Source organism: Procambarus clarkii, chromosome 89 (genome assembly GCF_040958095.1).
Source record: "Procambarus clarkii isolate CNS0578487 chromosome 89, FALCON_Pclarkii_2.0, whole genome shotgun sequence".
NCBI lineage: Eukaryota > Metazoa > Arthropoda > Malacostraca > Decapoda > Cambaridae > Procambarus > Procambarus clarkii.
The window spans coordinates 20645781-20717869 of NC_091238.1; positions in this window are offsets into that span (position 1 = coordinate 20645781).

The window sequence follows — 72089 nt, forward strand, 5'->3', positions numbered from 1 at the left end:
AAATCACGCTCAGGAGTCAAATTTCCGACATTTCGGACATTTTGAAAACTGCAGGGGGGTTTGGGCAAAATATGACCCATCGCCGTTTACAGTAATTGGCAAATTTTCCGTATGAAACTTCGTAATTTGGAACTGAAAATAGGCGCAGAGAGTCAGAATACGACTCAAAAATCACGCTCAGCTGTCAAATTTCCGACATTTGAGACATTTTGAAGACTGCAGGGGGGGTTTGGGCAAAATATGACCCATCGCCGTTTTCAGTAATTGGCATTTTTTCGGTATGAAACGTCGTAATTTGAAACTAAAAATAGGTGCAGAGAGTCAGAATTCGGCTCAAAAATCCCGCTCAGGAGTCAATTTTCCGACATTTCAGACATTTTAAAAACTGCAGGGGAGTTTGGGCAAACTATGACCCATCGCCGTTTACAGTAATTGGCATATTTTCGGTATGAAACGTCGTAATTGGAAACTGAAAATAGGCGCAGAGAGTCAGAATACGGCTCAAAAATCACGCTCAGGAGTCAAATTTCCGACATTTGGAAAACTGCAGGGGATTTGGGCAAAATATGACCCATCGCCGTTTACAGTAATTGGTATATTTTCGGTATGAAACGTCGTAATTTGAAACTGAAAAAAGGCGCAGAGAGTCAGAATTCGGCTCAAAATCACGCTCAGGAGTCAAATTTCCGACATTTCGGACATTTTGAAAACTGCAGGGGGGTTTGGGCAAAATATCACTTATCGCCGTTTACAGTAATTGGCATATTTTCGGAATGAAACGTCGTAATTTGAAACTGAAAATAGGCGCAGAGACTCAGAATACAGCTCAAAAATCACGCTCAGAAGTCAAATATCCGACATTTCAGATATTTTGAAAATTGCAGGGGGGTTTGGGCAAAATATGACCCATCGCCGTTTTCAGTAATTGGCATATTTTCGGTATGAAACGTCGTAATTTGAAACTGAAAATAGGTGCAGAGAGTCAGAATTCGGCTCAAAAATCACGCTAAGGAGTCAAATTTCCGACATTTCGGACATTTTGAAAACTGCAGGTGGGTTTGGGCAAAATATGAGCCATCGCCGTTTACAGTAATTGGTATATTTTCGGTATGAAACTTCGTAATTTGGAACTGAAAATAGGCGCAGAGAGTCAAAATACGACTCAAAAATCACACTCAGCTGTCAAATTTCCGACATTTCAGACATTTTGAAAACTGCAGGGGGGGTTTGGGCAAAATATGACCCATCGTCGTTTTCAGTAATTGGCATTTTTTCGGTATGAAACGTCGTAATTTGAAACAAAAATAGGTGCAGAGAGTCAGAATTCGGCTCAAAAATCCCGCTCAGGAGTCAAATTTCCGACATTTCAGACATTTTGAAAACTGCAGGGGGGTTTGGGCAAAATATGACCCTTTGCCGTTTTCAGTCATTGGCATATTTTCGGTATGAAACTTCGTAATTTGGAACTGAAAATAGGCGCAGAGAGTCAGAATACGACTCAAAAATCACGCTCAGGAGTCAAATTTCCGACATTTCAGACATTTTGAAAACTGCAGGGGGGATTGGGCAAAATATGACCCATCGCTGTTTTCAGTAATTGGCATTTTTTCGGTATGAAACGTCGTAATTTGAAACTAAAAATAGGTGCAGGGAGTCAGAATTCGGCTCAAACATCACGCTCAGGAGTCAAATTTCCGACATTTCAGACCTTTAGAAAACTGCAGGGGGGTTGGGGCAAAATATGACCCATCGCTGTTTTCAGTAATTGGCTTTTTTTCGGTATGAAACGTCGTAATTTGAAACTGAAAATAGATGCAGAGAGTCAGAATTCGGCTCAAAAATCACGCTCAGGAGTCAAATTTCCGACATTTCGGACATTTTGAAAATTGCAGCGGGGTTTGGGCAAAATATGACCCATCGCCGTTTACAGTATTTAGCATATTTTCGGTATGAAACGTCGTAATTTGAAGCTGAAAATAGGCGCAGAGTCAGAATTCGGCTCAAAAAACACGCTCAGGAGTCAAATTTCCGACATTTCAGACATTTTGAAAACTGCAGGGTGGTTTGCGCAAAATATGACCCATCGCCGTTTACAGTAGTTGGCATATTTTCGGTATGAAACGTCATAATTTGAAACTGAAAATAGGCGCAGAGAGTCAGAATTCAGCTCAAAAATCACGCTCAGGAGTCAAATTTCCGACATTTCAGACATTTTGAAAACTGCAGGGGGGTTTTGGCAAAATATGACCCATTGCCGTTTACAGTAGTTGGCATATTTTCGGTATGAAACGTCGTAATTTGAAACTGAAAATAGGCGCAGAGAGTCAGAATACGGTTCAAAAATCACGCTCAGGAGTCAAATTTCCGACATTTGGAAAACTGCAGGGGGTTTGGGCAAAATATGACCCATCGCCGTTTTCAGTAATTGGTATATTTTCGGTATGAAACGTCGTAATTTGAAACTGAAAAAAGGCGCAGAGAGTCAGAATTCGGCTCAAAATCACGCTCAGGAGTCAAATTTCCGACATTTCGGACATTTTGAAAACTGCAGGGGGGTTTGGGCAAAATATGACCCATCGCCGTTTACAGTAATTGGCATATTTTCGGTATGAAATGTCGTAATTTGAAACTGAAAATAGGCGCAGAGACTCAGAATACAGCTCAAAAATCACGCTCAGAAGTCAAATTTCCGACATTTCAGACATTTTGAAAATTGCAGGGGGGTTTGGGCAAAATATGACCCATCGCCGTTTTCAGTAATTGGCATATTTTCGGTATGAAACTTCGTAATTTGGAACTGAAAATAGGCGCAGAGAGTCAGAATACGACTCAAAAATCACGCTCAGCTGTCAAATTTCCGACATTTGAGACATTTTGAAGACTGCAGGGGGGGTTTGGGCAAAATATGACCCATCGCCGTTTTCAGTAATTGGCATTTTTTCGGTATGAAACGTCGTAATTTGAAACTAAAAATATGTGCAGAGAGTCAGAATTCGGCTCAAAAATCCCGCTCAGGAGTCAATTTTCCGACATTTCAGACATTTTAAAAACTGCAGGGGAGTTTGGGCAAAATATGACCCATCGCCGTTTTCAGTAATTGGCATATTTTCGGTATGAAACTTCGTAATTTGAAACTAAAAATAGGCGCAGAGAGTCAGAATTCGGCTCAAAAATCACGCTCAGGAGTCAAATTTCCGACATTTCAGACATTTTGAAAACAGCAGGGGTGTTTCGGCAAAATATGACCCATCGCCGTTTTCAGTAATTGGCATATTTTCGGTATGAAACGTCGTAATTTGAAACTGAAAATAGGTGCAGAGAGTCAGAATTCGGCTCAAAAATCACGCTAAGGAGTCAAATTTCCGACATTTCGGACATTTTGAAAACTGCAGGTGGGTTTGGGCAAAATATGAGCCATCGCCGTTTACAGTAATTGGTATATTTTCGGTATGAAACTTCGTAATTTGGAACTGAAAATAGGCGCAGAGAGTCAAAATACGACTCAAAAATCACACTCAGCTGTCAAATTTCCGACATTTCAGACATTTTGAAAACTGCAGGGGGGGTTTGGGCAAAATATGACCCATCGTCGTTTTCAGTAATTGGCATTTTTTCGGTATGAAACGTCGTAATTTGAAACAAAAATAGGTGCAGAGAGTCAGAATTCGGCTCAAAAATCCCGCTCAGGAGTCAAATTTCCGACATTTCAGACATTTTGAAAACTGCAGGGGGGTTTGGGCAAAATATGACCCTTTGCCGTTTTCAGTCATTGGCATATTTTCGGTATGAAACTTCGTAATTTGGAACTGAAAATAGGCGCAGAGAGTCAGAATACGACTCAAAAATCACGCTCAGGAGTCAAATTTCCGACATTTCAGACATTTTGAAAACTGCAGGGGGGATTGGGCAAAATATGACCCATTGCTGTTTTCAGTAATTGGCATTTTTTCGGTATGAAACGTCGTAATTTGAAACTAAAAATAGGTGCAGAGAGTCAGAATTCGGCTCAAACATCACGCTCAGGAGTCAAATTTCCGACATTTCAGACCTTTAGAAAACTGCAGGGGGGTTGGGGCAAAATATGACCCATCGCCGTTTTCAGTAATTTACATATTTTCGCTATGAAATGTCGTAATTTGAAACTGAAAATAGGTGCAGAGAGTCAGAATTCGGCTCAAAAATCACGCTCAGGAGTCAAATTTCCGACATTTCAGACATTTTGAAAACTGCAGGGGGGTTTTGGCAAAATATGACCCATTGCCGTTTACAGTAGTTGGCATATTTTCGGTATGAAACGTCGTAATTTGAAACTGAAAATAGGCGCAGAGAGTCAGAATACGGTTCAAAAATCACGCTCAGGAGTCAAATTTCCGACATTTGGAAAACTGCAGGGGGTTTGGGCAAAATATGACCCATCGCCGTTTTCAGTAATTGGTATATTTTCGGTATGAAACGTCGTAATTTGAAACTGAAAAAAGGCGCAGAGAGTCAGAATTCGGCTCAAAATCACGCTCAGGAGTCAAATTTCCGACATTTCGGACATTTTGAAAACTGCAGGGGGGTTTGGGCAAAATATGACCCATCGCCGTTTACAGTAATTGGCATATTTTCGGTATGAAACGTCGTAATTTGAAACTGAAAATAGGTGCAGAGAGTCAGAATTCGGCTCAAAAATCACGCTCAGGAGTCAAATTTCCGACATTTCGGACATTTTGAAAACTGCAGGGGGGTTTGGGCAAAATATGACCCATCGCCGTTTACAGTAATTGGCAAATTTTCCGTATGAAACTTCGTAATTTGGAACTGAAAATAGGCGCAGAGAGTCAGAATACGACTCAAAAATCACGCTCAGCTGTCAAATTTCCGACATTTGAGACATTTTGAAGACTGCAGGGGGGGTTTGGGCAAAATATGACCCATCGCCGTTTTCAGTAATTGGCATTTTTTCGGTATGAAACGTCGTAATTTGAAACTAAAAATAGGTGCAGAGAGTCAGAATTCGGCTCAAAAATCCAGCTCAGGAGTCAATTTTCCGACATTTCAGACATTTTAAAAACTGCAGGGGAGTTTGGGCAAACTATGACCCATCGCAGTTTACAGTAATTGGCATATTTTCGGTATGAAACGTCGTAATTGGAAACTGAAAATAGGCGCAGAGAGTCAGAATACGGCTCAAAAATCACGCTCAGGAGTCAAATTTCCGACATTTGGAAAACTGCAGGGGATTTGGGCAAAATATGACCCATCGCCGTTTACAGTAATTGGTATATTTTCGGTATGAAACGTCGTAATTTGAAACTGAAAAAAGGCGCAGAGAGTCAGAATTCGGCTCAAAATCACGCTCAGGAGTCAAATTTCCGACATTTCGGACATTTTGAAAACTGCAGGGGGGTTTGGGCAAAATATCACTTATCGCCGTTTACAGTAATTGGCATATTTTCGGAATGAAACGTCGTAATTTGAAACTGAAAATAGGCGCAGAGACTCAGAATACAGCTCAAAAATCACGCTCAGAAGTCAAATTTCCGACATTTCAGATATTTTGAAAATTGCAGGGGGGTTTGCGCAAAATATGACCCATCGCCGTTTTCAGTAATTGGCATATTTTCGGTATGAAACGTCGTAATTTGAAACTGAAAATAGGTGCAGAGAGTCAGAATTCGGCTCAAAAATCACGCTAAGGAGTCAAATTTCCGACATTTCGGACATTTTGAAAACTGCAGGTGGGTTTGGGCAAAATATGAGCCATCGCCGTTTACAGTAATTGGTATATTTTCGGTATGAAACTTCGTAATTTGGAACTGAAAATAGGCGCAGAGAGTCAAAATACGACTCAAAAATCACACTCAGCTGTCAAATTTCCGACATTTCAGACATTTTGAAAACTGCAGGGGGGGTTTGGGCAAAATATGACCCATCGTCGTTTTCAGTAATTGGCATTTTTTCGGTATGAAACGTCGTAATTTGAAACAAAAATAGGTGCAGAGAGTCAGAATTCGGCTCAAAAATCCCGCTCAGGAGTCAAATTTCCGACATTTCAGACATTTTGAAAACTGCAGGGGGGGTTTGGGCAAAATATGACCCATCGCCGTTTTCAGTCATTGGCATATTTTCGGTATGAAACGTCGTAATTTGAAACTGAAAATAGATGCAGAGAGTCAGAATTCGGCTCAAAAATCACGCTCAGGAGTCAAATTTCCGACATTTCGGACATTTTGAAAACTGCAGCGGGGTTTGGGCAAAATATGACCCATCGCCGTTTTCAGTCATTGGCATATTTTCGGTATGAAACGTCGTAATTTGAAACTGAAAATAGATGCAGAGAGTCAGAATTCGGCTCAAAAAACACGCTCAGGAGTCAAATTTCCGACATTTCAGACATTTTGAAAACTGCAGGGTGGTTTGCGCAAAATATGACCCATCGCCGTTTTCAGTAATTTGCATATTTTCGCTATGAAATGTCGTAATTTGAAACTGAAAATAGGTGCAGAGAGTCAGAATTCGGCTCAAAAATCACGCTCAGGAGTCAAATTTCCGACATTTCAGACATTTTGAAAACTGCAGGGGGGTTTTGGCAAAATATGACCCATTGCCGTTTACAGTAGTTGGCATATTTTCGGTATGAAACGTCGTAATTTGAAACTGAAAATAGGCGCAGAGAGTCAGAATACGGTTCAAAAATCACGCTCAGGAGTCAAATTTCCGACATTTGGAAAACTACAGGGGGTTTGGGCAAAATATGACCCATCGCCGTTTTCAGTAATTGGTATATTTTCGGTATGAAACGTCGTAATTTGAAACTGAAAAAAGGCGCAGAGAGTCAGAATTCGGCTCAAAATCACGCTCAGGAGTCAAATTTCCGACATTTCGGACATTTTGAAAACTGCAGGGGGGTTTGGGCAAAATATGACCCATCGCCGTTTACAGTAATTGGCATATTTTCGGTATGAAATGTCGTAATTTGAAACTGAAAATAGGCGCAGAGACTCAGAATACAGCTCAAAAATCACGCTCAGAAGTCAAATTTCCGACATTTCAGACATTTTGAAAATTGCAGGGGGGTTTGGGCAAAATATGACCCATCGCCGTTTTCAGTAATTGGCATATTTTCGGTATGAAACGTCGTAATTTGAAACTGAAAAGAGGTGCAGAGAGTCAGAATTCGGCTCAAAAATCACGCTCAGGAGTCAAATTTCCGACATTTGAGACATTTGGAAAACTGCAGGGGGTTTGGGCAAAATATGACCCATCGCCGTTTACAGTAATTGGTATATTTTCGGTATGAAACGTCGTAATTTGAAACTGAAAAAAGGCGCAGAGAGTCAGAATTCGTCTCAAAATCACGCTCAGGAGTCAAATTTCCGACATTTCGGACATTTTGAAAACTGCAGGGAGGTTTGGGCAAAATATGACCCATCGCCGTTTACAGTAATTGGTATATTTTCGGTATGAAACGTCGTAATTTGGAACTGAAAATAGGCGCAGAGAGTCAGAATACGACTCAAAAATCACGCTCAGCTGTCAAATTTCCGACATTTGAGACATTTTGAAGACTGCAGGGGGGGTTTGGGCAAAATATGACCCATCGCCGTTTTCAGTAATTGGCATTTTTTCGGTATGAAACGTCGTAATTTGAAACTAAAAATAGGTGCAGAGAGTCAGAATTCGGCTCAAAAATCCCGCTCAGGAGTCAATTTTCCGACATTTCAGACATTTTGAAAACTGCAGGGGGGTTTGGGCAAAATATGACCCTTTGCCGTTTTCAGTCATTGGCATATTTTCGGTATGAAACTTCGTAATTTGGAACTGAAAATAGGCGCAGAGAGTCAGAATACGACTCAAAAATCACGCTCAGGAGTCAAATTTCCGACATTCCTGACATTTTGAAAACTGCAGGGGGGTTTGGGCAAAATTTGACCCATCGCCGTTTTCAGTAATTGGCATTTTTTAGGTATGAAACGTCGTAATTTGAAACTAAAAATAGGTGCAGAGAGACAGAATTCGGCTCAAAAATCCCGCTCAGGAGTCAATTTTCCGACATTTCAGACATTTTAAAAACTGCAGGGGGGTTTGGGCAAACTATGACCCATCGCCGTTTACAGTAATTGGCATATTTTCGGTATGAAACGTCGTAATTGGAAACTGAAAATAGGCGCAGAGAGTCAGAATTCGGCTCAAACATCACGCTCAGGAGTCAAATTTCCGACATTTCAGACCTTTTGAAAACTGCAGGGGGGTTTGGGCAAAATATGACCCATCGCCGTTTTCAGTAATTGGCATTTTTTCGGTATGAAACGTCGTAATTTGAAACTAAAAATAGGTGCAGAGAGTCAGAATTCGGCTCAAAAATCCCGCTCAGGAGTCAATTTTCCGACATTTCAGACATTTTGAAAACTGCAGGGGGGTTTGGGCAAAATATGACCCTTTGCCGTTTTCAGTCATTGGCATATTTTCGGTATGAAACTTCGTAATTTGGAACTGAAAATAGGCGCAGAGAGTCAGAATACGACTCAAAAATCACGCTCAGGATTCAAATTTCCGACATTTCAGACATTTTGAAAACTGCAGGGGGGTTTTGGCAAAATATGACCCATTGCCGTTTACAGTAGTTGGCATATTTTCGGTATGAAACGTCGTAATTTGAAACTGAAAATAGGCGCAGAGAGTCAGAATACGGTTCAAAAATCACGCTCAGGAGTCAAATTTCCGACATTTGGAAAACTGCAGGGGGTTTGGGCAAAATATGACCCATCGCCGTTTTCAGTAATTGGTATATTTTCGGTATGAAACGTCGTAATTTGAAACTGAAAAAAGGCGCAGAGAGTCAGAATTCGGCTCAAAATCACGCTCAGGAGTCAAATTTCCGACATTTCAGACATTTTGAAAACTGCAGGGTGGTTTGGGCAAAATATGACAAATCGCCGTTTTCAGTAATTTGCATATTTTCGCTATGAAATGTCGTAATTTGAAACTGAAAATAGGCGCAGAGAGTCAGAATTCGGCTCAAAAATCCCGCTCAGGAGTCAAATTTCCGACATTTCAGACATTTTGAAAACTGCAGGGGGGTTTGGGCAAAATATGACCCTTTGCCGTTTTCAGTCATTGGCATATTTTCGGTATGAAACTTCGTAATTTGGAACTGAAAATAGGCGCAGAGAGTCAGAATACGACTCAAAAATCACGCTCAGGAGTCAAATTTCCGACATTTCAGACATTTTGAAAACTGCAGGGGGGATTGGGCAAAATATGACCCATCGCTGTTTTCAGTAATTGGCATTTTTTCGGTATGAAACGTCGTAATTTGAAACTAAAAATAGGTGCAGAGAGTCAGAATTCGGCTCAAACATCACGCTCAGGAGTCAAATTTCCGACATTTCAGACCTTTAGAAAACTGCAGGGGGGTTGGGGCAAAATATGACCCATCGCCGTTTTCAGTCATTGGCATATTTTCGGTATGAAACGTCGTAATTTAAAACTGAAAATAGATGCAGAGTCAGAATTCGGCTCAAAAATCACGCTCAGGAGTCAAATTTCCGACATTTCGGACATTTTGAAAACTGCAGCGGGGTTTGGGCAAAATATGACCCATCGCCGTTTACAGTATTTAGCATATTTTCGGTATGAAACGTCGTAATTTGAAGCTGAAAATAGGCGCAGAGTCAGAATTCGGCTCAAAAAACACGCTCAGGAGTCAAATTTCCGACATTTCAGACATTTTGAAAACTGCAGGGTGGTTTGCGCAAAATATGACCCATCGCCGTTTACAGTAGTTGGCATATTTTCGGTATGAAACGTCGTAATTTGAAACTGAAAATAGGCGCAGAGAGTCAGAATTCGGCTCAAAAATCACGCTCAGGAGTCAAATTTCCGACATTTCAGACATTTTGAAAACTGCAGGGGGGTTTTGGCAAAATATGACCCATTGCCGTTTACAGTAGTTGGCATATTTTCGGTATGAAACGTCGTAATTTGAAACTGAAAATAGGCGCAGAGAGTCAGAATACGGTTCAAAAATCACGCTCAGGAGTCAAATTTCCGACATTTGGAAAACTGCAGGGGGTTTGGGCAAAATATGACCCATCGCCGTTTTCAGTAATTGGTATATTTTCGGTATGAAACGTCGTAATTTGAAACTGAAAAAAGGCGCAGAGAGTCAGAATTCGGCTCAAAATCACGCTCAGGAGTCAAATTTCCGACATTTCGGACATTTTGAAAACTGCAGGGAGGTTTGGGCAAAATATGACCCATCGCCGTTTACAGTAATTGGTATATTTTCGGTATGAAACGTCGTAATTTGAAACTGAAAATAGGCGCAGAGAGTCAGAATACGGTTCAAAAATCACGCTCAGAAGTCAAATTTCCGACATTTCAGACATTTTGAAAATTGCAGGGGGGTTTGGGCAAAATATGACCCATCGCCGTTTTCAGTTATTGGCATATTTTCGGTATGAAACGTCGTAATTTGAAACTGAAAATAGGTGCAGAGAGTCAGAATTCGGCTCAAAAATCACGCTCAGGAGTCAAATTTCCGACATTTCGGACATTTTGAAAACTGCAGGGGGGTTTGGGCAAAATATGACCCATCGCCGTTTACAGTAATTGGCAAATTTTCCGTATGAAACTTCGTAATTTGGAACTGAAAATAGGCGCAGAGAGTCAGAATACGACTCAAAAATCACGCTCAGCTGTCAAATTTCCGACATTTGAGACATTTTGAAGACTGCAGGGGGGGTTTGGGCAAAATATGACCCATCGCCGTTTTCAGTAATTGGCATTTTTTCGGTATGAAACGTCGTAATTTGAAACTAAAAATAGGTGCAGAGAGTCAGAATTCGGCTCAAAAATCCCGCTCAGGAGTCAATTTTCCGACATTTCAGACATTTTGAAAACTGCAGGGGGGTTTGGGCAAAATATGACCCTTTGCCGTTTTCAGTCATTGGCATATTTTCGGTATGAAACTTCGTAATTTGGAACTGAAAATAGGCGCAGAGAGTCAGAATACGACTCAAAAATCACGCTCAGGAGTCAAATTTCCGACATTCCTGACATTTTGAAAACTGCAGGGGGGTTTGGGCAAAATTTGACCCATCGCCGTTTTCAGTAATTGGCATTTTTTAGGTATGAAACGTCGTAATTTGAAACTAAAAATAGGTGCAGAGAGACAGAATTCGGCTCAAAAATCCCGCTCAGGAGTCAATTTTCCGACATTTCAGACATTTTAAAAACTGCAGGGGGGTTTGGGCAAACTATGACCCATCGCCGTTTACAGTAATTGGCATATTTTCGGTATGAAACGTCGTAATTGGAAACTGAAAATAGGCGCAGAGAGTCAGAATTCGGCTCAAACATCACGCTCAGGAGTCAAATTTCCGACATTTCAGACCTTTTGAAAACTGCAGGGGGGTTTGGGCAAAATATGACCCATCGCCGTTTTCAGTAATTGGCATTTTTTCGGTATGAAACGTCGTAATTTGAAACTAAAAATAGGTGCAGAGAGTCAGAATTCGGCTCAAAAATCCCGCTCAGGAGTCAATTTTCCGACATTTCAGACATTTTGAAAACTGCAGGGGGGTTTGGGCAAAATATGACCCTTTGCCGTTTTCAGTCATTGGCATATTTTCGGTATGAAACTTCGTAATTTGGAACTGAAAATAGGCGCAGAGAGTCAGAATACGACTCAAAAATCACGCTCAGGAGTCAAATTTCCGACATTTCAGACATTTTGAAAACTGCAGGGGGGTTTTGGCAAAATATGACCCATTGCCGTTTACAGTAGTTGGCATATTTTCGGTATGAAACGTCGTAATTTGAAACTGAAAATAGGCGCAGAGAGTCAGAATACGGTTCAAAAATCACGCTCAGGAGTCAAATTTCCGACATTTGGAAAACTGCAGGGGGTTTGGGCAAAATATGACCCATCGCCGTTTTCAGTAATTGGTATATTTTCGGTATGAAACGTCGTAATTTGAAACTGAAAAAAGGCGCAGAGAGTCAGAATTCGGCTCAAAATCACGCTCAGGAGTCAAATTTCCGACATTTCAGACATTTTGAAAACTGCAGGGTGGTTTGGGCAAAATATGACAAATCGCCGTTTTCAGTAATTTGCATATTTTCGCTATGAAATGTCGTAATTTGAAACTGAAAATAGGCGCAGAGAGTCAGAATTCGGCTCAAAAATCCCGCTCAGGAGTCAAATTTCCGACATTTCAGACATTTTGAAAACTGCAGGGGGGTTTGGGCAAAATATGACCCTTTGCCGTTTTCAGTCATTGGCATATTTTCGGTATGAAACTTCGTAATTTGGAACTGAAAATAGGCGCAGAGAGTCAGAATATGACTCAAAAATCACGCTCAGGAGTCAAATTTCCGACATTTCAGACATTTTGAAAACTGCAGGGGGGATTGGGCAAAATATGACCCATCGCTGTTTTCAGTAATTGGCATTTTTTCGGTATGAAACGTCGTAATTTGAAACTAAAAATAGGTGCAGAGAGTCAGAATTCGGCTCAAACATCACGCTCAGGAGTCAAATTTCCGACATTTCAGACCTTTAGAAAACTGCAGGGGGGTTGGGGCAAAATATGACCCATCGCCGTTTTCAGTCATTGGCATATTTTCGGTATGAAACGTCGTAATTTGAAACTGAAAATAGATGCAGAGTCAGAATTCGGCTCAAAAATCACGCTCAGGAGTCAAATTTCCGACATTTCGGACATTTTGAAAACTGCAGCGGGGTTTGGGCAAAATATGACCCATCGCCGTTTACAGTATTTAGCATATTTTCGGTATGAAACGTCGTAATTTGAAGCTGAAAATAGGCGCAGAGTCAGAATTCGGCTCAAAAAACACGCTCAGGAGTCAAATTTCCGACATTTCAGACATTTTGAAAACTGCAGGGTGGTTTGCGCAAAATATGACCCATCGCCGTTTACAGTAGTTGGCATATTTTCGGTATGAAACGTCGTAATTTGAAACTGAAAATAGGCGCAGAGAGTCAGAATTCGGCTCAAAAATCACGCTCAGGAGTCAAATTTCCGACATTTCAGACATTTTGAAAACTGCAGGGGGGTTTTGGCAAAATATGACCCATTGCCGTTTACAGTAGTTGGCATATTTTCGGTATGAAACGTCGTAATTTGAAACTGAAAATAGGCGCAGAGAGTCAGAATACGGTTCAAAAATCACGCTCAGGAGTCAAATTTCCGACATTTGGAAAACTGCAGGGGGTTTGGGCAAAATATGACCCATCGCCGTTTTCAGTAATTGGTATATTTTCGGTATGAAACGTCGTAATTTGAAACTGAAAAAAGGCGCAGAGAGTCAGAATTCGGCTCAAAATCACGCTCAGGAGTCAAATTTCCGACATTTCGGACATTTTGAAAACTGCAGGGAGGTTTGGGCAAAATATGACCCATCGCCGTTTACAGTAATTGGTATATTTTCGGTATGAAACGTCGTAATTTGAAACTGAAAATAGGCGCAGAGAGTCAGAATACGGCTCAAAAATCACGCTCAGAAGTCAAATTTCCGACATTTCAGACATTTTGAAAATTGCAGGGGGGTTTGGGCAAAATATGACCCATCGCCGTTTTCAGTTATTGGCATATTTTCGGTATGAAACGTCGTAATTTGAAACTGAAAATAGGTGCAGAGAGTCAGAATTCGGCTCAAAAATCACGCTCAGGAGTCAAATTTCCGACATTTCGGACATTTTGAAAACTGCAGGGGGGTTTGGGCAAAATATGACCCATCGCCGTTTACAGTAATTGGCAAATTTTCCGTATGAAACTTCGTAATTTGGAACTGAAAATAGGCGCAGAGAGTCAGAATACGACTCAAAAATCACGCTCAGCTGTCAAATTTCCGACATTTGAGACATTTTGAAGACTGCAGGGGGGGTTTGGGCAAAATATGACCCATCGCCGTTTTCAGTAATTGGCATTTTTTCGGTATGAAACGTCGTAATTTGAAACTAAAAATAGGTGCAGAGAGTCAGAATTCGGCTCAAAAATCCCGCTCAGGAGTCAATTTTCCGACATTTCAGACATTTTGAAAACTGCAGGGGGGTTTGGGCAAAATATGACCCTTTGCCGTTTTCAGTCATTGGCATATTTTCGGTATGAAACTTCGTAATTTGGAACTGAAAATAGGCGCAGAGAGTCAGAATACGACTCAAAAATCACGCTCAGGAGTCAAATTTCCGACATTCCTGACATTTTGAAAACTGCAGGGGGGTTTGGGCAAAATTTGACCCATCGCCGTTTTCAGTAATTGGCATTTTTTAGGTATGAAACGTCGTAATTTGAAACTAAAAATAGGTGCAGAGAGACAGAATTCGGCTCAAAAATCCCGCTCAGGAGTCAATTTTCCGACATTTCAGACATTTTAAAAACTGCAGGGGGGTTTGGGCAAACTATGACCCATCGCCGTTTACAGTAATTGGCATATTTTCGGTATGAAACGTCGTAATTGGAAACTGAAAATAGGCGCAGAGAGTCAGAATTCGGCTCAAACATCACGCTCAGGAGTCAAATTTCCGACATTTCAGACCTTTTGAAAACTGCAGGGGGGTTTGGGCAAAATATGACCCATCGCCGTTTTCAGTAATTGGCATTTTTTCGGTATGAAACGTCGTAATTTGAAACTAAAAATAGGTGCAGAGAGTCAGAATTCGGCTCAAAAATCCCGCTCAGGAGTCAATTTTCCGACATTTCAGACATTTTGAAAACTGCAGGGGGGTTTGGGCAAAATATGACCCTTTGCCGTTTTCAGTCATTGGCATATTTTCGGTATGAAACTTCGTAATTTGGAACTGAAAATAGGCGCAGAGAGTCAGAATACGACTCAAAAATCACGCTCAGGAGTCAAATTTCCGACATTTCAGACATTTTGAAAACTGCAGGGGGGTTTTGGCAAAATATGACCCATTGCCGTTTACAGTAGTTGGCATATTTTCGGTATGAAACGTCGTAATTTGAAACTGAAAATAGGCGCAGAGAGTCAGAATACGGTTCAAAAATCACGCTCAGGAGTCAAATTTCCGACATTTGGAAAACTGCAGGGGGTTTGGGCAAAATATGACCCATCGCCGTTTTCAGTAATTGGTATATTTTCGGTATGAAACGTCGTAATTTGAAACTGAAAAAAGGCGCAGAGAGTCAGAATTCGGCTCAAAATCACGCTCAGGAGTCAAATTTCCGACATTTCAGACATTTTGAAAACTGCAGGGTGGTTTGGGCAAAATATGACAAATCGCCGTTTTCAGTAATTTGCATATTTTCGCTATGAAATGTCGTAATTTGAAACTGAAAATAGGCGCAGAGAGTCAGAATTCGGCTCAAAAATCCCGCTCAGGAGTCAAATTTCCGACATTTCAGACATTTTGAAAACTGCAGGGGGGTTTGGGCAAAATATGACCCTTTGCCGTTTTCAGTCATTGGCATATTTTCGGTATGAAACTTCGTAATTTGGAACTGAAAATAGGCGCAGAGAGTCAGAATACGACTCAAAAATCACGCTCAGGAGTCAAATTTCCGACATTTCAGACATTTTGAAAACTGCAGGGGGGATTGGGCAAAATATGACCCATCGCTGTTTTCAGTAATTGGCATTTTTTCGGTATGAAACGTCGTAATTTGAAACTAAAAATAGGTGCAGAGAGTCAGAATTCGGCTCAAACATCACGCTCAGGAGTCAAATTTCCGACATTTCAGACCTTTAGAAAACTGCAGGGGGGTTGGGGCAAAATATGACCCATCGCCGTTTTCAGTCATTGGCATATTTTCGGTATGAAACGTCGTAATTTGAAACTGAAAATAGATGCAGAGTCAGAATTCGGCTCAAAAATCACGCTCAGGAGTCAAATTTCCGACATTTCGGACATTTTGAAAACTGCAGCGGGGTTTGGGCAAAATATGACCCATCGCCGTTTACAGTATTTAGCATATTTTCGGTATGAAACGTCGTAATTTGAAGCTGAAAATAGGCGCAGAGTCAGAATTCGGCTCAAAAAACACGCTCAGGAGTCAAATTTCCGACATTTCAGACATTTTGAAAACTGCAGGGTGGTTTGCGCAAAATATGACCCATCGCCGTTTACAGTAGTTGGCATATTTTCGGTATGAAACGTCGTAATTTGAAACTGAAAATAGGCGCAGAGAGTCAGAATTCGGCTCAAAAATCACGCTCAGGAGTCAAATTTCCGACATTTCAGACATTTTGAAAACTGCAGGGGGGTTTTGGCAAAATATGACCCATTGCCGTTTACAGTAGTTGGCATATTTTCGGTATGAAACGTCGTAATTTGAAACTGAAAATAGGCGCAGAGAGTCAGAATACGGTTCAAAAATCACGCTCAGGAGTCAAATTTCCGACATTTGGAAAACTGCAGGGGGTTTGGGCAAAATATGACCCATCGCCGTTTTCAGTAATTGGTATATTTTCGGTATGAAACGTCGTAATTTGAAACTGAAAAAAGGCGCAGAGAGTCAGAATTCGGCTCAAAATCACGCTCAGGAGTCAAATTTCCGACATTTCGGACATTTTGAAAACTGCAGGGAGGTTTGGGCAAAATATGACCCATCGCCGTTTACAGTAATTGGTATATTTTCGGTATGAAACGTCGTAATTTGAAACTGAAAATAGGTGCAGAGAGTCAGAATTCGGCTCAAAAATCACGCTCAGGAGTCAAATTTCCGACATTTCGGACATTTTGAAAACTGCAGGGGGGTTTGGGCAAAATATGACCCATCGCCGTTTTCAGTTATTGGCATATTTTCGGTATGAAACGTCGTAATTTGAAACTGAAAATAGGTGCAGAGAGTCAGAATTCGGCTCAAAAATCACGCTCAGGAGTCAAATTTCCGACATTTCGGACATTTTGAAAACTGCAGGGGGGTTTGGGCAAAATATGACCCATCGCCGTTTACAGTAATTGGCAAATTTTCCGTATGAAACTTCGTAATTTGGAACTGAAAATAGGCGCAGAGAGTCAGAATACGACTCAAAAATCACGCTCAGCTGTCAAATTTCCGACATTTGAGACATTTTGAAGACTGCAGGGGGGGTTTGGGCAAAATATGACCCATCGCCGTTTTCAGTAATTGGCATTTTTTCGGTATGAAACGTCGTAATTTGAAACTAAAAATAGGTGCAGAGAGTCAGAATTCGGCTCAAAAATCCCGCTCAGGAGTCAATTTTCCGACATTTCAGACATTTTGAAAACTGCAGGGGGGTTTGGGCAAAATATGACCCTTTGCCGTTTTCAGTCATTGGCATATTTTCGGTATGAAACTTCGTAATTTGGAACTGAAAATAGGCGCAGAGAGTCAGAATACGACTCAAAAATCACGCTCAGGAGTCAAATTTCCGACATTCCTGACATTTTGAAAACTGCAGGGGGGTTTGGGCAAAATTTGACCCATCGCCGTTTTCAGTAATTGGCATTTTTTAGGTATGAAACGTCGTAATTTGAAACTAAAAATAGGTGCAGAGAGACAGAATTCGGCTCAAAAATCCCGCTCAGGAGTCAATTTTCCGACATTTCAGACATTTTAAAAACTGCAGGGGGGTTTGGGCAAACTATGACCCATCGCCGTTTACAGTAATTGGCATATTTTCGGTATGAAACGTCGTAATTGGAAACTGAAAATAGGCGCAGAGAGTCAGAATTCGGCTCAAACATCACGCTCAGGAGTCAAATTTCCGACATTTCAGACCTTTTGAAAACTGCAGGGGGGTTTGGGCAAAATATGACCCATCGCCGTTTTCAGTAATTGGCATTTTTTCGGTATGAAACGTCGTAATTTGAAACTAAAAATAGGTGCAGAGAGTCAGAATTCGGCTCAAAAATCCCGCTCAGGAGTCAATTTTCCGACATTTCAGACATTTTGAAAACTGCAGGGGGGTTTGGGCAAAATATGACCCTTTGCCGTTTTCAGTCATTGGCATATTTTCGGTATGAAACTTCGTAATTTGGAACTGAAAATAGGCGCAGAGAGTCAGAATACGACTCAAAAATCACGCTCAGGAGTCAAATTTCCGACATTTCAGACATTTTGAAAACTGCAGGGGGGTTTTGGCAAAATATGACCCATTGCCGTTTACAGTAGTTGGCATATTTTCGGTATGAAACGTCGTAATTTGAAACTGAAAATAGGCGCAGAGAGTCAGAATACGGTTCAAAAATCACGCTCAGGAGTCAAATTTCCGACATTTGGAAAACTGCAGGGGGTTTGGGCAAAATATGACCCATCGCCGTTTTCAGTAATTGGTATATTTTCGGTATGAAACGTCGTAATTTGAAACTGAAAAAGGGCGCAGAGAGTTAGAATTCGGCTCAAAATCACGCTCAGGAGTCAAATTTCCGACATTTCAGACATTTTGAAAACTGCAGGGTGGTTTGGGCAAAATATGACAAATCGCCGTTTTCAGTAATTTGCATATTTTCGCTATGAAATGTCGTAATTTGAAACTGAAAATAGGCGCAGAGAGTCAGAATTCGGCTCAAAAATCCCGCTCAGGAGTCAAATTTCCGACATTTCAGACATTTTGAAAACTGCAGGGGGGTTTGGGCAAAATATGACCCTTTGCCGTTTTCAGTCATTGGCATATTTTCGGTATGAAACTTCGTAATTTGGAACTGAAAATAGGCGCAGAGAGTCAGAATACGACTCAAAAATCACGCTCAGGAGTCAAATTTCCGACATTTCAGACATTTTGAAAACTGCAGGGGGGATTGGGCAAAATATGACCCATCGCTGTTTTCAGTAATTGGCATTTTTTCGGTATGAAACGTCGTAATTTGAAACTAAAAATAGGTGCAGAGAGTCAGAATTCGGCTCAAACATCACGCTCAGGAGTCAAATTTCCGACATTTCAGACCTTTAGAAAACTGCAGGGGGGTTGGGGCAAAATATGACCCATCGCCGTTTTCAGTCATTGGCATATTTTCGGTATGAAACGTCGTAATTTGAAACTGAAAATAGATGCAGAGTCAGAATTCGGCTCAAAAATCACGCTCAGGAGTCAAATTTCCGACATTTCGGACATTTTGAAAACTGCAGCGGGGTTTGGGCAAAATATGACCCATCGCCGTTTACAGTATTTAGCATATTTTCGGTATGAAACGTCGTAATTTGAAGCTGAAAATAGGCGCAGAGTCAGAATTCGGCTCAAAAAACACGCTCAGGAGTCAAATTTCCGACATTTCAGACATTTTGAAAACTGCAGGGTGGTTTGCGCAAAATATGACCCATCGCCGTTTACAGTAGTTGGCATATTTTCGGTATGAAACGTCGTAATTTGAAACTGAAAATAGGCGCAGAGAGTCAGAATTCGGCTCAAAAATCACGCTCAGGAGTCAAATTTCCGACATTTCAGACATTTTGAAAACTGCAGGGGGGTTTTGGCAAAATATGACCCATTGCCGTTTACAGTAGTTGGCATATTTTCGGTATGAAACGTCGTAATTTGAAACTGAAAATAGGCGCAGAGAGTCAGAATACGGTTCAAAAATCACGCTCAGGAGTCAAATTTCCGACATTTGGAAAACTGCAGGGGGTTTGGGCAAAATATGACCCATCGCCGTTTTCAGTAATTGGTATATTTTCGGTATGAAACGTCGTAATTTGAAACTGAAAAAAGGAGCAGAGAGTCAGAATTCGGCTCAAAATCACGCTCAGGAGTCAAATTTCCGACATTTCGGACATTTTGAAAACTGCAGGGGGGTTTGGGCAAAATATGACCCATCGCCGTTTACAGTAATTGGCATATTTTCGGTATGAAATGTCGTAATTTGAAACTGAAAATAGGCGCAGAGACTCAGAATACAGCTCAAAAATCACGCTCAGAAGTCAAATTTCCGACATTTCAGACATTTTGAAAATTGCAGGGGGGTTTGGGCAAAATATGACCCATCGCCGTTTTCAGTAATTGGCATATTTTCGGTATGAAACGTCGTAATTTGAAACTGAAAATAGGTGCAGAGAGTCAGAATTCGGCTCAAAAATCACGCTCAGGAGTCAAATTTCCGACATTTCGGACATTTTGAAAACTGCAGGGGGGTTTGGGCAAAATATGACCCATCGCCGTTTACAGTAATTGGCAAATTTTCCGTATGAAACTTCGTAATTTGGAACTGAAAATAGGCGCAGAGAGTCAGAATACGACTCAAAAATCACGCTCAGCTGTCAAATTTCCGACATTTGAGACATTTTGAAGACTGCAGGGGGGGTTTGGGCAAAATATGACCCATCGCCGTTTTCAGTAATTGGCATTTTTTCAGTATGAAACGTCGTAATTTGAAACTAAAAATAGGTGCAGAGAGTCAGAATTCGGCTCAAAAATCCCGCTCAGGAGTCAATTTTCCGACGTTTCAGACATTTTAAAAACTGCAGGGGAGTTTGGGCAAACTATGACCCATCGCCGTTTACAGTAATTGGCATATTTTCGGTATGAAACGTCGTAATTGGAAACTGAAAATAGGCGCAGAGAGTCAGAATTCGGCTCAACAATCACGCTCAGGAGTCAAATTTCCAACATTTCAAACATTTTGAAAACTGCAGGGGGGTTTGGGCAAAATATGACCCATCGCCGTGAACAGTAATTGGCATATTTTTGGTATGAAACGTCGTAATTTGAAACTGAAAATAGGCGCAGAGAGTCAGAATACGGCTCAAAAAATACGCTCAGGAGACAAATTTCCGACATTTCAGACATTTTGAAAACTGCAGGGGGGTTTGGGCAAAATATGACCCATCGCCGTTTTCAGTAATTGGCATATTTTCGGTATGAAACTTCGTAATTTGAAACTAAAAATAGGCGCAGAGAGTCAGAATTCGGCTCAAAAATCACGCTCAGGAGTCAAATTTCCGACATTTCAGACATTTTGAAAACAGCAGGGGTGTTTCGGCAAAATATGACCCATCGCCGTTTTCAGTAATTGGCATATTTTCGGTATGAAACGTCGTATTTTGAAACTGAAAATAGGTGCAGAGAGTCAGAATTCGGCTCAAAAATTACGCTCAGGAGTCAAATTTCCGACATTTCGGACATTTTGAAAACTGCAGGGGGATTTGGGCAAAATATGACCCATCGCCGTTTACAGTAATTGGCATATTTTCGGTATGAAACGTCGTAATTTGGAACTGAAAATAGGCGCAGAGAGTCAGAATACGACTCAAAAATCACGCTCAGGAGTCAAATTTCCGACATTTCAGACATTTTGAAAACTGCATTGGGGTTTGGGCAAACTATGACCCATCGCCGTTTACAGTAATTGGCATATTTTCGGTATGAAACGTCGTAATTGGAAACTGAAAATAGGCGCAGAGAGTCAGAATTCGGCTCAAACATCACGCTCAGGAGTCAAATTTCCGACATTTCAGACCTTTTGAAAACTGCAGGGGGGTTTGGGCAAAATATGACCCATCGCCGTTTTCAGTCATTGGCATATTTTCGGTATGAAACGTCGTAATTTGAAACTGAAAATAGGTGCAGAGAGTCAGAATTCGGCTCAAAAATCACGCTCAGGAGTCAAATTTCCGACATTTCGGACATTTTGAAAACTGCAGGGGGGTTTGGGCAAAATATGACCCATCGCCGTTTACAGTAATTGGCAAATTTTCCGTATGAAACTTCGTAATTTGGAACTGAAAATAGGCGCAGAGAGTCAGAATACGACTCAAAAATCACGCTCAGCTGTCAAATTTCCGACATTTGAGACATTTTGAAGACTGCAGGGGGGGTTTGGGCAAAATATGACCCATCGCCGTTTTCAGTAATTGGCATTTTTTCAGTATGAAACGTCGTAATTTGAAACTAAAAATAGGTGCAGAGAGTCAGAATTCGGCTCAAAAATCCCGCTCAGGAGTCAATTTTCCGACATTTCAGACATTTTAAAAACTGCAGGGGAGTTTGGGCAAACTATGACCCATCGCCGTTTACAGTAATTGGCATATTTTCGGTATGAAACGTCGTAATTGGAAACTGAAAATAGGCGCAGAGAGTCAGAATTCGGCTCAACAATCACGCTCAGGAGTCAAATTTCCAACATTTCAAACATTTTGAAAACTGCAGGGGGGTTTGGGCAAAATATGACCCATCGCCGTGAACAGTAATTGGCATATTTTTGGTATGAAACGTCGTAATTTGAAACTGAAAATAGGCGCAGAGAGTCAGAATACGGCTCAAAAAATACGCTCAGGAGACAAATTTCCGACATTTCAGACATTTTGAAAACTGCAGGGGGGTTTGGGCAAAATATGACCCATCGCCGTTTTCAGTAATTGGCATATTTTCGGTATGAAACTTCGTAATTTGAAACTAAAAATAGGCGCAGAGAGTCAGAATTCGGCTCAAAAATCACGCTCAGGAGTCAAATTTCCGACATTTCAGACATTTTGAAAACAGCAGGGGTGTTTCGGCAAAATATGACCCATCGCCGTTTTCAGTAATTGGCATATTTTCGGTATGAAACGTCGTATTTTGAAACTGAAAATAGGTGCAGAGAGTCAGAATTCGGCTCAAAAATTACGCTCAGGAGTCAAATTTCCGACATTTCGGACATTTTGAAAACTGCAGGGGGATTTGGGCAAAATATGACCCATCGCCGTTTACAGTAATTGGCATATTTTCGGTATGAAACGTCGTAATTTGGAACTGAAAATAGGCGCAGAGAGTCAGAATACGACTCAAAAATCACGCTCAGGAGTCAAATTTCCGACATTTCAGACATTTTGAAAACTGCATTGGGGTTTGGGCAAACTATGACCCATCGCCGTTTACAGTAATTGGCATATTTTCGGTATGAAACGTCGTAATTGGAAACTGAAAATAGGCGCAGAGAGTCAGAATTCGGCTCAAACATCACGCTCAGGAGTCAAATTTCCGACATTTCAGACCTTTTGAAAACTGCAGGGGGGTTTGGGCAAAATATGACCCATCGCCGTTTACAGTAATTGGCAAATTTTCCGTATGAAACTTCGTAATTTGGAACTGAAAATAGGCGCAGAGAGTCAGAATACGAGTCAAAAATCTCGCTCAGCTGTCAAATTTCCGACATTTGAGACATTTTGAAGACTGCAGGGGGGGTTTGGGCAAAATATGACCCATCGCCGTTTTCAGTAATTGGCATTTTTTCGGTATGAAACGTCGTAATTTGAAACTAAAAATAGGTGCAGAGAGTCAGCATTCGGCTCAAAAATCCCGCTCAGGAGTCAATTTTCCGACATTTCAGACATTTTGAAAACTGCAGGGGGGTTTGGGCAAAATATGACCCTTTGCCGTTTTCAGTCATTGGCATATTTTCGGTATGAAACTTCGTAATTTGGAACTGAAAATAGGCGCAGAGAGTCAGAATACGACTCAAAAATCACGCTCAGGAGTCAAGTTTCCGACATTTCAGACATTTTGAAAACTGCAGGGGGGTTTTGGCAAAATATGACCCATTGCCGTTTACAGTAGTTGGCATATTTTCGGTATGAAACGTCGTAATTTGAAACTGAAAATAGGCGCAGAGAGTCAGAATACGGTTCAAAAATCACGCTCAGGTGTCAAATTTCCGACATTTGGAAAACTGCAGGGGGTTTGGGCAAAATATGACCCATCGCCGTTTTCAGTAATTGGTATATTTTCGGTATGAAACGTCGTAATTTGAAACTGAAAAAAGGCGCAGAGAGTCAGAATTCGGCTCAAAATCACGCTCAGGAGTCAAATTTCCGACATTTCAGACATTTTGAAAACTGCAGGGTGGTTTGGGCAAAATATGACCCATCGCCGTTTTCAGTAATTTGCATATTTTCGCTATGAAATGTCGTAATTTGAAACTGAAAATAGGCGCAGAGAGTCAGAATTCGGCTCAAAAATCCCGCTCAGGAGTCAAATTTCCGACATTTCAGACATTTTGAAAACTGCAGGGGGGTTTGGGCAAAATATGACCCTTTGCCGTTTTCAGTCATTGGCATATTTTCGGTATGAAACTTCGTAATTTGGAACTGAAAATAGGCGCAGACAGTCAGAATACGACTCAAAAATCACGCTCAGGAGTCAAATTTCCGACATTTCAGACATTTTGAAAACTGCAGGGGGGATTGGGCAAAATATGACCCATCGCTGTTTTCAGTAATTGGCATTTTTTCGGTATGAAACGTCGTAATTTGAAACTAAAAATAGGTGCAGAGAGTCAGAATTCGGCTCAAACATCACGCTCAGGAGTCAAATTTCCGACATTTCAGACCTTTAGAAAACTCCAGGGTGGTTGGGGCAAAATATGACCCATCGCCGTTTTCAGTCATTGGCATATTTTCGGTATGAAACGTCGTAATTTGAAACTGAAAATAGATGCAGAGAGTCAGAATTCGGCTCAAAAATCACGCTCAGGAGTCAAATTTCCGACATTTCGGACATTTTGAAAACTGCAGCGGGGTTTGGGCAAAATATGACCCATCGCCGTTTACAGTATTTAGCATATTTTCGGTATGAAACGTCGTAATTTGAAGCTGAAAATAGGCGCAGAGTCAGAATTCGGCTCAAAAAACACGCTCAGGAGTCAAATTTCCGACATTTCAGACATTTTGAAAACTGCAGGGTGGTTTGCGCAAAATATGACCCATCGCCGTTTACAGTAGTTGGCATATTTTCGGTATGAAACGTCGTAATTTGAAACTGAAAATAGGCGCAGAGAGTCAGAATTCGGCTCAAAAATCACGCTCAGGAGTCAAATTTCCGACATTTCAGACATTTTGAAAACTGCAGGGGGGTTTTGGCAAAATATGACCCATTGCCGTTTACAGTAGTTGGCATATTTTCGGTATGAAACGTCGTAATTTGAAACTGAAAATAGGCGCAGAGAGTCAGAATACGGTTCAAAAATCACGCTCAGGAGTCAAATTTCCGACATTTGGAAAACTGCAGGGGGTTTGGGCAAAATATGACCCATCGCCGTTTTCAGTAAATGGTATATTTTCGGTATGAAACGTCGTAATTTGAAACTGAAAAAAGGCGCAGAGAGTCAGAATTCGGCTCAAAATCACGCTCAGGAGTCAAATTTCCGACATTTCGGACATTTTGAAAACTGCAGGGGGGTTTGGGCAAAATATGACCCATCGCCGTTTACAGTAATTGGCATATTTTCGGTATGAAATGTCGTAATTTGAAACTGAAAATAGGCGCAGAGACTCAGAATACAGCTCAAAAATCACGCTCAGAAGTCAAATTTCCGACATTTCAGACATTTTGAAAATTGCAGGGGGGTTTGGGCAAAATATGACCCATCGCCGTTTTCAGTAATTGGCATATTTTCGGTATGAAACGTCGTAATTTGAAACTGAAAATAGGTGCAGAGAGTCAGAATTCGGCTCAAAAATCACGCTCAGGAGTCAAATTTCCGACATTTCGGACATTTTGAAAACTGCAGGCGGGTTTGGGCAAAATATGACCCATCGCCGTTTACAGTAATTGGCAAATTTTCCGTATGAAACTTCGTAATTTGGAACTGAAAATAGGCGCAGAGAGTCAGAATACGACTCAAAAATCACGCTCAGCTGTCAAATTTCCGACATTTGAGACATTTTGAAGACTGCAGGGGGGGTTTGGGCAAAATATGACCCATCGCCGTTTTCAGTAATTGGCATTTTTTCAGTATGAAACGTCGTAATTTGAAACTAAAAATAGGTGCAGAGAGTCAGAATTCGGCTCAAAAATCCCGCTCAGGAGTCAATTTTCCGACATTTCAGACATTTTAAAAACTGCAGGGGAGTTTGGGCAAACTATGACCCATCGCCGTTTACAGTAATTGGCATATTTTCGGTATGAAACGTCGTAATTGGAAACTGAAAATAGGCGCAGAGAGTCAGAATTCGGCTCAACAATCACGCTCAGGAGTCAAATTTCCAACATTTCAAACATTTTGAAAACTGCAGGGGGGTTTGGGCAAAATATGACCCATCGCCGTGAACAGTAATTGGCAAATTTTTGGTATGAAACGTCGTAATTTGAAACTGAAAATAGGCGCAGAGAGTCAGAATACGGCTCAAAAAATACGCTCAGGAGACAAATTTCCGACATTTCAGACATTTTGAAAACTGCAGGGGGGTTTGGGCAAAATATGACCCATCGCCGTTTTCAGTAATTGGCATATTTTCGGTATGAAACTTCGTAATTTGAAACTAAAAATAGGCGCAGAGAGTCAGAATTCGGCTCAAAAATCACGCTCAGGAGTCAAATTTCCGACATTTCAGACATTTTGAAAACAGCAGGGGTGTTTCGGCAAAATATGACCCATCGCCGTTTTCAGTAATTGGCATATTTTCGGTATGAAACGTCGTATTTTGAAACTGAAAATAGGTGCAGAGAGTCAGAATTCGGCTCAAAAATTACGCTCAGGAGTCAAATTTCCGACATTTCGGACATTTTGAAAACTGCAGGGGGATTTGGGCAAAATATGACCCATCGCCGTTTACAGTAATTGGCATATTTTCGGTATGAAACGTCGTAATTTGGAACTGAAAATAGGCGCAGAGAGTCAGAATACGACTCAAAAATCACGCTCAGGAGTCAAATTTCCGACATTTCAGACATTTTGAAAACTGCATTGGGGTTTGGGCAAAATATGACCCATCGCCGTTTTCAGTAATTGGCATATTTTCGGTATGAAACGTCGTAATTTGAAACTGAAAATAGGCGCAGAGAGTCAGGATTCGGCTCAAAAATCACGATCAGGAGTCAAATTTCCGACATTTGAGACATTTTGAAGACTGCAGGGGGGGTTTGGGCAAAATATGACCCATCGCCGTTTTCAGTAATTGGCATTTTTTCGGTATGAAACGTCGTAATTTGAAACTAAAAATAGGTGCAGAGAGTCAGAATTCGGCTCAAAAATCCCGCTCAGGAGTCAATTTTCCGACATTTCAGACATTTTGAAAACTGCAGGGGGGTTTGGGCAAAATATGACCCTTTGCCGTTTTCAGTCATTGGCATATTTTCGGTATGAAACTTCGTAATTTGGAACTGAAAATAGGCGCAGAGAGTCAGAATACGACTCAAAAATCACGCTCAGGAGTCAAATTTCCGACATTTCAGACATTTTGAAAACTGCAGGGGGGTTTTGGCAAAATATGACCCATTGCCGTTTACAGTAGTTGGCATATTTTCGGTATGAAACGTCGTAATTTGAAACTGAAAATAGGCGCAGAGAGTCAGAATACGGTTCAAAAATCACGCTCAGGAGTCAAATTTCCGACATTTGGAAAACTGCAGGGGGTTTGGGCAAAATATGACCCATCGCCGTTTTCAGTAATTGGTATATTTTCGGTATGAAACGTCGTAATTTGAAACTGAAAAAAGGCGCAGAGAGTCAGAATTCGGCTCAAAATCACGCTCAGGAGTCAAATTTCCGACATTTCAGACATTTTGAAAACTGCAGGGTGGTTTGGGCAAAATATGACAAATCGCCGTTTTCAGTAATTTGCATATTTTCGCTATGAAATGTCGTAATTTGAAACTGAAAATAGGCGCAGAGAGTCAGAATTCGGCTCAAAAATCCCGCTCAGGAGTCAAATTTCCGACATTTCAGACATTTTGAAAACTGCAGGGGGGTTTGGGCAAAATATGACCCTTTGCCGTTTTCAGTCATTGGCATATTTTCGGTATGAAACTTCGTAATTTGGAACTGAAAATAGGCGCAGAGAGTCAGAATACGACTCAAAAATCACGCTCAGGAGTCAAATTTCCGACATTTCAGACATTTTGAAAACTGCAGGGGGGATTGGGCAAAATATGACCCATCGCTGTTTTCAGTAATTGGCATTTTTTCGGTATGAAACGTCGTAATTTGAAACTAAAAATAGGTGCAGAGAGTCAGAATTCGGCTCAAACATCACGCTCAGGAGTCAAATTTCCGACATTTCAGACCTTTAGAAAACTGCAGGGGGGTTGGGGCAAAATATGACCCATCGCCGTTTTCAGTCATTGGCATATTTTCGGTATGAAACGTCGTAATTTGAAACTGAAAATAGATGCAGAGTCAGAATTCGGCTCAAAAATCACGCTCAGGAGTCAAATTTCCGACATTTCGGACATTTTGAAAACTGCAGCGGGGTTTGGGCAAAATATGACCCATCGCTGTTTACAGTATTTAGCATATTTTCGGTATGAAACGTCGTAATTTGAAGCTGAAAATAGGCGCAGAGTCAGAATTCGGCTCAAAAAACACGCTCAGGAGTCAAATTTCCGACATTTCAGACATTTTGAAAACTGCAGGGTGGTTTGCGCAAAATATGACCCATCGCCGTGTACAGTAGTTGGCATATTTTCGGTATGAAACGTCGTAATTTGAAACTGAAAATAGGCGCAGAGAGTCAGAATTCGGCTCAAAAATCACGCTCAGGAGTCAAATTTCCGACATTTCAGACATTTTGAAAACTGCAGGGGGGTTTTGGCAAAATATGACCCATTGCCGTTTACAGTAGTTGGCATATTTTCGGTATGAAACGTCGTAATTTGAAACTGAAAATAGGCGCAGAGAGTCAGAATACGGTTCAAAAATCACGCTCAGGAGTCAAATTTCCGACATTTGGAAAACTGCAGGGGGTTTGGGCAAAATATGACCCATCGCCGTTTTCAGTAATTGGTATATTTTCGGTATGAAACGTCGTAATTTGAAACTGAAAAAAGGCGCAGAGAGTCAGAATTCGGCTCAAAATCACGCTCAGGAGTCAAATTTCCGACATTTCGGACATTTTGAAAACTGCAGGGGGGTTTGGGCAAAATATGACCCATCGCCGTTTACAGTATTTGGCATATTTTCGGTATGAAATGTCGTAATTTGAAACTGAAAATAGGCGCAGAGACTCAGAATACAGCTCAAAAATCACGCTCAGAAGTCAAATTTCCGACATTTCAGACATTTTGAAAATTGCAGGGGGGTTTGGGCAAAATATGACCCATCGCCGTTTTCAGTAATTGGCATATTTTCGGTATGAAACGTCGTAATTTGAAACTGAAAATAGGTGCAGAGAGTCAGAATTCGGCTCAAAAATCACGCTCAGGAGTCAAATTTCCGACATTTCGGACATTTTGAAAACTGCAGGGGGGTTTGGGCAAAATATGACCCATCGCCGTTTACAGTAATTGGCAAATTTTCCGTATGAAACTTCGTAATTTGGAACTGAAAATAGGCGCAGAGAGTCAGAATACGACTCAAAAATCACGCTCAGCTGTCAAATTTCCGACATTTGAGACATTTTGAAGACTGCAGGGGGGGTTTGGGCAAAATATGACCCATCGCCGTTTTCAGTAATTGGCATTTTTTCAGTATGAAACGTCGTAATTTGAAACTAAAAATAGGTGCAGAGAGTCAGAATTCGGCTCAAAAATCCCGCTCAGGAGTCAATTTTCCGACATTTCAGACATTTTAAAAACTGCAGGGGAGTTTGGGCAAACTATGACCCATCGCCGTTTACAGTAATTGGCATATTTTCGGTATGAAACGTCGTAATTGGAAACTGAAAATAGGCGCAGAGAGTCAGAATTCGGCTCAACAATCACGCTCAGGAGTCAAATTTCCAACATTTCAAACATTTTGAAAACTGCAGGGGGGTTTGGGCAAAATATGACCCATCGCCGTGAACAGTAATTGGCATATTTTTGGTATGAAACGTCGTAATTTGAAACTGAAAATAGGCGCAGAGAGTCAGAATACGGCTCAAAAAATACGCTCAGGAGACAAATTTCCGACATTTCAGACATTTTGAAAACTGCAGGGGGGTTTGGGCAAAATATGACCCATCGCCGTTTTCAGTAATTGGCATATTTTCGGTATGAAACTTCGTAATTTGAATTTAAAAATAGGCGCAGAGAGTCAGAATTCGGCTCAAAAATCACGCTCAGGAGTCAAATTTCCGACATTTCAGACATTTTGAAAACAGCAGGGGTGTTTCGGCAAAATATGACCCATCGCCGTTTTCAGTAATTGGCATATTTTCGGTATGAAACGTCGTATTTTGAAACTGAAAATAGGTGCAGAGAGTCAGAATTCGGCTCAAAAATTACGCTCAGGAGTCAAATTTCCGACATTTCGGACATTTTGAAAACTGCAGGGGGATTTGGGCAAAATATGACCCATCGCCGTTTACAGTAATTGGCATATTTTCGGTATAAAACGTCGTAATTTGGAACTGAAAATAGGCGCAGAGAGTCAGAATACGACTCAAAAATCACGCTCAGGAGTCAAATTTCCGACATTTCAGACATTTTGAAAACTGCATTGGGGTTTGGGCAAACTATGACCCATCGCCGTTTACAGTAATTGGCATATTTTCGGTATGAAACGTCGTAATTGGAAACTGAAAATAGGCGCAGAGAGTCAGAATTCGGCTCAAACATCACGCTCAGGAGTCAAATTTCCGACATTTCAGACCTTTTGAAAACTGCAGGGGGGTTTGGGCAAAATATGACCCATCGCCGTTTTCAGTCATTGGCATATTTTCGGTATGAAACGTCGTAATTTGAAACTGAAAATAGGTGCAGAGAGTCAGAATTCGGCTCAAAAATCACGCTCAGGAGTCAAATTTCCGACATTTCGGACATTTTGAAAACTGCAGGGGGGTTTGGGCAAAATATGACCCATCGCCGTTTACAGTAATTGGCAAATTTTCCGTATGAAACTTCGTAATTTGGAACTGAAAATAGGCGCAGAGAGTCAGAATACGAGTCAAAAATCACGCTCAGCTGTCAAATTTCCGACATTTGAGACATTTTGAAGACTGCAGGGGGGGTTTGGGCAAAATATGACCCATCGCCGTTTTCAGTAATTGGCATTTTTTCGGTATGAAACGTCGTAATTTGAAACTAAAAATAGGTGCAGAGAGTCAGAATTCGGCTCAAAAATCCCGCTCAGGAGTCAATTTTCCGACATTTCAGACATTTTGAAAACTGCAGGGGGGTTTGGGCAAAATATGACCCTTTGCCGTTTTCAGTCATTGGCATATTTTCGGTATGAAACTTCGTAATTTGGAACTGAAAATAGGCGCAGAGAGTCAGAATACGACTCAAAAATCACGCTCAGGAGTCAAGTTTCCGACATTTCAGACATTTTGAAAACTGCAGGGGGGTTTTGGCAAAATATGACCCATTGCCGTTTACAGTAGTTGGCATATTTTCGGTATGAAACGTCGTAATTTGAAACTGAAAATAGGCGCAGAGAGTCAGAATACGGTTCAAAAATCACGCTCAGGTGTCAAATTTCCGACATTTGGAAAACTGCAGGGGGTTTGGGCAAAATATGACCCATCGCCGTTTTCAGTAATTGGTATATTTTCGGTATGAAACGTCGTAATTTGAAACTGAAAAAAGGCGCAGAGAGTCAGAATTCGGCTCAAAATCACGCTCAGGAGTCAAATTTCCGACATTTCAGACATTTTGAAAACTGCAGGGTGGTTTGGGCAAAATATGACCCATCGCCGTTTTCAGTAATTTGCATATTTTCGCTATGAAATGTCGTAATTTGAAACTGAAAATAGGCGCAGAGAGTCAGAATTCGGCTCAAAAATCCCGCTCAGGAGTCAAATTTCCGACATTTCAGACATTTTGAAAACTGCAGGGGGGTTTGGGCAAAATATGACCCTTTGCCGTTTTCAGTCATTGGCATATTTTCGGTATGAAACTTCGTAATTTGGAACTGAAAATAGGCGCAGAGAGTCAGAATACGACTCAAAAATCACGCTCAGGAGTCAAATTTCCGACATTTCAGACATTTTGAAAACTGCAGGGGGGATTGGGCAAAATATGACCCATCGCTGTTTTCAGTAATTGGCATTTTTTCGGTATGAAACGTCGTAATTTGAAACTAAAAATAGGTGCAGAGAGTCAGAATTCGGCTCAAACATCACGCTCAGGAGTCAAATTTCCGACATTTCAGACCTTTAGAAAACTGCAGGGGGGTTGGGGCAAAATATGACCCATCGCCGTTTTCAGTCATTGGCATATTTTCGGTATGAAACGTCGTAATTTGAAACTGAAAATAGATGCAGAGAGTCAGAATTCGGCTCATAAATCACGCTCAGGAGTCAAATTTCCGACATTTCGGACATTTTGAAAACTGCAGCGGGGTTTGGGCAAAATATGACCCATCGCCGTTTACAGTATTTAGCATATTTTCGGTATGAAACGTCGTAATTTGAAGCTGAAAATAGGCGCAGAGTCAGAATTCGGCTCAAAAAACACGCTCAGGAGTCAAATTTCCGACATTTCAGACATTTTGAAAACTGCAGGGTGGTTTGCGCAAAATATGACCCATCGCCGTTTACAGTAGTTGGCATATTTTCGGTATGAAACGTCGTAATTTGAAACTGAAAATAGGCGCAGAGAGTCAGAATTCGGCTCAAAAATCACGCTCAGGAGTCAAATTTCCGACATTTCAGACATTTTGAAAACTGCAGGGGGGTTTTGGCAAAATATGACCCATTGCCGTTTACAGTAGTTGGCATATTTTCGGTATGAAACGTCGTAATTTGAAACTGAAAATAGGCGCAGAGAGTCAGAATACGGTTCAAAAATCACGCTCAGGAGTCAAATTTCCGACATTTGGAAAACTGCAGGGGGTTTGGGCAAAATATGACCCATCGCCGTTTTCAGTAAATGGTATATTTTCGGTATGAAACGTCGTAATTTGAAACTGAAAAAAGGCGCAGAGAGTCAGAATTCGGCTCAAAATCACGCTCAGGAGTCAAATTTCCGACATTTCGGACATTTTGAAAACTGCAGGGGGGTTTGGGCAAAATATGACCCATCGCCGTTTACAGTAATTGGCATATTTTCGGTATGAAATGTCGTAATTTGAAACTGAAAATAGGCGCAGAGACTCAGAATACAGCTCAAAAATCACGCTCAGAAGTCAAATTTCCGACATTTCAGACATTTTGAAAATTGCAGGGGGGTTTGGGCAAAATATGACCCATCGCCGTTTTCAGTAATTGGCATATTTTCGGTATGAAACGTCGTAATTTGAAACTGAAAATAGGTGCAGAGAGTCAGAATTCGGCTCAAAAATCACGCTCAGGAGTCAAATTTCCGACATTTCGGACATTTTGAAAACTGCAGGGGGGTTTGGGCAAAATATGACCCATCGCCGTTTACAGTAATTGGCAAATTTTCCGTATGAAACTTCGTAATTTGGAACTGAAAATAGGCGCAGAGAGTCAGAATACGACTCAAAAATCACGCTCAGCTGTCAAATTTCCGACATTTGAGACATTTTGAAGACTGCAGGGGGGGTTTGGGCAAAATATGACCCATCGCCGTTTTCAGTAATTGGCATTTTTTCAGTATGAAACGTCGTAATTTGAAACTAAAAATAGGTGCAGAGAGTCAGAATTCGGCTCAAAAATCCCGCTCAGGAGTCAATTTTCCGACATTTCAGACATTTTAAAAACTGCAGGGGAGTTTGGGCAAACTATGACCCATCGCCGTTTACAGTAATTGGCATATTTTCGGTATGAAACGTCGTAATTGGAAACTGAAAATAGGCGCAGAGAGTCAGAATTCGGCTCAACAATCACGCTCAGGAGTCAAATTTCCAACATTTCAAACATTTTGAAAACTGCAGGGGGGTTTGGGCAAAATATGACCCATCGCCGTGAACAGTAATTGGCATATTTTTGGTATGAAACGTCGTAATTTGAAACTGAAAATAGGCGCAGAGAGTCAGAATACGGCTCAAAAAATACGCTCAGGAGACAAATTTCCGACATTTCAGACATTTTGAAAACTGCAGGGGGGTTTGGGCAAAATATGACCCATCGCCGTTTTCAGTAATTGGCATATTTTCGGTATGAAACTTCGTAATTTGAATTTAAAAATAGGCGCAGAGAGTCAGAATTCGGCTCAAAAATCACGCTCAGGAGTCAAATTTCCGACATTTCAGACATTTTGAAAACAGCAGGGGTGTTTCGGCAAAATATGACCCATCGCCGTTTTCAGTAATTGGCATATTTTCGGTATGAAACGTCGTATTTTGAAACTGAAAATAGGTGCAGAGAGTCAGAATTCGGCTCAAAAATTACGCTCAGGAGTCAAATTTCCGACATTTCGGACATTTTGAAAACTGCAGGGGGATTTGGGCAAAATATGACCCATCGCCGTTTACAGTAATTGGCATATTTTCGGTATAAAACGTCGTAATTTGGAACTGAAAATAGGCGCAGAGAGTCAGAATACGACTCAAAAATCACGCTCAGGAGTCAAATTTCCGACATTTCAGACATTTTGAAAACTGCATTGGGGTTTGGGCAAACTATGACCCATCGCCGTTTACAGTAATTGGCATATTTTCGGTATGAAACGTCGTAATTGGAAACTGAAAATAGGCGCAGAGAGTCAGAATTCGGCTCAAACATCACGCTCAGGAGTCAAATTTCCGACATTTCAGACCTTTTGAAAACTGCAGGGGGGTTTGGGCAAAATATGACCCATCGCCGTTTTCAGTCATTGGCATATTTTCGGTATGAAACGTCGTAATTTGAAACTGAAAATAGGTGCAGAGAGTCAGAATTCGGCTCAAAAATCACGCTCAGGAGTCAAATTTCCGACATTTCGGACATTTTGAAAACTGCAGGGGGGTTTGGGCAAAATATGACCCATCGCCGTTTACAGTAATTGGCAAATTTTCCGTATGAAACTTCGTAATTTGGAACTGAAAATAGGCGCAGAGAGTCAGAATACGAGTCAAAAATCACGCTCAGCTGTCAAATTTCCGACATTTGAGACATTTTGAAGACTGCAGGGGGGGTTTGGGCAAAATATGACCCATCGCCGTTTTCAGTAATTGGCATTTTTTCGGTATGAAACGTCGTAATTTGAAACTAAAAATAGGTGCAGAGAGTCAGAATTCGGCTCAAAAATCCCGCTCAGAAGTCAATTTTCCGACATTTCAGACATTTTGAAAACTGCAGGGGGGTTTGGGCAAAATATGACCCTTTGCCGTTTTCAGTCATTGGCATATTTTCGGTATGAAACTTCGTAATTTGGAACTGAAAATAGGCGCAGAGAGTCAGAATACGACTCAAAAATCACGCTCAGGAGTCAAGTTTCCGACATTTCAGACATTTTGAAAACTGCAGGGGGGTTTTGGCAAAATATGACCCATTGCCGTTTACAGTAGTTGGCATATTTTCGGTATGAAACGTCGTAATTTGAAACTGAAAATAGGCGCAGAGAGTCAGAATACGGTTCAAAAATCACGCTCAGGTGTCAAATTTCCGACATTTGGAAAACTGCAGGGGGTTTGGGCAAAATATGACCCATCGCCGTTTTCAGTAATTGGTATATTTTCGGTATGAAACGTCGTAATTTGAAACTGAAAAAAGGCGCAGAGAGTCAGAATTCGGCTCAAAATCACGCTCAGGAGTCAAATTTCCGACATTTCAGACATTTTGAAAACTGCAGGGTGGTTTGGGCAAAATATGACCCATCGCCGTTTTCAGTAATTTGCATATTTTCGCTATGAAATGTCGTAATTTGAAACTGAAAATAGGCGCAGAGAGTCAGAATTCGGCTCAAAAATCCCGCTCAGGAGTCAAATTTCCGACATTTCAGACATTTTGAAAACTGCAGGGGGGTTTGGGCAAAATATGACCCTTTGCCGTTTTCAGTCATTGGCATATTTTCGGTATGAAACTTCGTAATTTGGAACTGAAAATAGGCGCAGAGAGTCAGAATACGACTCAAAAATCACGCTCAGGAGTCAAATTTCCGACATTTCAGACATTTTGAAAACTGCAGGGGGGATTGGGCAAAATATGACCCATCGCTGTTTTCAGTAATTGGCATTTTTTCGGTATGAAACGTCGTAATTTGAAACTAAAAATAGGTGCAGAGAGTCAGAATTCGGCTCAAACATCACGCTCAGGGGTCAAATTTCCGACATTTCAGACCTTTAGAAAACTGCAGGGGGGTTGGGGCAAAATATGACCCATCGCCGTTTTCAGTCATTGGCATATTTTCGGTATGAAACGTCGTAATTTGAAACTGAAAATAGATGCAGAGAGTCAGAATTCGGCTCAAAAATCACGCTCAGGAGTCAAATTTCCGACATTTCGGACATTTTGAAAACTGCAGCGGGGTTTGGGCAAAATATGACCCATCGCCGTTTACAGTATTTAGCATATTTTCGGTATGAAACGTCGTAATTTGAAGCTGAAAATAGGCGCAGAGTCAGAATTCGGCTCAAAAAACACGCTCAGGAGTCAAATTTCCGACATTTCAGACATTTTGAAAACTGCAGGGTGGTTTGCGCAAAATATGACCCATCGCCGTTTACAGTAGTTGGCATATTTTCGGTATGAAACGTCGTAATTTGAAACTGAAAATAGGCGCAGAGAGTCAGAATTCGGCTCAAAAATCACGCTCAGGAGTCAAATTTCCGACATTTCAGACATTTTGAAAACTGCAGGGGGGTTTTGGCAAAATATGACCCATTGCCGTTTACAGTAGTTGGCATATTTTCGGTATGAAACGTCGTAATTTGAAACTGAAAATAGGCGCAGAGAGTCAGAATACGGTTCAAAAATCACGCTCAGGAGTCAAATTTCCGACATTTGGAAAACTGCAGGGGGTTTGGGCAAAATATGACCCATCGCCGTTTTCAGTAAATGGTATATTTTCGGTATGAAACGTCGTAATTTGAAACTGAAAAAAGGCGCAGAGAGTCAGAATTCGGCTCAAAATCACGCTCAGGAGTCAAATTTCCGACATTTCGGACATTTTGAAAACTGCAGGGGGGTTTGGGCAAAATATGACCCATCGCCGTTTACAGTAATTGGCATATTTTCGGTATGAAATGTCGTAATTTGAAACTGAAAATAGGCGCAGAGACTCAGAATACAGCTCAAAAATCACGCTCAGAAGTCAAATTTCCGACATTTCAGACATTTTGAAAATTGCAGGGGGGTTTGGGCAAAATATGACCCATCGCCGTTTTCAGTAATTGGCATATTTTCGGTATGAAACGTCGTAATTTGAAACTGAAAATAGGTGCAGAGAGTCAGAATTCGGCTCAAAAATCACGCTCAGGAGTCAAATTTCCGACATTTCGGACATTTTGAAAACTGCAGGCGGGTTTGGGCAAAATATGACCCATCGCCGTTTACAGTAATTGGCAAATTTTCCGTATGAAACTTCGTAATTTGGAACTGAAAATAGGCGCAGAGAGTCAGAATACGACTCAAAAATCACGCTCAGCTGTCAAATTTCCGACATTTGAGACATTTTGAAGACTGCAGGGGGGGTTTGGGCAAAATATGACCCATCGCCGTTTTCAGTAATTGGCATTTTTTCAGTATGAAACGTCGTAATTTGAAACTAAAAATAGGTGCAGAGAGTCAGAATTCGGCTCAAAAATCCCGCTCAGGAGTCAATTTTCCGACATTTCAGACATTTTAAAAACTGCAGGGGAGTTTGGGCAAACTATGACCCATCGCCGTTTACAGTAATTGGCATATTTTCGGTATGAAACGTCGTAATTGGAAACTGAAAATAGGCGCAGAGAGTCAGAATTCGGCTCAACAATCACGCTCAGGAGTCAAATTTCCAACATTTCAAACATTTTGAAAACTGCAGGGGGGTTTGGGCAAAATATGACCCATCGCCGTGAACAGTAATTGGCAAATTTTTGGTATGAAACGTCGTAATTTGAAACTGAAAATAGGCGCAGAGAGTCAGAATACGGCTCAAAAAATACGCTCAGGAGACAAATTTCCGACATTTCAGACATTTTGAAAACTGCAGGGGGGTTTGGGCAAAATATGACCCATCGCCGTTTTCAGTAATTGGCATATTTTCGGTATGAAACTTCGTAATTTGAAACTAAAAATAGGCGCAGAGAGTCAGAATTCGGCTCAAAAATCACGCTCAGGAGTCAAATTTCCGACATTTCAGACATTTTGAAAACAGCAGGGGTGTTTCGGCAAAATATGACCCATCGCCGTTTTCAGTAATTGGCATTTTTTCGGTATGAAACGTCGTATTTTGAAACTGAAAATAGGTGCAGAGAGTCAGAATTCGGCTCAAAAATTACGCTCAGGAGTCAAATTTCCGACATTTCGGACATTTTGAAAACTGCAGGGAGATTTGGGCAAAATATGACCCATCGCCGTTTACAGTAATTGGCATATTTTCGGTATGAAACGTCGTAATTTGGAACTGAAAATAGGCGCAGAGAGTCAGAATACGACTCAAAAATCACGCTCAGGAGTCAAATTTCCGACATTTCAGACATTTTGAAAACTGCATTGGGGTTTGGGCAAAATATGACCCATCGCCGTTTTCAGTAATTGGCATATTTTCGGTATGAAACGTCGTAATTTGAAACTGAAAATAGGCGCAGAGAGTCAGGATTCGGCTCAAAAATCACGATCAGGAGTCAAATTTCCGACATTTCAGACATTTTGAAAACTGCAGGGGGGTTTGGGCAAAATATGACCCATCGCCGTTTTCAGTAATTGGCATATTTTCGGTATGAAACGTCGTATTTTGAAACTGAAAAAAGGTGCAGAGAGTCAGAATTCGGCTCAAAAATCACGCTCAGGAGTCAAATTTCCGACATTTCGGACATTTTGAAAACTGCAGGGGGGATTTGGGCAAAATATGACCCATCGCCGTTTTCAGTAATTGGCATTTTTTCGGTATGAAACGTCGTAATTTGAAACTGAAAATAGGTGCAAAGAGTCAGAATTCGGCTCAAACATCACGCTCAGGAGTCAAATTTCCGACATTTCAGACCTTTAGAAAACTGCAGGGGGGTTGGGGCAAAATATGAACCATCGCCGTTTTCAGTCATTGGCATATTTTCGGTATGAAACGTCGTAATTTGAAACTGAAAATAGATGCAGAGAGTCAGAATTCGGCTCAAAAATCACGCTCAGGAGTCAAATTTCCGACATTTCGGACATTTTGAAAACTGCAGCGGGGTTTGGGCAAAATATGACCCATCGCCGTTTTCAGTCATTGGCATATTTTCGGTATGAAACGTCGTAATTTGAAACTGAAAATAGATGCAGAGAGTCAGAATTCGGCTCAAAAAACACGCTCAGGAGTCAAATTTCCGACATTTCAGACATTTTGAAAACTGCAGGGTGGTTTGCGCAAAATATGACCCATCGCCGTTTTCAGTAATTTGCATATTTTCGCTATGAAATGTCGTAATTTGAAACTGAAAATAGGTGCAGAGAGTCAGAATTCGGCTCAAAAATCACGCTCAGGAGTCAAATTTCCGACATTTCGGACATTTTGAAAACTGCAGGGGGGTTTGGGCAAAATATGACCCATCGCCGTTTACAGTAATTGGCATATTTTCGGTATGAAATGTCGTAATTTGAAACTGAAAATAGGCGCAGAGACTCAGAATACAGCTCAAAAATCACGCTCAGAAGTCAAATTTCCGACATTTCAGACATTTTGAAAATTGCAGGGGGGTTTGGGCAAAATATGACCCATCGCCGTTTTCAGTAATTGGCATATTTTCGGTATGAAACGTCGTAATTTGAAACTGAAAATAGGTGCAGAGAGTCAGAATTCGGCTCAAAAATCACGCTCAGGAGTCAAATTTCCGACATTTGAGACATTTGGAAAACTGCAGGGGGTTTGGGCAAAATATGACCCATCGCCGTTTACAGTAATTGGTATATTTTCGGTATGAAACGTCGTAATTTGAAACTGAAAAAAGGCGCAGAGAGTCAGAATTCGTCTCAAAATCACGCTCAGGAGTCAAATTTCCGACATTTCGGACATTTTGAAAACTGCAGGGAGGTTTGGGCAAAATATGACCCATCGCCGTTTACAGTAATTGGTATATTTTCGGTATAAAACGTCGTAATTTGAAACTGAAAATAGGCGCAGAGAGTCAGAATACGGCTCAAAAATCACGCTCAGAAGTCAAATTTCCGACATTTCAGACATTTTGAAAATTGCAGGGGGGTTTGGACAAAATATGACCCATCGCCGTTTTCAGTAATTGGCATATTTTCGGTATGAAACGTCGTAATTTGAAACTGAAAATAGGTGCAGAGAGTCAGAATTCGGCTCAAAAATCACGCTCAGGAGTCAAATTTCCGACATTTCGGACATTTTGAAAACTGCAGGGGGGTTTGGGCAAAATATGACCCATCGCCGTTTACAGTAATTGGCAAATTTTCCGTATGAAACTTCGTAATTTGGAACTGAAAATAGGCGCAGAGAGTCAGAATACGACTCAAAAATCACGCTCAGCTGTCAAATTTCCGACATTTGAGACATTTTGAAGACTGCAGGGGGGGTTTGGGCAAAATATGACCCATCGCCGTTTTCAGTAATTGGCATTTTTTCGGTATGAAACGTCGTAATTTGAAACTAAAAATAGGTGCAGAGAGTCAGAATTCGGCTCAAAAATCCCGCTCAGGAGTCAATTTTCCGACATTTCAGACATTTTGAAAACTGCAGGGGGGTTTGGGCAAAATATGACCCTTTGCCGTTTTCAGTCATTGGCATATTTTCGGTATGAAACTTCGTAATTTGGAACTGAAAATAGGCGCAGAGAGTCAGAATACGACTCAAAAATCACGCTCAGGAGTCAAATTTCCGACATTCCTGACATTTTGAAAACTGCAGGGGGGTTTGGGCAAAATTTGACCCATCGCCGTTTTCAGTAATTGGCATTTTTTAGGTATGAAACGTCGTAATTTGAAACTAAAAATAGGTGCAGAGAGACAGAATTCGGCTCAAAAATCCCGCTCAGGAGTCAATTTTCCGACATTTCAGACATTTTAAAAACTGCAGGGGGGTTTGGGCAAACTATGATCCATCGCCGTTTACAGTAATTGGCATATTTTCGGTATGAAACGTCGTAATTGGAAACTGAAAATAGGCGCAGAGAGTCAGAATTCGGCTCAAACATCACGCTCAGGAGTCAAATTTCCGACATTTCAGACCTTTTGAAAACTGCAGGGGGGTTTGGGCAAAATATGACCCATCGCCGTTTTCAGTCATTGGCATATTTTCGGTATGAAACGTCGTAATTTGAAACTGAAAATAGGTGCAGAGAGTCAGAATTCGGCTCAAAAATCACGCTCAGGAGTCAAATTTCCGACATTTCGGACATTTTGAAAACTGCAGGGGGGTTTGGGCAAAATATGACCCATCGCCGTTTACAGTAATTGGCAAATTTTCCGTATGAAACTTCGTAATTTGGAACTGAAAATAGGCGCAGAGAGTCAGAATACGACTCAAAAATCACGCTCAGCTGTCAAATTTCCGACATTTGAGACATTTTGAAGACTGCAGGGTGGGTTTGGGCAAAATATGACCCATCGCCGTTTTCAGTAATTGGCATTTTTTCGGTATGAAACGTCGTAATTTGAAACTAAAAATAGGTGCAGAGAGTCAGAATTCGGCTCAAAAATCCCGCTCAGGAGTCAATTTTCCGACATTTCAGACATTTTGAAAACTGCAGGGGGGTTTGGGCAAAATATGACCCTTTGCCGTTTTCAGTCATTGGCATATTTTCGGTATGAAACTTCGTAATTTGGAACTGAAAATAGTCGCAGAGAGTCAGAATACGACTCAAAAATCACGCTCAGGAGTCAAATTTCCGATATTTCAGACATTTTGAAAACTGCAGGGGGGTTTTGGCAAAATATGACCCATTGCCGTTTACAGTAGTTGGCATATTTTCGGTATGAAACGTCGTAATTTGAAACTGAAAATAGGGGCAGAGAGTCAGAATACGGTTCAAAAATCACGCTCAGGAGTCAAATTTCCGACATTTGGAAAACTGCAGGGGGTTTGGGCAAAATATGACCCATCGCCGTTTTCAGTAATTGGTATATTTTCGGTATGAAACGTCGTAATTTGAAACTGAAAAAAGGCGCAGAGAGTCAGAATTCGGCTCAAAATCACGCTCAGGAGTCAAATTTCCGACATTTCAGACATTTTGAAAACTGCAGGGTGGTTTGGGCAAAATATGACCCATCGCCGTTTTCAGTAATTTGCATATTTTCGCTATGAAATGTCGTAATTTGAAACTGAAAATAGGCGCAGAGAGTCAGAATTCGGCTCAAAAATCCCGCTCAGGAGTCAAATTTCCGACATTTCAGACGTTTTGAAAACTGCAGGGGGGTTTGGGCAAAATATGACCCTTTGCCGTTTTCAGTCATTGGCATATTTTCGGTATGAAACTTCGTAATTTGGAACTGAAAATAGGCGCAGAGAGTCAGAATACGACTCAAAAATCACGCTCAGGAGTCAAATTTCCGACATTTCAGACATTTTGAAAACTGCAGGGGGGATTGGGCAAAATATGACCCATCGCTGTTTTCAGTAATTGGCATTTTTTCGGTATGAAACGTCGTAATTTGAAACTAAAAATAGGTGCAGAGAGTCAGAATTCGGCTCAAACATCACGCTCAGGAGTCAAATTTCCGACATTTCAGACCTTTAGAAAACTGCAGGGGGGTTGGGGCAAAATATGACCCATCGCCGTTTTCAGTCATTGGCATATTTTCGGTATGAAACGTCGTAATTTGAAACTGAAAATAGATGCAGAGAGTCAGATTTCGGCTCAAAAATCACGCTCAGGAGTCAAATTTCCGACATTTCGGACATTTTGAAAACTGCAGCGGGGTTTGGGCAAAATATGACCCATCGCCGTTTACAGTATTTAGCATATTTTCGGTATGAAACGTCGTAATTTGAAGCTGAAAATAGGCGCAGAGTCAGAATTCGGCTCAAAAAACACGCTCAGGAGTCAAATTTCCGACATTTCAGACATTTTGAAAACTGCAGGGTGGTTTGCGCAAAATATGACCCATCGCCGTTTACAGTAGTTGGCATATTTTCGGTATGAAACGTCGTAATTTGAAACTGAAAATAGGCGCAGAGAGTCAGAATTCGGCTCAAAAATCACGCTCAGGAGTCAAATTTCCGACATTTCAGACATTTTGAAAACTGCAGGGGGGTTTTGGCAAAATATGACCCATTGCCGTTTACAGTAGTTGGCATATTTTCGGTATGAAACGTCGTAATTTGAAACTGAAAATAGGCGCAGAGAGTCAGAATACGGTTCAAAAATCACGCTCAGGAGTCAAATTTCCGACATTTGGAAAACTGCAGGGGGTTTGGGCAAAATATGACCCATCGCCGTTTTCAGTAATTGGTATATTTTCGGTATGAAACGTCGTAATTTGAAACTGAAAAAAGGCGCAGAGAGTCAGAATTCGGCTCAAAATCACGCTCAGGAGTCAAATTTCCGACATTTCGGACATTTTGAAAACTGCAGGGGGGTTTGGGCAAAATATGACCCATCGCCGTTTACAGTAATTGGCATATTTTCGGTATGAAATGTCGTAATTTGAAACTGAAAATAGGCGCAGAGACTCAGAATACAGCTCAAAAATCACGCTCAGAAGTCAAATTTCCGACATTTCAGACATTTTGAAAATTGCAGGGGGGTTTGGGCAAAATATGACCCATCGCCGTTTTCAGTAATTGGCATATTTTCGGTATGAAACGTCGTAATTTGAAACTGAAAATAGGTGCAGAGAGTCAGAATTCGGCTCAAAAATCACGCTCAGGAGTCAAATTTCCGACATTTCGGACATTTTGAAAACTGCAGGGGGGTTTGGGCAAAATATGACCCATCGCCGTTTACAGTAATTGGCAAATTTTCCGTATGAAACTTCGTAATTTGGAACTGAAAATAGGCGCAGAGAGTCAGAATACGACTCAAAAATCACGCTCAGCTGTCAAATTTCCGACATTTGAGACATTTTGAAGACTGCAGGGGGGGTTTGGGCAAAATATGACCCATCGCCGTTTTCAGTAATTGGCATTTTTTCAGTATGAAACGTCGTAATTTGAAACTAAAAATAGGTGCAGAGAGTCAGAATTCGGCTCAAAAATCCCGCTCAGGAGTCAATTTTCCGACATTTCAGACATTTTAAAAACTGCAGGGGAGTTTGGGCAAACTATGACCCATCGCCGTTTACAGTAATTGGCATATTTTCGGTATGAAACGTCGTAATTGGAAACTGAAAATAGGCGCAGAGAGTCAGAATTCGGCTCAACAATTACGCTCAGGAGTCAAATTTCCAACATTTCAAACATTTTGAAAACTGCAGGGGGGTTTGGGCAAAATATGACCCATCGCCGTGAACAGTAATTGGCATATTTTTGGTATGAAACGTCGTAATTTGAAACTGAAAATAGGCGCAGAGAGTCAGAATACGGCTCAAAAAATACGCTCAGGAGACAAATTTCCGACATTTCAGACATTTTGAAAACTGCAGGGGGGTTTGGGCAAAATATGACCCATCGCCGTTTTCAGTAATTGGCATTTTTTCGGTATGAAACTTCGTAATTTGAAACTAAAAATAGGCGCAGAGAGTCAGAATTCGGCTCAAAAATCACGCTCAGGAGTCAAATTTCCGACATTTCAGACATTTTGAAAACAGCAGGGGTGTTTCGGCAAAATATGACCCATCGCCGTTTTCAGTAATTGGCATATTTTCGGTATGAAACGTCGTATTTTGAAACTGAAAATAGGTGCAGAGAGTCAGAATTCGGCTCAAAAATTACGCTCAGGAGTCAAATTTCCGACATTTCAGACATTTTGAAAACTGCATTGGGGTTTGGGCAAAATATGACCCATCGCCGTTTTCAGTAATTGGCATATTTTCGGTATGAAACGTCGTAATTTGAAACTGAAAATAGGCGCAGAGAGTCAGGATTCGGCTCAAAAATCACGATCAGGAGTCAAATTTCCGACATTTCAGACATTTTGAAAACTGCAGGGGGGTTTGGGCAAAATATGACCCATTGTCGTTTTCAGTCATTGGCATATTTTCGGTATGAAACGTCGTAATTTGAAACTGAAAATAGGTGCAGAGAGTCAGAATTCGGCTCAAAAATCCCGCTCAGGAGCCAAATTTCCGACATTTCAGACATTTTGAAAACTGCGGGGGGGTTTGGGCAAAATATGACCCATCGCCGTTTTCAGTAATTGGCATATTTTCGGTTGAAACGTCGTATTTTGAAACTGAAAAAAGGTGCAGAGAGTCAGAATTCGGCTCAAAAATCACGCTCAGGAGTCAAATTTCCGACATTTCGGACATTTTGAAAACTGCAGGGGGGATTTGGGCAAAATATGACCCATCGCCGTTTTCAGTAATTGGCATTTTTTCGGTATGAAACGTCGTAATTTGAAACTGAAAATAGGTGCAAAGAGTCAGAATTCGGCTCAAAAATCACGCTCAGGTGTCAAATTTCCGACATTTCAGACATTTTGAAAACTGCAGGGGGGTTTGTGCAAAATATGACCCATCGCCGTTTACAGTAATTTGCATATTTTCGGTATGAAACGTCGTAATTTGAAACTGAAAATAGGCGCAGAGAGTCAGAATACGGCTCAAAAATCACGCTAAGGAGTCAAATTTCCGACATTTCAGACATTTTGGAAACTGCATTGGGGTTTGGGCAAAATATGACCCATCGCCGTTTTCAGTAATTGGCATATTTTCGGTAGGAAACGTCGTAATTTGAAACTGAAATTAGGCGCAGAGAGTCAGAATTAGGCTCAAAAATCACGATCAGGAGTCAAATTTCCGACATTTCAGACATTTTGAAAACTGCAGGGGGGTTTGGGCAAAATATGACCCATTGTCGTTTTCAGTCATTGGAATATTTTCGGTATGAAACGTCGTAATTTGAAACTGAAAATAGGTGCAGAGAGTCAGAATTCGGCTCAAAAATCACGCTCAGGAGTCAAATTTCCGACATTTCGGACATTTTGAAAACTGCAGGGGGGTTTAGGCAAAATATGACCCATCGCCGTTTACAGTAATTGGCATATTTTCGGTATGAAACGTCGTAATTTGAAACTGAAAATAGGCGCAGAGAGTCAGAATACGGCTCAAAAATCACGCTCAGAAGTCAAATTTCCGAGATTTTAGACATTTTGAAAATTGCAGGGGGGTTTGGGCAAAATATGACCCAACGCCGTTTTCAGTAATTGGCATATTTTCGGTATGAAACGTTGTAATTTGAAACTGAAAATAGGTGCAGAGAGTCATAAATCGGCTCAAAAATCACGCTCAGGAGTCAAATTTCCGACATTTCGGACATTTTGAAAACTGCAGGTGGGTTTTGGCAAAATATGACCCATCGCCGTTTACAGTAATTGGCATATTTTCGGTATGAAACTTCGTAATTTGGAACTGAATATAGGCGCAGAGAGTCAGAATACGACTCAAAAATCACGCTCAGGAGTCAAATTTCCGACATTTCAGACATTTTGAAAACTGCAGGGGGGTTTGGGCGAAATATGACCCATCGCCGTTTTAAGTAATTGGCATTTTTTCGGTATGAAACGTCGTAATTTGAAACTAAAAATAGGTGCAGAGAGTCAGAATTCGGCTCAAAAATCCCGCTCAGGAGTCAATTTTCCGACATTTCAGACATTTTAAAAACTGCAGGGGGTTTTGGGCAAACTATGACCCATCGCCGTTTACAGTAATTGGAATATTTTCGGTATGAAACGTCGTAATTGGAAACTGAAAATAGGCGCAGAGAGTCAGAATTCGGCTCAAACATCACGCTCAGGAGTCAAATTTCCGACATTTCAGACCTTGTGAAAACTGCAGGGGGGTTTGGGCAAAATATGACCCATCGCCGTTTTCAGTCATTGACATATTTTCGGTATGAAACGTCGTAATTTGAAACTGAAATTAGGCGCAGAGTCAGAATTCGGCTCAAAAATCACGCTCAGGAGTCAAATTTGCGACATTTCGGACATTTTGAAAACTGCAGGGTGGTTTGGGCAAAATATGACCCATCGCCGTTTACAGTAATTGGCATATTTTCGGTATGAAACGTCGTAATTTGAAACTGAAAAATGCGCAGTCAGAATTCGGCTCAAAAAACACGCTCAGGAGTCAAATTTCCGACATTTCAGACATTTTGAAAACTGCAGGGGGGTTTGGGCAAAATATGACCCATCGCCGTTTTCAGTAATTTGCATATTTTCGCTATGAAATGTCGTAATTTGAAACTGAAAATAGATGCAGAGAGTCAGAATTCGGCTCAAAAATCACGCTCAGGAGTCAAATTTCCGACATTTCGGACATTTTGAAAACTGCAGGGGGGTTTTGGCAAAATATGACCCATCGCCGTTTACAGTAATTGGCATATTTTCGGTATGAAACGTCGTAATTTGAAACTGAAAATAGGCGCAGAGAGTCAGAATACGGCTCAAAAATCACGCTCAGAAGTCAAATTTCCGACATTTCAGACATTTTGAAAATTGCAGGGGGGTTTGGGCAAAATAGGACCCATCGCCGTTTTCAGTAATTGGCATATTTTCGGTATGAAACGTCGTAATTTGAAACTGAAAATAGGTGCAGAGAGTCATAAATCGGCTCAAAAATCACGTTCAGGAGTCAATTTTCCGACATTTCGGACATTTTGAAAACTGCAGGTGGGTTTGGGCAAAACATGACCCATCGCCGTTTACAGTAATTGGCATATTTTCGGTATGAAACTTCGTAATTTGGAACTGAATATAGGCGCAGAGAGTCAGAATACGACTCAAAAATCACGATCAGGAGTCAAATTTCCGACATTTCAGACATTTTGAAAACTGCAGGGGGGTTTGTGCAAAATATGACCCATAGCCGTTTTCAGTAATTTGCATATTTTCGCTATGAAATGTCGTAATTTGAAACTGAAAATAGGTGCAGAGAGTCAGAATTCGGCTCAAAAATCGCGCTCAGGAGTCAAATTTCCGACATTTCAGACATTTTGAAAACTGCAGGGGGGTTTTGGCAAAATATGACCCATTGCCGTTTACAGTAGTTGGCATATTTTCGGTATGAAACGTCGAAATTTGAAACTGAAAATAGGCGCAGAGAGTCAGAATACGGTTCAAAAATCACGGTCAGGTGTCAAATTTCCGACATTTGGAAAACTGCAGGGGGTTTGGGCAAAATATGACCCATCGCCGTTTACAGTAATTGGTATATTTTCGGTATGAAACGTCGTAATTTGAAACTGAAAAAAGGCGCAGAGAGTCAGAATTCGGCTCAAAATCACGCTCAGGAGTCAAATTTCCGACATTTCGGACATTTTGAAAACTGCAGGATTGTTTGGGCAAAATATGACCCATCGCCGATTACAGTAATTGGCATATTTTCGGTATGAAACGTCGTAATTTGAAACTGAAAATAGGCGCAGAGAGTCAGAATACGGCTACAAAATCACGCTCAGAAGTCAAATTTCCGACATTTCAGACATTTTGAAAATTGCAGGGGGGTTTGGGCAAAATAAGACCCATCGCCGTTTTCAGTAATTTGCATACTTTCGCTATGAAATGTCGTAATTTGAAACTGAAAATAGGTGCAGAGAGTCATAAATCGGCTCAAAAATCACGCTCAGGAGTCAAATTTCCGACATTTCGGACATTTTGAAAACTGCAGGTGGGTTTGGGAAAAATATGACCCATCGCCGTTTACAGTAATTGGCATATTTTCGGTATGAAACTTCGTAATTTGGAACAGAAAATAGGCGCAGAGAGTCAGAACACGACTCAAAAATCACGCTCAGGAGTCAAATTTCCGACATTGCTGACATTTTGAAAACTGCAGGGGGGTTTGGGCAAAATTTGACCCATCGCCGTTTTCAGTAATTGGCATTTTTTAGGTATGAAACGTCGTAATTTGAAACTAAAAATAGGTGCAGAGAGACAGAATTCGGCTCAAAAATCCCGCTCAGGAGTCAATTTTCCGACATTTCAGACATTTTAAAAACTGCAGGGGGGTTTGGGCAAACTATGACCCATCGCCGTTTACAGTAATTGGCATATTTTCGGTATGAAACGTCGTAATTGGAAACTGAAAATAGGCGCAGAGAGTCAGAATTCGGCTCAAACATCACGCTCAGGAGTCAAATTTCCGACATTTCAGACCTTTTGAAAACTGCAGGGGGGTTTGGGCAAAATATGACCCATCGCCGTTTTCAGTCATTGGCATATTTTCGGTATGAAACTTCGTAATTTGAAACTGAAAATAGGTGCAGAGAGTCAGAATTCGGTTCAAAAATCACGCTCAGGATTCAAATTTCCGACATTTCGGACATTTTGAAAACTGCAGGGGGGTTTGGGCAAAATATGACCCATCGCCGTTTACAGTATTTGGCATATTTTCGGTATGAAACGTCGTAATTTGAAACTGAAAATAGGCGCAGAGTCAGAATTCGGCTCAAAAAACACGCTCAGGAGTCAAATTTCCGACATTTCAGACATTTTGAAAACTGCAGGGGGGTTTGGGCAAAATATGACCCATTGCCGTTTACAGTAGTTGGCATATTTTCGGTATGAAACGTCGTAATTTGAAACTGAAAATAGGCGCAGAGAGTCAGAATACGGTTCAAAAATCTCGCTCAGGAGTCAAATTTCCGACATTTGGAAAACTGCAGGGGGTTTGGGCAAAATATGACCCATCGCCGTTTACAGTAATTGGTATATTTTCGGTATGAAACGTCGTAATTTGAAACTGAAAAAAGGCGCAGAGAGTCAGAATTCGTCTCAAAATCACGCTCAGGAGTCAAATTTCCGACATTTCGGACATTTTGAAAACTGCAGGGAGGTTTGGGCAAAATATGACCCATCGCCGTTTACAGTAATTGGTATATTTTCGGTATGAAACGTCGTAATTTGAAACTGAAAATAGGCGCAGAGAGTCAGAATACGGCTCAAAAATCACGCTCAGAAGTCAAATTTCCGACATTTCAGACATTTTGAAAATTGCAGGGGGGTTTGGGCAAAATATGACCCATCGCCGTTTTCAGTAATTGGCATATTTTCGGTATGAAACGTCGTAATTTGAAACTGAAAATAGGTGCAGAGAGTCAGAATTCGGTTCAAAAATCACGCTCAGGAGTCAAATTTCCGACATTTCGGACATTTTGAAAACTGCAGGGGGGTTTGGGCAAAATATGACCCATCGCTGTTTACAGTAATTGGCATATTTTCGGTATGAAACGTCGTAATTTGAAACTGAAAATAGGCGCAGAGTCAGAATTCGGCTCAAAAAACACGCTCAGGAGTCAAATTTCAGACATTTTGAAAACTGCAGGGGGGTTTGGGCAAAATATGACCCATCGCCGTTTTCAGTAATTTGCATATTTTCGCTATGAAATGTCGTAATTTGAAAGTGAAAATAGGTGCAGAGAGTCAGAATTCGGCTCAAAAATCACGCTCATGAGTCAAATTTCCGACATTTCAGACATTTTGAAAACTGCAGGGGGGTTTTGGCAAAATATGACCCATTGCCGTTGTGACGGTAACGCTTTGGTGTTCGGCTGTTCAAAGCTAGGGGTATGGCCTCGTCACATAGTATTAAAAAAAAATAGAAAATCTGGAACTTCGTCTGTGGTAAGGTAAGGAGAAGACACACAAAACACAAGTAAACTTTAACAATGAAATTTTAATTACGTTAAATAAACAAAACATGAATAAAATGGACAAACAATTTCGTATAATAAAATCAATCAATCAAAATAATAAGAATAATTAAATGACAATGAAAAGTTACGTTAAGACAAAATAACAAGAAGTGCAATATAAAAGTAAATGAAAGGTGCTGGAATATTGGCTATAAGCTATCACCTCTCTTAGTACACGTACGCCAAAGCTTACGTCTAGCAGGGAGAAGTGTTAACTGTGAAAGCACGGAATATTCTGAGGACTGAGGTCGTGGCGGCCCCAGACATCAAGTAGTATGGGGGGGTGGAGTGCAGTTGCAGCCCGACCGGCGACCAATCAGAGGAGCCGGCAGTAAGACAGGTAGTTTGGCGGTTTGAGTCTGAGCAGGTGTCCCTGGCTGCATACGTTTTGCTCTCTGGCAAACCTTGCTGGTGTTGTTGTCGTTGTTGGACATTTCTTCCATAGTAGTTTTATATAGTTGTAACGACGTAATTGTGGAGGGAAGAGCAGGCTCAATCTCTTGAAGGAGAATATTGTCACAACTCTCCCCCGAAGCCTGCGGTTCTGGAAGACGTACGTCGTTATGTGGTGGAGTAATGGATGGAGTCGCTTCTACTTCATAAACTCTGGAGAGATCATGGGCTAAGATGTTGTCGGAATCTTGGTATAGCGTGTCTCCAGGTGGATTTTCTGCAGTTAGCAAGCCCATAGTAGAAGACGTTGAGATGAGAAGTGGGCGTACTGCAGGAGGTGTAGGGTGGTGTGGTCCGTGTTGATGGTGGACCGAGCACTTTGCAGGTGTGGAGTGGTGTGGTCCGTGTTGATGGTGGACCGAGCACTTTTCAGGTGTGGAGTGAAGTGCTGGAGCTTCAGGATGAGGAGGAGTAGCTCCTTGCCAATTGTTCCGTAGTTCCTTGTAGCAGTAGTCGCTGACAGGTGTGTTCTCGCCTCGTTGCTGCATCACGACACCACCAATGTCGGTACCATTGGCGTCGACATGGAGGATGAAGGGCTTATCTGACGAGGTGAGAGTGGAATTAGAATAGGGCAAAGGAGCACGATTGTTATCCTGAAAGCATTTGGGAAGATCATTAAGGATTTCGGAATTAGAAAGCGCTGACTTCTTGTCAGTGCTTTCGGGAGGAGAAGCTGGGAAGGTCTCACTGTGGATGTAGGGTTCTGTGAAGGTAGAACAGTTAGTTAGGACTGTGGGAGGAGTACCATTATATTGCTTCAGGAGGTTGACGTGGCACAGCTGGGTCTTCCGCCGCCTATCTGGAGTCTCTATTACGTAGTTGTTGTTATTCCTGCACTCTTTGACGCGGTAGGGTCCTGAAAATCTGTTTTGTAAAGGTGAACCTGGGATAGGGAAGTACGAAGTCTCCCGGCTTGAATTTTCTTACTTTGCTGGTCTGGTCATAATGAGTCTTCATTCTCTCCTGGGCTTTCAATAGATTATCATGAGCAAAACGGTGGACTCTCTCTAGAATGTGTTGAAGGTTTTGAAGAAACTGGGGCACATTCTGATGCTCACTGAAGGTGGCATCTCTGAGAGAGTCTTTGAAAGCCTTAAGGGGAGTACGGCACTTACGGCCGTAGAGCATCTCATAAGGAGATACTCCTAGGGACTCATTGGGGAGACTTCTGTAAATACACATTATAAGGTCAATCTGCTTATCCCAATCCTTAGAGGTTTCACTACAAAACTTTTTCAAGAGTGCTTTGATTGTCTGATGACTACGTTCAAGAGAACCCTGTGAAGCAGGATGATAGGGGCTGGACAATACCTGTTTGATGTTGAACTCCTCCAGTGTCCTTTTGAAGAGATCACTGGTGAAGTTGGTACCACAGTCGCTCTGAATCTCCCTGGGAAATCCGTATTGAGTGAAGATCTTCAATAGATGTTTTATAACCGTAGCAGCCGTGATGTTCTTCACTGGAACTGCTATGGGAAATCTGGTGGTAGGACACAGGATGGTTAGGATGTAGGCGTTACCTGAACTGGTCCGAGGTAAAGGACCGACACAGTCTATTATGAGTCTGTGGATAGGTTCCGCAGGCACCTGTATGGGAATCAGTGGCGCTCTGGGAATGGAGATGTTCGGTTTGCCTGCCATCTGACATGTATGACACTGTTTTACGTACTGTTTGACGTTATTTACCATACCTGGCCAGTAGTAGTCTTGACGAATTCTATGGTAAGTCTTGTTGAAGCCGTAGTGGGAGAGTGCTCCGTGGGCTAGGTGTAGAATAGTGGGCCGCAGGCTGGTGGGAATCACAAGTTGTTCGATGATGGCCCAATCGTCCTCCTCCTTCAGTTTACTGGGTATATATCTGCGGTAGAGCAAGTCGTTCTCTAGGAAGAACCCAGGAATACTGTCGGGTTGAGTCTCAGCCTGGAAAAACAATGGTGTTAAAGTAAGATCTTCCCTCTGCAACTTACGGAACTCCAACTTGGTCAGATGCGGGGGAAGTTTCTGAGGGTCTTGAGGGACAGCGGTAGCAGTAGAGTCAGCTGGCTGTGGACGTGCGGCTTGTGCACGGGTGGTCACGAGAACCGGAGGAGAAACCATCACTCTCTTGAACCTCTGCTGGAACATACTCTAGAATAGGGTTTATTGGCACAGAGTTACACACCTGGGGTTTGTCCATGACGATCAGGTTGGTCGGTTGCAGGTCTTCTGCCAAGTCGTTGCCTAGGAGAAGTTGCACTCCAGGCATGGGAAAAGGCTTTTCCCTGACGGCGACTTGGACTTCTCCGTTCACGTAGGGACAATCCAGGTGGACTCTGGCGAGAGGGTATGGAGTGGTAGCAGTGAGGTCAGTGATGAAGACAGTTTCTCCGGTGTAGGTGATGTTGGGCACAGCCGACTTCAAGATGATCGATTGTAGAGCAGCTGTGTCCCTCAAGATCTTCAATTTGAAACGTCCCTCCGGATTTGAACCGTTGGCAGAGACAGTTCCAGTATACAGGTGGTTACTGAAAAGAGAAAGATCATTAACATTAACACCAACATTCATCACAGGCTTACCGGACTTAGGAGGAGTTGGTTTGGGTTTTTGTTGTTCAGTGGTTCCCTTGTATTGAGACTTACCACACTTGTCTATGGTATGTCCATAGAGTCTACAATACTTGCAGTACAGTTGTGAACCAGCTTGATCGGGGCTCACTTTCTCGTAACTGTACCATGACTTCTTACTGGAGGATGGTTCGGGTGTCAGCCGGTGGATGAGGCTGTAAGTGTCAGCCGACTTAGCACACTTCAGGTAGTCGGTTTCTTCTTTATCTGCTAAGTAGAGGCGGACAGGAGGCGGCACACGTCTCAAGAATTCTTCAACAAGCATCAGGTTGACGAGTTCTGTAAAAGTAGAGACCTGTGCTGCTTCCAGCCATTTCATGAAATACCTCCGTTTCGTGTTAGCAAACTCAAGGAAGGTAGTGGTACTTGCCTTCAGGTGGTCACGGAATTTCCTTCTATAACTTTCTGTGGAAAGTAGGTAGGCGTCCAACACTGCTTGTTTCAGAGTGTGGTAGTCATTCTCAGACGCCAAAGTACTGAGTGTGACTGCAGCTCTACCTGTAAGATGGACTCTGAGAAGTGTGGCCCATTGGTCGACAGGCCAACTGAGTTGATTAGCAAGGGTTTCAAAGGTGGTAAAGAACACATCAACGTCTGCTTCTACAAAGGATGGCATTAACTTACTTGCATGTGATATATTAAAACTGACGGGAAGATTGGCAGTAGCTTGCTGGCGTTGAGCGAGGTGTGAAGTTTCCAACGTGTATTCGCGTTGACGACACTCTAGAGCCAGAGTTGCTTGTTGCTTGTCATGTTCGCGTTGCATCTCCAACTCGCGTTGTTTGGTTTCAAGCTGTACTCGTTCCCGCTCACGGAGCATTGCAAACTCACGTTCCTTGAGGGCGATTTCTTCCCTTCTTAAGGCAGCCTCACGTTCTTGTTCTTCCTTCCTCAAGGCAGTTTCACGTTCCCTGAGGGTGATTTCTCGTTCTTGTTCTTCCCTTCGTATGGCAGCTGCTTCCCTTTGCTGTTCGCGGGCTTCCTTTTGCTGCTCACGTTCAATCTTGGTCAGTTCCAATTTGAGTTTCATCGTTGCCAAATCAGTTTTTTCTGCAATATAGTAAGTTTCATGAGTTTCAGAGTCTATCTTACCTTGCTCTAAATAGTAATCCAGCAACAGGTTGTGTAGGTCATTTTTGTTGGATTGGTAGGGAACTTCTAGTTGATACTCATGTGCAAGAGTTTGTAATTCAGTCTTCTTGGCACGACTTAAAGTCCCTATTTCACCTGCTGGATTTGCACGGAAAGCTTGGAGACGAAACATGGTGAAATTAGCAAATAAAGGTACACGAATATTCAATAGTGAATGTCAGAAACAGGACAACGTGGCAACTGATACCTATCCTGTGAGATCTTTAACAATTAAAGTTAAGTAAAAGATGTTAAATGATTAAATTAAATCAAGGGCGCAGGAAATCTTGTACCCGGTACTCATGTAAGAGGATAAGGGCAAGAAAATCCTACTAACAAATGAAACAGAGTTTCGAAAACAAATGAAACAGTTAAATGCCTCAAAAGTAAAATTGGTAGTCCAAGGATGTAGGCATACCTTGCCAAGTCTCTATAGGACATAAAGCAAGTTTTTCCTACTGAATTTAATATGATACTTACAGAATTAGCGAACTTTTGTGCTCTGAAAAAGTAAGCTAATTCCCTACCGTTGTATGTATCATCATCTCTGACTGACGTGTAGGGGTGCGAGGTGTCAACTGGTGACGAGAACGGCTGCTGAGGTCCCAATTCAGCAACTAAAGTTCGAGCTAGAGGAACTATGGCCCTCTTTGTCCTCCTACAGTCAGATTGCAGAAGATTGGGTACTCTTGACCCGGGGCAGACCACAGTACCAGGGTACCAATATGATGATCTGTCAAAATGAGAAATATCCAAGGGACAAAGATGGTAAACACGAGTAATAACACAGAGGGAGAGATGACCAATTATGAGTATGACTGAGGCCTACAGTCACCACGTAATCCAAAGTTGTCTCACCTTCACTATATGTTACTCTCGTAATGCACAATACACCGCACCTTATAAAAAATGAAATTGAATATGAAAAATAGTAAAAGCTACGTTAACAAAGTTAAATACGCTTACCATAAATTACCACTTGGCACCAGTACCTGAGTGAAGCTCCTAGGACAGGCCCCCATATAATATGTGACGGTAACGCGTTGGTGTTCGGCTGTTCAAAGCTAGGGGTATGGCCTCGTCACATAGTATTAAAAAAAAATAGAAAATCTGGAACTTCGTCTGTGGTAAGGTAAGGAGAAGACACACAAAACACAAGTAAACTTTAACAATGAAATTTTAATTACGTTAAATAAACAAAACATGAATAAAATGGACAAACAATTTCGTATAATAAAATCAATCAATCAAAATAATAAGAATAATTAAATGACAATGAAAAGTTACATTAAGACAAAATAACAAGAAGTGCAATATAAAAGTAAATGAAAGGTGCTGGAATATTGGCTTTAAGCTATCACCTCTCTTAGAACACGTACGCCAAAGCTTACGTCTAGCAGGGAGAAGTGTTAACTGTGAAAGCACGGAATATTCTGAGGACTGAGGTCGTGGCGGCCCCAGACATCAAGTAGTATGGGGGGGTGGAGTGCAGTTGCAGCCCGACCGGCGACCAATCAGAGGAGCCGGCAGTAAGACAGGTAGTTTGGCGGTTTGAGTCTGAGCAGGTGTCCCTGGCTGCATACGTTTTGCTCTCTGGCAAACCTTGCTGGTGTTGTCGTTGTTGGACATTTCTTCCATAGTAGTTTTATATAGTTGTAACGACGTAATTGTGGAGGGAAGAGCAGGCTCAATCTCTTGAAGGAGATTATTGTCACACCGTTTACAGTAGTTGGCATATTTTCGGTATGAAACGTCGTAATTTGAAACTGAAAATAGGCGCAGAGAGTCAGAATACGGTTCAAAAATCACGCTCAGGTGTCAAATTTCCGACATTTGGAAAACTGCAGGGGGTTTGGGCAAAATATGACCCATCGCCGTTTACAGTAATTGGTATATTTTCGGTATGAAACGTCGTAATTTGAAACTGAAAAAAGGCGCAGAGAGTCAGAATTCGGCTCAAAATCACGCTCAGGAGTCAAATTTCCGACATTTCGGACATTTTGAAAACTGCAGGGGGGTTTGGGCAAAATATGACCCATCGCCGTTTACAGTAATTGGAATATTTTCGGAATGAAACGTCGTAATTTGAAACTGAAAATACGCGCAGAGAGTCAGAATACAGCTCAAAAATCACGCTCAGAAGTCAAATTTCCGACATTTCAGACATTTTGAAAATTGCAGGGGGGTTTGGGCAAAATATGACCCATCGCCGTTTTCAGTAATTGGCATATTTTCGGTATGAAACGTCGTAATTTGAAACTGAAAATAGGTGCAGAGAGTCATAAATCGGCTCAAAAATCACGCTCAGGAGTCAAATTTCCGACATTTCGGACATTTTGAAAACTGCAGGTGGGTTTGGGAAAAATATGACCTATCGCCGTTTAAAGTAATTGGCATATTTTCGGTATGAAACTTCGTAATTTGGAACAGGAAATAGGCGCAGAGAGTCAGAATACGACTCAAAAATCACGCTCAGGAGTCAAATTTCAGACATTTTGAAAATTGCAGGGGGGTTTGGGCAAAATATGACCCATCGCCGTTTTCAGTAATTGGCATTTTTTCGGTATGAAACGTCGTAATTTGAAACTAAAAATAGGTGCAGAGAGTCAGAATTCGGCTCAAAAATCCCGCTCAGGAGTCAATTTTCCGACATTTCAGACATTTTAAAAACTGCAGGGGGGTTTGGGCAAACTATGACCCATCGCCGTTTACAGTAATTGGCATATTTTCGGTATGAAACGTCGTAATTGGAAACTGAAAATAGGCGCAGAGAGTCAGAATTCGGCTCAAACATCACGCTCAGGAGTCAAATTTCCGACATTTCAGACCTTTTTAAAACTGCAGGGGGGTTTGGGCAAAATATGACCCATCGCCGTTTTCAGTCATTGGCATATTTTCGGTATGAAACGTCGTAATTTGAAATTGAAAATAGGTGCAGAGAGTCAGAATTCGGTTCAAAAATCACGCTCAGGTGTCAAATTTCCGACATTTGGAAAACTGCAGGGGGTTTGGGCAAAATATGACCCATCGCCGTTTACAGTATTTGGCATATTTTCGGTATGAAACGTCGTAATTTGAAACTGAAAATAGGCGCAAAGTCAGAATTCGGCTCAAAAAACACGCTCAGGAGTCAAATTTCAGACATTTTGAAAACTGCAGGGGGGTTTGGGCAAAATATGACCCATCGCCGTTTTCAGTAATTTGCATATTTTCGCTATGAAATGTCGTAATTTGAAACTGAAAATAGGTGCAGAGTCAGAATTCGGCTCAAAAAACACGCCCAAGAGTCAAATTTCCGACATTTCAGACATTTTGAAAACTGCAGGGGGGTTTTGGCAAAATATGACCCGTTGCCGTTTACAGTAGTTGGCATATTTTCGGTATGAAACGTCGTAATTTGAAACTGAAAATAGGCGCAGAGAGTCAGAATACGGTTCAAAAATCACGCTCAGGAGTCAAATTTAAGACATTTGGAAAACTGCAGGGGGTTTGGGCAAAATATGACCCATCGCCGTTTATAGTAATTGGTATATTTTCGGTATGAAACGTCGTAATTTGTAACTGAAAAAAGGCGCAGAGAGTCAGAATTCGGCTCAAAATCACGCTCAGGAGTCAAATTTCAGACATTTCGGACATTTTGAAAACTGCAGGGGGGTTTGGGCAAAATATGACCCATCGCCGTTTACAGTAATTGGCATATTTTCGGTATGAAACGTCTTAATTTGATACTGAAAATAGGCGCAGAGAGTCAGAATACGGCTCAAAAATCACGCTCAGAAGTCAAATTTCCGACATTTCAGACATTTTGAAAATTGCAGGGGGGTTTGGGCAAAATATGACCCATCGCCGTTTTCAGTAATTGGCATATTTTCGGTATGAAACGTCGTAATTTGAAACTGAAAAAAGGCGCAGAGAGTCAGAATTCGGCTCAAAATCACGCTCAGGAGTCAAATTTCCGACATTTCGGACATTTTGAAAACTGCAATGGGGTTTGGGCAAAATATGACCCATCGCCGTTTTCAGTAATTGGCATATTTTCGGTATGAAACTTCGTAATTTGGAACAAGAAATAGGCGCAGAGAGTCAGAATACGACTCAAAAATCCCGCTCAGGAGTCAAATTTCCGACATTTCGGACATTTTGAAAACTGCAGGGGGGTTTGGGCAAAATATGACCCATCGCCGTTTTCAGTAATTGGCATTTTTTCGGTATGAAACGTCGTAATTTGAAACTAAAAATAGGTGCAGAGAGTCAGAATTCGGCTCAAAAATCCCGCTCAGGAGTCAATTTTCCGACATTTCAGACATTTTAAAAACTGCAGGGGGGTTTGGGCAAACTATGACCCATCGCCGTTTACAGTAATTGGCATATTTTCGGTATGAAACGTCGTAATTGGAAACTGAAAATAGGCGCAGAGAGTCAGAATTCGGCTCAAACATCACGCTCAGGAGTCAAATTTCCGACATTTCAGACCTTTTGAAAACTGCAGGGGGGTTTGGGCAAAATATGACCCATCGCCGTTTTCAGTCATTGGCATATTTTCGGTATGAAACGTCGTAATTTGAAACTGAAAATAGGTGCAGAGAGTCAGAATTCGGTTCAAAAATCACGCTCAGGATTCAAATTTCCGACATTTCGGACATTTTGAAAACTGCAGGGGGGTTTGGGCAAAATATGACCAATCGCCGTTTACAGTATTTGGCATATTTTCGGTATGAAACGTCGTAATTTGAAACTGAAAATAGGCGCAGAGTCAGAATTCGGCTCAAAAAACACGCTCAGGAGTCAAATTTCCGACATTTCAGACATTTTGAAAACTGCAGGGGGGTTTGGGCAAAATATGACCCATCGCTGTTTTCAGTAATTTGAATGTTTTCGCTATGAAATGTCGTAATTTGAAACTGAAAATAGGTGCAGAGAGTCAGAATTCGGCTCAAAAAACACGCCCAGGAGTCAAATTTCCGACATTTCAGACATTTTGAAAACTGCAGGTTTTTTTTTTGGCAAAATATGACCCATTGCCATTTACAGTAGTTGGCATATTTTCGGTATGAAACGTCGTAATTTGAAACTGAAAATAGGCGCAGAGAGTCAGAATACGGTTCAAAAATCACGCTCAGGAGTCAAATTTAAGACATTTGGAAAACTGCAGGGGGTTTGGGCAAAATATGACCCATCGCCGTTTACAGTAATTGGTATATTTTCGGTATGAAACGTCGTAATTTGAAACTGAAAAAAGGCGCAGAGAGTCAGAATTCGGCTCAAAATCACGCTCAGGAGTCAAATTTCCGACATTTCGGACATTTTGAAAACTGCAGGGGGGTTTGGGCAAAATATGACCCATCGCCGTTTACAGTAATTGGCATATTTTCGGTATGAAACGTCGTAATTTGAAACTGAAAATAGGCGCAGAGAGTCAAAATACGGCTCAAAAATCACGCTCAGAAGTCAAATTTCCGACATTTCAGACATTTTGAAAATTGCAGGGGGGTTTGGGCAAAATATGACCCATCCCCGTTTTCAGTAATTGGCCTATTTTCGGTATCAAACTTCGTAATTTGAAACTGAAAATAGGTGCAAAGAGTCAGAATTCGGCTCAAAAATCACGCTCAGGTGTCAAATTTCCGACATTTCAGACATTTTGAAAACTGCAGGGGGGTTTGTGCAAAATATGACCCATCGCCGTTTACAGTAATTGGCATATTTTCGGTATGGAAGGTCGTAATTTGAAACTGAAAATAGGCGCAGAGAGTCAGAATACGGCTCAAAAATCACGCTCAGGAGTCAAATTTCCGACATTTCAGACATTTTGAAAACTGCAGGGGGGTTTGGGCAAAATATGACCCATCGCCGTTTTCAGTCATTGGCATATTTTCGGTATGAAACGTCGTAATTTGAAACTGAAAATAGGTGCAGAGAGTCAGAATTCGGTTCAAAAATCACGCTCAGGATTCAAATTTCCGACATTTCGGACATTTTGAAAACTGCAGGGGGGTTTGGGCAAAATATGACCCATCGCCGTTTACAGTATTTGGCATATTTTCGGTATGAAACGTCGTAATTTGAAACTGAAAATAGGCGCAGAGTCAGAATTCGGCTCAAAAAACACGCTCAGGAGTCAAATTTCCGACATTTTAGACATTTTGAAAACTGCAGGGGGGTTTGGGCAAAATATGACCCATCGCCGTTTTCAGTAATTTGCATATTTTCGCTATGAAATGTCGTAATTTGAAACTGAAAATAGGTGCAGAGAGTCAGAATTCGGCTCAAAAAACACGCTCTGGAGTCAAATTTCCGACATTTCAGACATTTTGAAAACTGCAAGGGGGTTTTGGCAAAATATGACCCATTGCCGTTTACAGTAGTTGGCATATTTTCGGTATGAAACGTCGTAATTTGAAACTGAAAATAGGCGCAGAGAGTCAGAATACGGTTCAAAAATCACGCTCAGGAGTCAAATTTAAGACATTTGGAAAACTGCAGGGGGTTTGGGCAAAATATGACCCATCGCCGTTTACAGTAATTGGTATATTTTCGGTATGAAACGTCGTAATTTGAAACTGAAAAAAGGCGCAGAGAGTCAGAATTCGGCTCAAAATCACGTTCAGGAGTCAAATTTCCGACATTTCGGACATTTTGAAAACTGCAGGGGGGTTTGGGCAAAATATGACCCATCGCCGTTTACAGTAATTGGCATATTTTCGGTATGAAACGTCGTAATTTGAAACTGAAAATAGGCGCAGAGAGTCAGAATACGGCTCAAAAATCACGCTCAGAAGTCAAATTTCCGACATTTCAGACATTTTGAAAATTGCAGGGGGGTTTGGGCAAAATATGACCCATCGCCGTTTTCAGTAATTGGCATATTTTCGGTATGAAACGTCGTAATTTGAAACTGAAAATAGGTGCAGAGAGTCAGAATTCGGCTCAAAAATCACGCTCATGAGTCAAATTTCCGACATTTCGGACATTTTGAAAACTGCAGGTGGGTTTGGGCAAAATATGACCCATCGCCGTTTACAGTAATTGGTATATTTTCGGTATGAAACGTCGTAATTTGAAACTGAAAAAAGGCGCAGAGAGTCAGAATTCGGCTCAAAAATCACGCTCACTAGTCAAATTTAAGACATTTGGAAAACTGCAGGGGGTTTGGGCAAAATATGACCCATCGCCGTTTACAGTAATTGGTATATTTTCGGTATGAAACGTCGTAATTTGAATTTGAAAATAGGCGCAGAGAGTCAGAATACGGCTCAAAAATCACGCTCAGAAGTCAAATTTCCGACATTTCAGACATTTTGAAAATTGCAGGGGGGTTTGGGCAAAATATGACCCATCGCCGTTTACAGTAATTGGTATATTTTCGGTATGAAACGTCGTAATTTGAAACTGAAAACAGGCGCAGAGAGTCAGAATTCGGCTCAAAATCACGCTCAGGAGTCAAATTTCCGATATTTCGGACATTTTGAAAACTGCAGGGGGGTTTGGGCAAAATATGACCCATCGCCGTTTACAGTAATTGGCATATTTTCGGTATGAAACGTCGTAATTTGAAACTGAAAATAGGCGCAGAGAGTCAGAATACGGCTCAAAAATCACGATCAGAAGTCAAATTTCCGACATTTCAGACATTTTGAAAATTGCAGGGGGGTTTGGGCAAAATATGACCCATCGCCGTTTTCAGTAATTGGCATATTTTCGGTATGAAACGTCGTAATTTGAAACTGAAAATAGGTGCAGAGAGTCAGAATTCGGCTCAAAAATCACGCTCAGGAGTCAAATTTCCAACATTTCGGACATTTTGAAAACTGCAGGTGGGTTTGGGCAAAATATGACCAATCGCCGTTTACAGTAATTGGTATATTTTCGGTATGAAACGTCGTAATTTGAAACTGAAAAAAGGCGCAGAGAGTCAGAATTCGGCTCAAAATCGCGCTCAGGAGTCAAATTTCCGACATTTCGGACATTTTGAAAACTGCAGGGGGGTTTGGGCAAAATATGACCAATCGCCGTTTACAGTATTTGGCATATTTTCGGTATGAAACGTCGTAATTTGAAACTGAAAATAGGCGCAGAGTCAGAATTCGGCTCAAAAAACACGCTCAGGAGTCAAATTTCCGACATTTCAGACATTTTGTAAAACTGCAGGGGGGTTTGGGCAAAATATGACCCATCGCCGTTTTCAGTAATTTGCATATTTTCGCTATGAAATGTCGTAATTTGAAACTGAAAATAGGTGCAGAGAGTCAGAATTCGGCTCAAAAAACACGCCCAGGAGTCAAATTTCCGACATTTCAGACATTTTGAAAACTGCAGGGGTTTTTTTGGCAAAATATGACCCATTGCCATTTACAGTAGTTGGCATATTTTCGGTATGAAACGTCGTAATTTGAAACTGAAAATAGGCGCAGAGAGTCAGAATACGGTTCAAAAATCACGCTCAGGAGTCAAATTTAAGATATTTGGAAAACTGCAGGGGGTTTGGGCAAAATATGACCCATCGCCGTTTACAGTAATTGTTATATTTTCGGTATGAAACGTCGTAATTTGAAACTGAAAAAAGGCGCAGAGAGTCAGAATTCGGCTCAAAATCACGCTCAGGAGTCAAATTTCAGACATTTCGGACATTTTGAAAACTGCAGGGGGGTTTGGGCAAAATATGACCCATCGCCGTTTATAGTAATTGGCATATTTTAGGTATGAAACGTCGTAATTTGAAACTGAAAAAAGGCGCAGAGAGTCAGAATTCGGCTCAAAATCACGCTCAGGAGTCAAATTTCCGACATTTCGGACATTTTGAAAACTGCAGGGGGGTTTGGGCAAAATATGACCCATCGCCGTTTACAGTAATTGGCATATTTTCGGTATGAAACGTCGTAATTTGAAACTGAAAATAGGCGCAGAGAGTCAAAATACGGCTCAAAAATCACGCTCAGAAGTCAAATTTCCGACATTTCAGACATTTTGAAAATTGCAGGGGGGTTTGGGCAAAATATGACCCATCGCCGTTTTCAGTAATTGGCCTATTTTCGGTATCAAACGTCGTAATTTGAAACTGAAAATAGGTGCAAAGAGTCAGAATTCGGCTCAAAAATCACGCTCAGGTGTCAAATTTCCGACATTTCTGACATTTTGAAAACTGCAGGGGGGTTTGTGCAAAATATGACCCATCGCCGTTTACAGTAATTGGCATATTTTCGGTATGGAAGGTCGTAATTTGAAACTGAAAATAGGCGCAGAGAGTCAGAATACGGCTCAAAAATCACGCTCAGGAGTCAAATTTCCGACATTTCAGACATTTTGAAAACTGCAGGGGGGTTTGGGCAAAATATGACCCATCGCCATTTTCAGTCATTGGCATATTTTCGGTATGAAACGTCGTAATTTGAAACTGAAAATAGGTGCAGAGAGTCAGAATTCGGTTCAAAAATCACGCTCAGGATTCAAATTTCCGACATTTCGGACATTTTGAAAACTGCAGGGGGGTTTGGGCAAAATATGACCCATCGCCGTTTACAGTATTTGGCATATTTTCGGTATAAAACGTCGTAATTTGAAACTGAAAATAGGCGCAGAGTCAGAATTCGGCTCAAAAAACACGCTCAGGAGTCAAATTTCCGACATTTCAGACATTTTGAAAACTGCAGGGGGGTTTGGGCAAAATATGACCCATCGCCGTTTTCAGTAATTTGCATATTTTCGCTATGAAATGTCGTAATTTGAAACTGAAAATAGGTGCAGAGAGTCAGAATTCGGCTCAAAAAACACGCTCAGGAGTCAAATTTCCGACATTTCAGACATTTTGAAAATTGCAGGGGGGTTTGGGCAAAATATGACCCATCGCCGTTTTCAGTAATTGGCATATTTTCGGTATGAAACGTCGTAATTTGAAACTGAAAATAGGCGCAGAGAGTCAGAATACGGCTCAAAAATCACGCTCGGAAGTCAAATTTCCGACATTTCAGACATTTTGAAAATTGCAGGGGGGTTTGGGCAAAATATGACCCATCGCCGTTTTCAGTAATTGGCATATTTTCGGTATGAAACGTCGTAATTTGAAACTGAAAATAGGTGCAGAGAGTCAGAATTCGGCTCAAAAATCACGCTCATGAGTCAAATTTCCGACATTCCGGACATTTTGAAAACTGCAGGTGGGTTTGGGCAAAATATGACCCATCGCCGTTTACAGTAATTGGTATATTTTCGGTATGAAACGTCGTAATTTGAAACTGAAAAAAGGCGCAGAGAGTCAGAATTCGGCTCAAAATCACGCTCAGGAGTCAAATTTCCGACATTTCGGACATTTTGAAAACTGCAGGGGGGTTTGGGCAAAATATGACCCATCGCCGTTTAAAGTAATTGGCATATTTTCGGTATGAAACGTCGTAATTTGAAACTGAAAATAGGCGCAGAGAGTCAGAATACGGCTCAAAAATCACGCTCAGAAGTCGAATTTCCGACATTTCAGACATTTTGAAAATTGCAGGGGGTTTTGGGCAAAATATGACCCATCGCCGTTTTCAGTAATTGGCCTATTTTCGGTATGAAACGTCGTAATTTGAAACTGAAAATAGGTGCAAAGAGTCAGAATTCGGCTCAAAAATCACGCTCAGGTGTCAAATTTCCGACATTTCAGACATTTTGAAAACTGCAGGGGGGTTTGTGCAAAATATGACCCATCCCCGTTTACAGTAATTGCCATATTTTCGGTATGGAAGGTCGTAATTTGAAAGTGAAAATAGGCGCAGAGAGTCAGAATACGGCTCAAAAATCACGCTCAGAAGTCAAATTTCCGACATTTCAGACATTTTGAAAATTGCAGGCGGGTTTGGGCAAAATATGACCCATCGCCGTTTACAGTAATTGGTATATTTTCGGTATGAAACGTCGTAATTTGAAACTGAAAATAAGCGCAGAGAGTCAGAATACGGCTCAAAAATCACGCTCAGAAGTCAAATTTCCGACATTTCAGACATTTTGAAAATTGCAGGCGGGTTTGGGCAAAATATGACCCATCGCCGTTTACAGTAATTGGTATATTTTCGGTATGAAACGTCGTAATTTGAAACTGTAAAAAGGCGCAGAGAGTCAGAATTCGGCTCAAAATCACGCTCAGGAGTCAAATTTCAGACATTTCGGACATTTTGAAAACTGCAGGGGGGTTTGGGCAAAATATGACCCATCGCCGTTTACAGTAATTGGCATATTATCGTTATGAAACGTCGTAATTTGAAACTGAAAAAAGGCGCAGAGAGTCAGAATTCGGCTCAAAATCACGCTCAGGAGTCAAATTTCCGACATTTCGGACATTTTGAAAACTGCAGGGGGGTTTGGGCAAAATATGACCCATCGCCGTTTACAGTAATTGGCATATTTTCGGTATGAAACGTCGTAATTTGAAACTGAAAATAGGCGCAGAGAGTCAAAATACGGCTCAAAAATCACGCTCAGAAGTCAAATTTCCGACATTTCAGACATTTTGAAAATTGCAGGGGGGTTTGGGCAAAATATGACCCATCGCCGTTTTCAGTAATTGGCCTATTTTCGGTATCAAACGTCGTAATTTGAAACTGAAAATAGGTGCAAAGAGTCAGAATTCGGCTCAAAAATCACGCTCAGGTGTCAAATTTCCGACATTTCAGACATTTTGAAAACTGCAGGGGGGTTTGTGCAAAATATGACCCATCGCCGTTTACAGTAATTGGCATATTTTCGGTATGGAAGGTCGTAATTTGAAACTGAAAATAGGCGCAGAGAGTCAGAATACGGCTCAAAAATCACGCTCAGGAGTCAAATTTCCGACATTTCAGACATTTTGAAAACTGCAGGGGGGTTTGGGCAAAATATGACCCATCGCCGTTTTCAGTCATTGGCATATTTTCGGTATGAAACGTCGTAATTTGAAACTGAAAATAGGTGCAGAGAGTCAGAATTCGGTTCAAAAATCACGCTCAGGAATCAAATTTCCGACATTTCGGACATTTTGAAAACTGCAGGGGGGTTTGGGCAAAATATGACCCATCGCCGTTTACAGTATTTGGCATATTTTCGGTATGAAACGTCGTAATTTGAAACTGAAAATAGGCGCAGAGTCAGAATTCGGCTCAAAAAACACGCTCAGGAGTCAAATTTCCGACATTTCAGACATTTTGAAAACTGCAGGGGGGTTTGGGCAAAATATGACCCATCGCCGTTTTCAGTAATTTGCATATTTTCGCTATGAAATGTCGTAATTTGAAACTGAAAATAGGTGCAGAGAGTCAGAATTCGGCTCAAAAAACACGCTCAGGAGTCAAATTTCCGACATTTCAGACATTTTGAAAACTGCAAGGGGGTTTTGGCAAAATATGACCCATTGCCGTTTACAGTAGTTGGCATATTTTCGGTATGAAACGTCGTAATATGAAACTGAAAATAGGCGCAGAGAGTCAGAATACGGTTCAAAAATCACGCTCAGGAGTCAAATTTAAGACATTTGGAAAACTGCAGGGGGTTTGGGCAAAATATGACCCATCGCCGTTTACAGTAATTGGTATATTTTCGGTATGAAACGTCGTAATTTGAAACTGAAAAAAGACGCAGAGTCAGAATTCGGCTCAAAATCACGTTCAGGAGTCAAATTTCCGACATTTCGGACATTTTGAAAACTGCAAGGGGGTTTGGGCAAAATATGACCCATCGCCGTTTACAGTAATTGGCATATTTTCGGTATGAAACGTCGTAATTTGAAACTGAAAATAGGCGCAGAGAGTCAGAATACGGCTCAAAAATCACGCTCAGAAGTCAAATTTCCGACATTTCAGACATTTTGAAAATTGCAGGGGGGTTGGGCAAAATATGACCCATCGCCGTTTTCAGTAATTGGCATATTTTCGGTATGAAACGTCGTAATTTGAAACTGAAAATAGGTGCAGAGAGTCAGAATTCGGCTCAAAAATCACGCTCAGGAGTCAAATTTCCGACATTTCGGACATTTTGAAAACTGCAGGTGGGTTTGGGCAAAGTATGACCCATCGCCGTTTACAGTAATTGGTATATTTTCGGTATGAAACGTCGTAATTTGAAACTGAAAAAAGGCGCAGAGAGTCAGAATTCGGCTCAAAATCACGCTCAGGAGTCAAATTTCCGACATTTCGAACATTTTGAAAACTGCAGGGGGGTTTGGGCAAAATATGACCCATCGCCGTTTAAAGTAATTGGCATATTTTCGGTATGAATCGTCGTAATTTGAAACTGAAAATAGGCGCAGAGAGTCAGAATACGGCTCAAAAATCACGCTCAGAAGTCAAATTTCCGACATTTCAGACATTTTGAAAATTGCAGGGGGTTTTGGGCAAAATATGACCCATCGCTGTTTTCAGTAATTGGCCTATTTTCGGTATGAAACGTCGTAATTTACACTGAAAATAGGTGCAAAGAGTCAGAATTCGGCTCAAAAATCACGCTCAGGTGTCAAATTTCCGACATTTCAGACATTTTGAAAACTGCAGGGGGGTTTGTGCAAAATATGACCCATCCCCGTTTACAGTAATTGGCATATTTTCGGTATGGAAGGTCGTAATTTGAAACTGAAAATAGGCGCAGAGAGTCAGAATACGGCTCAAAAATCACGCTCAGGAGTCAAATTTCCGACATTTCAGACATTTTGAAAACTGCAGGGGGGTTTGGGCAAAATATGACCCATCGCCGTTTTCAGTCATTGGCATATTTTCGGTATGAAACGTCGTAATTTGAAACTGAAAATAGGTGCAGAGAGTCAGAATTCGGTTCAAAAATCACGCTCAGGATTCAAATTTCCGACATATCGGACATTTTGAAAACTGCAGGGGGGTTTGGGCAAAATATGACCCATCGCCGTTTACAGTATTTGGCATATTTTCGGTATGAAACGTCGTAATTTGAAACTGAAAATAGGCGCAGAGTCAGAATTCGGCTCAAAAACAACGCTCAGGAGTCAAATTTCCGATATTTCAGACATTTTGAAAACTGCAGGGGGGTTTGGGCAAAATATGACCCATCGCCGTTTTCAGTAATTTGCATTTTTTCGCTATGAAATGTTGTAATTTGAAACTGAAAATAGGTGCAGAGAGTCAGAATTCGGCTCAAAAAACACGCTCAGGAGTCAAATTTCCGACATTTCAGACATTTTGAAAACTGCAGGGGGGTTTTAGCAAAATATGACCCATTGCCGTTTACAGTAGTTGGCATATTTTCGGTATGAAACGTCGTAATTTGAAACTGAAAATAGGCGCAGAGAGTCAGAATACGGTTCAAAAATCACGCTCACTAGTCAAATTTAAGACATTTGGAAAACTGCAGGGGGTTTGGGCAAAATATGACCCATCGCCGTTTACAGTAATTGGTATATTTTCGGTATGAAACGTCGTAATTTGAAACTGAAAATAGGCGCAGAGAGTCAGAATACGGCTCAAAAATCACGCTCAGAAGTCAAATTTCCGACATTTCAGACATTTTGAAAATTGCAGGGGGGTTTGGGCAAAATATGACCCATCGCCGTTTACAGTAATTGGTATATTTTCGGTATGAAACGTCGTAATTTGAAACTGTAAAAAGGCGCAGAGAGTCAGAATTCGGCTCAAAATCACGCTCAGGAGTCAAATTTCAGACATTTCGGACATTTTGAAAACTGCAGGGGGGTTTGGGCAAAATATGACCCATCGCCGTTTACAGTAATTGGCATATTATCGTTATGAAACGTCGTAATTTGAAACTGAAAAAAGGCGCAGAGAGTCAGAATTCGGCTCAAAATCACGCTCAGGAGTCAAATTTCCGACATTTCGGACATTTTGAAAACTGCAGGGGGGTTTGGGCAAAATATGACCCATCGCCGTTTACAGTAATTGGCATATTTTCGGTATGAAACGTCGTAATTTGAAACTGAAAATAGGCGCAGAGAGTCAAAATACGGCTCAAAAATCACGCTCAGAAGTCAAATTTCCGACATTTCAGACATTTTGAAAATTGCAGGGGGGTTTGGGCAAAATATGACCCATCGCCGTTTTCAGTAATTGGCCTATTTTCGGTATCAAACGTCGTAATTTGAAACTGAAAATAGGTGCAAAGAGTCAGAATTCGGCTCAAAAATCACGCTCAGGTGTCAAATTTCCGACATTTCAGACATTTTGAAAACTGCAGGGGGGTTTGTGCAAAATATGACCCATCGCCGTTTACAGTAATTGGCATATTTTCGGTATGGAAGGTCGTAATTTGAAACTGAAAATAGGCGCAGAGAGTCAGAATACGGCTCAAAAATCACGCTCAGGAGTCAAATTTCCGACATTTCAGACATTTTGAAAACTGCAGGGGGGTTTGGGCAAAATATGACCCATCGCCGTTTTCAGTCATTGGCATATTTTCGGTATGAAACGTCGTAATTTGAAACTGAAAATAGGTGCAGAGAGTCAGAATTCGGTTCAAAAATCACGCTCAGGAATCAAATTTCCGACATTTCGGACATTTTGAAAACTGCAGGGGGGTTTGGGCAAAATATGACCCATCGCCGTTTACAGTATTTGGCATATTTTCGGTATGAAACGTCGTAATTTGAAACTGAAAATAGGCGCAGAGTCAGAATTCGGCTCAAAAAACACGCTCAGGAGTCAAATTTCCGACATTTCAGACATTTTGAAAACTGCAGGGGGGTTTGGGCAAAATATGACCCATCGCCGTTTTCAGTAATTTGCATATTTTCGCTATGAAATGTCGTAATTTGAAACTGAAAATAGGTGCAGAGAGTCAGAATTCGGCTCAAAAAACACGCTCAGGAGTCAAATTTCCGACATTTCAGACATTTTGAAAACTGCAAGGGGGTTTTGGCAAAATATGACCCATTGCCGTTTACAGTAGTTGGCATATTTTCGGTATGAAACGTCGTAATATGAAACTGAAAATAGGCGCAGAGAGTCAGAATACGGTTCAAAAATCACGCTCAGGAGTCAAATTTAAGACATTTGGAAAACTGCAGGGGGTTTGGGCAAAATATGACCCATCGCCGTTTACAGTAATTGGTATATTTTCGGTATGAAACGTCGTAATTTGAAACTGAAAAAAGACGCAGAGTCAGAATTCGGCTCAAAATCACGTTCAGGAGTCAAATTTCCGACATTTCGGACATTTTGAAAACTGCAAGGGGGTTTGGGCAAAATATGACCCATCGCCGTTTACAGTAATTGGCATATTTTCGGTATGAAACGTCGTAATTTGAAACTGAAAATAGGCGCAGAGAGTCAGAATACGGCTCAAAAATCACGCTCAGAAGTCAAATTTCCGACATTTCAGACATTTTGAAAATTGCAGGGGGGTTGGGCAAAATATGACCCATCGCCGTTTTCAGTAATTGGCATATTTTCGGTATGAAACGTCGTAATTTGAAACTGAAAATAGGTGCAGAGAGTCAGAATTCGGCTCAAAAATCACGCTCAGGAGTCAAATTTCCGACATTTCGGACATTTTGAAAACTGCAGGTGGGTTTGGGCAAAGTATGACCCATCGCCGTTTACAGTAATTGGTATATTTTCGGTATGAAACGTCGTAATTTGAAACTGAAAAAAGGCGCAGAGAGTCAGAATTCGGCTCAAAATCACGCTCAGGAGTCAAATTTCCGACATTTCGAACATTTTGAAAACTGCAGGGGGGTTTGGGCAAAATATGACCCATCGCCGTTTAAAGTAATTGGCATATTTTCGGTATGAATCGTCGTAATTTGAAACTGAAAATAGGCGCAGAGAGTCAGAATACGGCTCAAAAATCACGCTCAGAAGTCAAATTTCCGACATTTCAGACATTTTGAAAATTGCAGGGGGTTTTGGGCAAAATATGACCCATCGCTGTTTTCAGTAATTGGCCTATTTTCGGTATGAAACGTCGTAATTTACACTGAAAATAGGTGCAAAGAGTCAGAATTCGGCTCAAAAATCACGCTCAGGTGTCAAATTTCCGACATTTCAGACATTTTGAAAACTGCAGGGGGGTTTGTGCAAAATATGACCCATCCCCGTTTACAGTAATTGGCATATTTTCGGTATGGAAGGTCGTAATTTGAAACTGAAAATAGGCGCAGAGAGTCAGAATACGGCTCAAAAATCACGCTCAGGAGTCAAATTTCCGACATTTCAGACATTTTGAAAACTGCAGGGGGGTTTGGGCAAAATATGACCCATCGCCGTTTTCACTCATTGGCATATTTTCGGTATGAAACGTCGTAATTTGAAACTGAAAATAGGTGCAGAGAGTCAGAATTCGGTTCAAAAATCACGCTCAGGATTCAAATTTCCGACATATCGGACATTTTGAAAACTGCAGGGGGGTTTGGGCAAAATATGACCCATCGCCGTTTACAGTATTTGGCATATTTTCGGTAT